A 72089-nucleotide genomic window follows, 5' to 3' on the forward strand; every position below is an offset into this window, starting at 1 on the left:
AATAATATGATCACTGACTATGCAATATGTGTGTATAATTTTAACCAGGCTGATAACAAGTTATGTTATGCATTTTTTTTTCTAATTTTTTAAGGTATCAGAAACCAATTAAAACTATTGCTGCCTTTACAAAATGTTTTGTAATTAAGATACCAGTGACTGGCTAAAATGGATGAAGCCAAACCGCTGACACCTGCATTCACAAAACATATACAGCTGTTAAAGATTTAATTATTGCCTGTTAGATAAGTTAATGCAAAATGCTTTGAACATTAATGTTAATGCAAAGATTTTTATCTTGCCAAAACGAAGTTTTGCAAGATATGTTAGTCAGCTTGTATGTTTTTTTTTTTTTCCGTTTGTCTGTAATCACGTATAAAAAAATTCTGCAGAGCACAGTTATCATCGGAAATTTTTGTAACTTCGCATATCAGAGGCCTATAGAGGTCCCTTTCAGTGCACAAAATTTTGAAGGTCAAGGTCAAAGGTCAAGGTCACTTTGGCGCAAATCAGGGGAGTCGACGAAACCATTATTTTTTGAGTAATTTTGATCGGATCGTCTTCAAACTTCATGGGAATATAGTTCATGGTCTGGCGCTCAGCTGATTAATTTTTGGTGGCGATTGGCCTTGACCTTCATATGTTTTTAATTTTTTTTATTTTATTTTATTTTTTGGTCTGTAATCACGTATAAATCACTCTGCAGAGCACAGTTATCATTGGAAATTTTTGTAACTTCGCATATCAGAGGCCTATAGGAGGTCCCTTTCAGCGCATAAAATTTTGAAGGTCAAGGTCACTGTCGCATATCAGGGGAGTCGACGAAACCCTTATTTTTTGAGTAATTTTGATCGGATCGCCTTCAAACTTCATGGGAATATAGTTCATGGTCTGGCACTCAGCTGATTAATTTTTGGTGGCAATTGGCCTTGACCTTCATGGTTAGCGCCTCAGGTCAAACATATTTGACCCCAAGGTCAAATTTTCAAGTTTTAGGAACCATATCGTGTAGTACCTCAAATTGAACACCTCGATGAGTGCTTTCTCGATATGTCAAGCTTGAGACATTATGACGTCATTTGGTGACGTTATGAGGCAAAAGCATATTTTTCATGGTTACTCTGCAGAACGATTCTCATCGGAATCTCTCGTAGGCAGATATTCCTCAAGGAGTCGCTCCTGGTGGATAGCAGCTCTGTTCACCTCAGTGTGACCTTAAAGAAGTCACACGTGGTCACCTTTTGGCAAGATACGGGTCACCCTGCAGGTGACATTGGTTTATTTTCATTTCGGAATGATAATGGACCTTATTATATTGTTACGAATTTGGAATTCAATTGCACACAACATACAGGTTCCCTTAATCAGCTATGTCGATAAGTGCATGTTCCCGAGATAGCTCACCTTCCATTGTTTAAATGTTCAGAGATCGATTAGATGCGCTGCGGATCGATTTGATAGTTAGGGAGCGAACAATGGAGACGTCCCTCCCCCTTTTCTGCGAAGAGGAAGAAGAACCCTGCGGTGACGTCAACTCCCTCCCACCCGTGGTTGAGCGGGGGGTGGATCATGAGGGCATGAGTCACACCGGGTGCGGTGGAGGGGGTGCAAAGGATAAAGAGGACATCTTTTCTTTGTTCAAAAAGAGTTCGGTGGGAGTCCCGTGGCAGAGTTCGTGTGGGAGTCCCGTTCTGAGTCCCGTGGCAGAGTTCGTGAAGAGTCCCGTTTTGAGTCCCGTGTGCAGAGTTCGTGAAGAGTCCCGTTTTTTGAGTCGTGAAAAAAAGAGCTTTTGCTTCGGCTGGCTCAGTGAGCGTCGGCTGCTGCTTTGTTTTGGAAGGAACTTGAGCCGGTTGTTCGGCTCAAGCTGCGAGTGGAGGCTTCTTCCTCTTCTTCCTCTTCCTCTTGGTTCGTGGAGCTTTTCGTTCTCCATTTTGTTTCCCGGCTTGGTGCGACGCATCGGCCTCTTCTTGGAGTTGGATCCTCGGGGAAGCGACGATCGACAGGAAGGATTGGCGCCTCGTCTCACCAGCATGTGTTGAGAAGCGCGGGTGGATTCGCGGGAGCTCGGGAAGGATCGCGGCGATTTGATCCAGTTCGCTCTCGCTGGAGCCCGGGTCCGGACAAGTTAAAGACCACATGAGGTGGAAAGGTTTGAGTCAAGCTCTGAGTTTCAGCTCACCTGTCCTCCGAGCTGGAGCTCGTGATTAAAGGCCTTTGCAACCGTTTCGTGTGTGTGTGTGTGTGTGTGTGTGTGTGTGTGTGTGTGTGTGTGTGTGTGTGTGTGTGTGTGTGTGTGTGTGTGTGTGTGTGTGTGTGTGTGTATACGTACACGTACGTGTGTCCGTGGGCCCATCTAATAAGTAGGAACTGCTGTTAAGTGTAAATGACTGTACATAATAAGTAGACGGTTGTAGTTCTTTTGTCGTGCTTTTGTTGCTTGTATAATTGCATACGTGTTTTGCCTTATTTAAATGCATACGTGTTTCATTATAATAAATGTCCTTGTGTGAATGTAAACCTGCTCGTTTCATCCATTCCCTCATTGACTGAACATTTCCTGTGTTGGGAGTTAGAAAGCCGTTGGTTTGCCGTAATAGGGGGACATTTGGACCGACGGTTCTCGGCGATTACTCGGCTCGGAATCGCGCACAGACAAGCTCGCCTCGGCGGTTTGTTCCGTACGAGTTCCGTCGAGGGTGGAATACCCCGGTAGTTGGATCACGTGGGTATTTAGGTACATTGAAGATTGGCAATCGACCCGACCCCACGTGATCTGCCGATTGGCGTATTTCGGTTCTTGTACAAGGACCCGGCGCTCTAGTCCGGTGGCAGAGCAGCATATTTCTAGTGAACCTTGCAATGTTTGGTAACAATCGTTTTTTGGCTTATTTTGATAGATATTGGTGTCGAGATCAATTTTAGGGTGAGTGGCCACTTGTCACTGCCTTGGCTTTTGCAGAATCCAAGATGGCCACCAAATATAATCAAAATATAAATTAGGTTGTAAATCCTGTTCTAAGTACAGCAAAAGGATGATATTGGTGTCTAAATCTATGTTTTAGAGACCAAGTAGGTGGATTATGATGTTATTGGGTCATTTGCTGGCCATCTTGGTAGCACAAATCCAATATGGCCGCCAAAAATACCTGAAAAATGCCAAAATCACAAAAAAAATCACACTAAAAACTAACATAATCGATTGTGAATGCAGTTGAACAATGATCCTGCTGGTTACACATGTGCTTGACATGTTATATAATCTGATTGTGAAGTAATGATGCCGTTTAGAAGCCACCTGGTGCCACCTACTCAAGACGTAAATATCATGGTGCTTCCAATGTGAAATACACCAATATATCGATAACTTTTAACGATCTTTGTTTTTGTTGTAGGTTCTGATGTGAGTAATGATATGGCTGAAGAAGGAGACAGCAAGGATGCCGAGGAATGCTTCTTCAAGACAGTTTACAACTGTGGGGTTGGGAAGTTGATGCAGTCTTCACAAATCGGCACAATACTGGAAGCTAGTAATCTTCGCCAAGATGATATCAGACTACGAAAAGAACTATCTGATGGATCATCTACTGTTAGATGTCACAAAAATTGTGTATCCAAATATGTATCTCCTTCCACTCTCAATAAATTGGCCAAGCGTATGCCAGAGGAAGAGACAGATGATCACGTTCGAGTACCGGTGGTGATGTTTTTGACTTTCAGAAGCAGTTTGTTCTGCCATGACATAACTCCTTGCATATTACCGAATGAGTATGATCCCAAGGTGCCACAACAGTACAGAGTCCCTGCGTCGAGAGTAACCACAGACAAGATGGCTGATGGGGAGACGTACAAGCAGTACCTACTTGACCTTTGTGATAAACGTGGAGATGAACTGGGTAGAATAGTCCATGACCGTATCATCGGAGCACCATCAGATTTGCACGCTGCAGATGCAATGTATCACCGCCGTTGCAATATGAGTTTCCATCGTGATGCTCAGAGAACTACCACGATCAATAGCAAAGGTACTGCTGATGACCAAGCTTTCGCTGAAACTGTCAAAGTAGTCGGTTATGATCGCTCAAAAGTTTGGAATTCGCTCGATGTTGAAGCAGTATACGCAGACAAGGGTGGATCTGTCATGTCCAGACGTGTCCTTGTTGAGAACGTCATCCAACATTTCGCTGAAGATATGTTGGCATTACATTCCCCTGGAGTGGCAACGTTACTAGTGTTCAGGAAGCATGTTGCCACAAATCTCAGGCTTGTGGATGATGATCAGAATGGCGACATGGATGAATGTATCCGGAAAGTTGGCAAGCAGATCATGAAGGAGACCAAGGCAGCTAAGGATGACTTCAAATCCTACACTAAGCACATTGATCGAGAATCAGCCTCAGAGTGTATTAGTGAGACGTTGGTGAAACTACTATCAGCTATCAAGCCTACTTTCCACAATTCACTACAATCCATCAAGGTGGGTAATATCGTGAGCTCAGTGGTAACGTCTCAACCGACACCATTACAGATAGCCATAGGTGTACTTCTTGGTGACCATAAGATGATCATCACAGAACTGTACAAGTATAATGTTTCTTGTTCCTATGATGAGGTTCGACGATTCAGAAGGTCAGCGGGTGTTCAATCATCAAAAGCACAGCAGTTAGCCGGACTCAGAGATGCCAGACTGGGTGGACTTGTGCAAATCATCATTGATAACTTTGATGCTGTGATCAGTTCCCAAAACTGCCGCCTTGAATGTCATTACATGGCAATGCTGGCAGCTCAGTGGAAGACCGAACTTGACCACCTTGAAGGTTTGGATACATCGATCCCTCGCCTAACGAAAGAAGAAATGAAGCACCCTATCCCATGGGAGACACGAGTCGTTGAGTATACGGGACCGAAGAAACCTCCTATGCCATTTACTGTTACAAACCGATTTGCCATGTCAGACGACTTTGTACAAGCCACAACAATCTCAATTGGCAGAGCCAAAGATTTAGACTTTAACTTCATCAAAGACGTGCTCTTTGAAGCAAATACTCCTGAGTACAACGGGTACAATACACGTCACTGCCGTGAGTCAGGAATGACCCCAGCACCCAGACAGCTGTGGTATATCTTCCACTCATAAACATGAAGCCAGGGGACCCAACTACTGTCCTAACTTCCATCACCCGAGGATTCGAAGTCACCCGAGCATCCAACCAGGATATTCTCGTTATCACCTGCGATCAGGCCATATATAAGATCGCCGTTGACATCACATTTCATCAACCAGATCTGCTCACCAACATAGTGGTGATTCTTGGTGGGATGCATTTCCTCATGGATTTTGTGGGTTGCGTTGGCACTCTCATGGCAGACAGCGGCCTGAAAGAGAGTCTGATAACGTCCTTCGGCTCCGTCGATAAGATGTTGCAAGGAAAGAAATATCCACAGAATGTTCGGGCACTGAGATTGCTCACAGAGGAGCTGCTTCGACCAGTGTTTGTGAGGGAGAATCTACACCTGACCAGCATGGATGATTTGGAAAAAACTACTTGATGAGATCGCCACTCAAAGTCGTACCACAAAGCTGTGGGTGTACAACGTCATCAAACCCACATTTCTAATGATGATGTTTTGTCGGGCAATGCATGAAGGCGACTGGCCACTCCACATCAAAACAGCAAAATCAATGCTGCCATACATGTTCGCAGCCCACAAGTACAACTATGCAAGGTATGGCCTCTACTACGTACGCTCCATGACTTGGTTGGGACCAGATATTCTGGACAAGTTCTGCAGAGGAGAGCAGTCACTACACCACACTGCTGGTGTCTACAACGGACAGTGGAGCGACATGTTTATTGAAACGAACTGGATGAGGAAGGGGCATGGGCCGGGTGGCATCATTGGCAACACAGAAAATCCTCAAACAATAGCGACATGGGTGTACAGTATGGATGCGACCATGACCCTGACTGGTGACCTTTAGAAGATGTCTGGAGCTGACGAGAAGGTACAGCTTAACCACAAGGAGGAATCTACCAGTCGCATTCGTCGAGATGGCAATGATCGTAAATCACTGAAGGCTACTCTAGAGTCATGCATTGACCCATTGGATCCAGCTACCCACGATGCAGGATTTCTGCTCAACATCTCAAATGGTCAACTAGCTCAACGGAATGTTAATGTTGACAAGGCAGTGGAGATTGGAGCTGATCAGCTGATCCAGTTTGAAGCATTATGGCCACAGGGCTTTTACAGCTCACTCACAAAACAGGTGACAACCTTCACCGCAAAGAAGAAACGTCTAACAATCGATGATAATCCCATCATGGATCAAGAGGCTATATACGCTCGGGTGATTGGCCTCCTCGTGAGCGAGCGCGATCTCGATCTGGAACAAGTCCTCTCCACAGAGCTAACTGCATATCTGCCCTCGATGTTTCAAGCTGATGGCCAGATGCGAGTGGCAACAGGAAAATCCACACTGAAAAAGAACCTCCAAGTCGAAGTTTCACAACGCCTTATCACAAGGCCAACATCTATGGTGATTGATGTTTCCGCTCTTTTGTGGACATTAGAATGGCCATCCCAAGGAACCGTTGACACGTTCATTTCGGTGTTCAAGGTCTGGGTCAACGCGCGGCTGCTTGAAGCTGATGTCCACCTGTGTTTTGATCGTTATTATGACTACTCTACAAAAAGCAGCACCAGATCAGCTCGAGCCAGCGCTACCCGGGTCCATCAGCTCGAACGGAAAACTCCACTGCCAGCTTGGGACACAGTACTTAAGAACTCAGCCAATAAAAAACAACTCAACACACTGATTTGCGAATCAATCCTGAGTGATGGCAACTTCCTGCAGCATGCGACACAGGACCACCTGTTACTGGTTACTGGGGAAAACGACACACCTACGCAGGTATCGAAGGGTCATAAGTCGCCTCGTCTAGACCTAGCATCAACACATGAAGAACCTGACATCCTCCTGACACAACAGGCCATCCATTTGGCAAAATACCATCCAGAATCACGGGTGCGGGTGGTATGTGATGACACGGATGTGTTCGCGTTACTTGTGTACTACTACTTGAGCGAGAAGCTCAAGTCTTCAATAACTATGCAGTCTCCAATCATTGGTCGGTCTTGCATTGACGTGAAGGAAACCGCTCTTAAACATTCAGCAATCGTACCCGAGCTCTTAGCGCTTCATGCTTTGACTGGTTGTGATTCAGTTGCTGCGACTTATGGAATTGGGAAAACAAAAGCAATCGCGGCCGCTCGAAAAGGCTACTCTCTGGATCAACTTGGTAAACCCTTGGCAAATATCGTTGAAGTCACCGAACAAGCAACAGCTTTCATGGGTGCGTGCCATGGCATTACAACTCCCACCTCTTCGATGACCAAGATCCGCCAGAAACTATGGGCACAGAAGACTGGAAAATCAACAGCAGCACCTAAGCTGTGTAGTTTGCCCCCACCTACAGAAGCGTTTGAGCAGAACGTTCGAAGAGCACACCATCAAGTTGCTCACTGGTACAGTGCCCTGAGTGGGGATCCACCAACTCTCGCTGCAGTGGAACACGGATGGGAAGCTGATGACACTAACAAGTGTCTCTTCCCTCGGAATATGGAGGACGGGGTACCCTATGCCCCGGAGCACATTCTGAAGCTGGTCAGATGTGGCTGCACATCTGAGCAAGCATGTAGAGGTGGGAGATGTGGATGTATGGGGCGCCAACTTCCGTGCACAATGTTCTGCACCTGTGGTGGTGGTACTGCCTGTTCCAATCCATTCAACATCAATGAGAGTGCAACAGATCATGCCGACATCCCTGATGACAGCGATGAGACAAATGACCGAGCAATGGATGTCGAGGATGAGGACGATGAATAGTTCCAAGATATAAGATATTTTGTCCAGTGGGGTGTTAATTTTGCTTAATTTTTTTTAGTATAATTCGTATTGACATAGCATTGAAACATTGAGCAATGTGAAGCTGCCAAATTATTGTATTATTATTATCAACATTATTAATGGGAGTATCATATACTTTAAATGTATGTCGACTTTTGAGTCACGTGAATGTCATGTCTGAGAGAATTATACAATAAATATTGTCCGATTCTAATTACATTTTGTTCTTATATTTTGCCTAAAATCGATATTGCTATCAAAATAAATATTGCTTATAAATTTGCGAATGACTTCAGAATCTTAATATACATGTCTATGCTTCACAAAGCACACATATGTACAGAAACTTAACTCAACTGCATTTACAACCGATTACATTAGATTTAGTGTGATTTTGGCATTTTTACAGGTAATTTTGGTGGCCATATTGGATTTATGCCATCAAGATGGCTACCAAATTATCCAATAACATCATAATCCACTTCCTTGGTAACTAAAACATATAGTTAGACCCCAATTTCATCATGTTACTGTACTTAGAACAGGAGTTGCAGCCGAAGTTATAGTTTGATTGTATATGGTGGCCATCTTGGATTCTGAAAAAGCCATGACAGTGACAAGTGGCCACTCAGCCTAAATTTCATCTCGACCCTTAGATCTATCAAAAAAATTGAAAACATGAATGTTACCAAACATTGCAAGGTTCCCTGGCCCAACCACCGGACTACTCGGACTTATCCGGGCGGCGATCTATATTCCGGGCGATCGGTCGGGCCGACTCGACTTGCGGCTCCGTACACGTTGCCGGTAACAATTGGTTGTCAGGAGTGCGATTCGGCCCCCTCCGCCTCCGTAGCAAAATTCACGGAGTCGGATCAGGGGTATACGGAGCAAACCCCCCTGTGTCCCCAAATTACGAGCATTATAAATTTTATTCCCAGCACGTAAAATGTTCAGCCAAGGCGAGCAGGGGCAGGAGGGATTAGGAATTGATTTGGAAATGTTATAATCTATGGCTCAGGCCAAAATGCTCATTGTGCAGGAGCAATTCCCCCCACAATCGAACCCAGAACCCGAAATGGGCGCAGCGGCAGAGGCCGCGGTGGATGACACCCCCCCTCCCTTCCTCCGTCGAAATCCCCCCCGCGATCCTTGCCGAATCGGCTAAGCCGAGTACATTTGACATGGCCCAGTTATTCGCAATGCTGGCGGAAATGAATTAAAAAAAATGGATAAGAATGCGCAACAAATGGATGAGAATGTGCAAACGCTGCGGGGTGAGATGCAGCGCGTGGGGCGATGCCTGCAGGCGGGCAGAATGGCGGCGCCACGTGCTGGAGCGAACGAGCTGAGGGGGAGTGTGGACTGTGTCGGCCCGGCGGATGAAGACAAAATAATTCGGGGGACGTGTGAAACGAGACTCGTAAAGGTGACTGAGAAAGTGACGGTGACACAGAGGGAAAAAGTAAATGTGGTGACTGCGACGTGTAAGAGACACGTGGAGACGGCAGAAATAATAGTGGAGACAACCCAGCAGGCACACGACGTCAGTATGAAATATTCACGACGTCGGGAATCGGCCGCTTGGCTGTACAACCAGATCACGACGCGGTACAGCCGCAGCGCGCAGCTCGATTCTCGATAACTGTTTTTTCTGCCTCGTGTGTTGCCATGGTGACCGCTTTTCCACCTCGTGACGTGTGTGTGGTTGTGTTGGGCTTTCACCGGAGGAGACATCTGATTGGCTAATTGCTATTTCCGCGTCACGAGCCGCCATTTGCAAGCGTTGGTTAAACTTGTGAACTTTCCCCTGTTTCTGAGTGTGGCAGACAATCCGTTTTAATCTGCAGAACACTTTAGCTTTTATCGTTAAAAATTATCTTCCGCTGTGATCATTTTTGGTAAGTACAATATTATAAATCGATTTTATGTCTTAGCTTTTGTTTTTGGACGTTTTAAAGATCACAGAATCCATGATGTGTTCCTGTTATTGTTGTGCTGGAATCTTTATCGTTACATTGAATGGAAACTCTCCCGGGCCCTCGAGTGGTTCGAGCGTTGGACTCGAACGTACATCTGACGATCGAATCCTCTAACACCCGATTTCATCATTCGTTTATCACGTTTAGCTGTCGCTGATATGGCCCTGATCGGCGTGGAGGTGCGGGCAGGAACAAGCCCTCATCTATCTATAATTCCAGGTGTGTGTGTGTGTGTGTGTGTGTGTGTGTGTGTGTGTGTGTGTGTGTGTGTGTGTGTGTGTGTGTGTGTGTGTGTGTGTGTGTGTGTGTGTGTGTGTGTGTGTGTGTGTGTGTGTGTGTGTGTGTGTGTGTGTGTGTGTGTGTGTGTGTGTGTGACCGCTGTTTCTCGACAACCACTGGTCCGATCTCATTGAAACTTGACAGGTATATTGCTGGGGCCCTGTAGATGTGCCTTTTCAAGGTTTAATATTAATCGGACAAGTGGTTCCCAAGTTATGGCCATTTATTTACCAACCAATGACAGGACACTGTGCTATGACATCATGATTGACGTCAATTATTATTATTATTATTATTTTGCACGTACAGGCATGCGAGAGCGAAGGAACGACCTGTGTGGTTGTTGTTTCTGGCACGCGGTTTGAAAGTAATTTTTTCCACGCACATACGGGCATGCACGTACGAGCATGCACTAGTCTATCTATAATTCCAGCAATGTGTGTCTGTGTGTCTGTATGTCTTTGTGTCTGTGTGTCTGTGACCGCTGTTTCTCGACAACCACTGGTCCAATCTAATTGAAACTTGCCAGGTATATTGCTGGAGACCTGAGGATGTGCCTTTTCAAGGTTTGATATTAATCAGACAAGTGCTTCCAAGGTTATGGCCATTTATTTACCAAACCAACTGCGTAGGCGTGGCCGAAGGGGAAGAGATCCTCAGCCGCGTTCCCCATTACGGGTTACAACGTACGTACGGACTTCCGGATAGTAATGACTTACTGTATTCTCATAATTTCAAGATTTCTTATGCGCATTTATAGATAAACACAATGCCCCAATCCAGTCGTCGTTTACGAGAGCAAAGGAACGGCCTGTGTGGTAGTTTGAAAGTTGTTATTTTTATTTTTTGCACGTACGGCCACGCACGTACGGCCACGCACGTATGGGCACGTACTAGTGTAATAATAACGAGTAACAGCAACACGCTGTGCCAGCCATCCACGTCCTTGATTATTAAGAATTTGCAGCAGAGTTAATTGTAATGTTGTATGTTGGAAACCCAGCCTAAGTTTACATTGTGAAAATATTTCCATGGACTTTTATGCATAATGAAGTTATTTTATTTTATTGTGAAATTAAGATTGAAAACACCCAAAAAATTAATTTTGTTGTGCTTTGGAATTATTTATGTGAGATGCATTCAAAATTGTGTTTTCATACATAATGATGTAAGATTTATATTTTTTCTTTGTATGAATACACACATAGATATAGATTTGGTCCCATTGATTTGCCTGATTGTAATTCAGTTTTATATAATTTTATGCACTGTTCATATAATGTTAAGTATCATCTGATATCAGTCTTTTTGCACCTCATTCTATTGATGCCCGCTGTGGGACATAAGTAAAAATATTTCGAAATTTCATGGAGAAATTATATCAGAAAGGTGTTTCACTTTCCAAGTAGGAAGTAAAAGTTTTTATGATCAGTACCCATATTGTACTCTTTTACCAGTCATTGCTGAATTTCTACCTATTGAATGTCAACTATTATGTCGTATAGCAAAATTTATATGTGGTTCTTCGTCTTCTCATAATTCTTACCTGAGGTTGCTTAATTATGAATCTTGTAACAATGGGTAGTATGCCATCAGTAGCCAAAAAATTTAATCACATTTTATATAAATGCAAGTTATCTGTCAATACCTTTTATGCTCCTAATGCCCATAATGTATGCAAGCATAGAATTCTCATCAGTTTTACCTACTCTCTCTATTGAGTGCAGCCTATGGCTGCTGGTTGCATCATTGGTTGGGACGTGGCTATGCCGCTGATGACATACCAGTACACTGCTACTCATTTTGCCCTTACCAGTACACTGGTACTCATTTTGCTGACCTCAGAAGGATGACAGACTGAGTCAACCTCCTGGTGTATTTTAATTCAGCAGCCAACAGGGCTTGAACTCAGGACCCTAGGATCCCAAGCCACCACCCTAACCACTAAGCCAACATCAGGCTTAAGTTTTACTAACACTGCATGATGATGATGATGATGTTGTTGTACTTAAAGGTGCCTTTGTGCAGTCAATTATATTTGAGAGAGAAGCTCCACAGTTCCTCTATGGAGCAGAACTTTCTGAATTTGAATTGTTAACTGTGCTTTGCACAAAGTGAATTTGTCAAAAAGGTATTTATGACTTTTACCCATGTGGTATTTCTTTTTATTCCCCATTTTTAGTATATGTTTCTCAATTGCAATGGTATCTACTTTTATTTATTGTATGTTTGTATTTGAGTGTGCTTTTTTTTGTACGGATAAAGATATTATTATTGTTAATACTGCTTGTATATTTTTCCACAATCATGCTCTGCGTGATACGTGATAATAAATGATTATGAATTACAGTTGTTTTCAAGTTGTGGTCATTATGTGTTACTGTGCAACGTATAATGATGCAATACAACTTCAATGTTTTGATAATGGCACCGGTGGAACAGCGGTGCTCCGCTGGCCTCAGGCCTACGGGTCAAGGGCTCCTTCAAGCTGGAAGCTGAAGGGTGTCATGCACTGCAATGTTCGTTTCTTTGGCGTGCAAAGAAAAGGGTAAAAACAAAAACTCCATTTTATGAACGTTGTGATAAAGTTGAAAAATAACATCATGCTTCAATGTTGTGACAACGTTGAAATCTGACGTCATGGGTGTTGCAAATACAACTTCCCACTGACCCAATTCTGACATCAGGTACAACCAGAACACGACGCTGCAACAACGTCAGATTTCAACGTTGTCACAACGTTGAAATCTGACGTCATGGGTGTTGCAAAAAAAACTTCCCACTGACCCAATTCTGACGTTAGGATAGAACCGGCAAACGACGTTGCAACAACGTTGTGTGCCAGCTGGGAGGGGAGGTAATGGGTGAAGAGGTGACTGAGTTGGTAGAGACACGGGAGATAGAGGGTGAATTGGACGGGGTTAAGGACGAGCACACACACACACACACACACACACACACACACACATGGAGTTAGTAGAGGACAAGGGGGGGCGAGCTGGCAGAATGTTTCCTGACCCGGTGCGAGCAGCTGGATAGCCTCCTTCAGGAACGAGGGGAGGGAATATGCCCCCTTGAGGCGGATCACGACCAGGCGGGTCCGGTCGAGCTTCACGGAGTTGAGGGAACGAGTGCTGTCGACGGGTGCTGTCATACACCAATGTAAACCTGCTCGTTTCGTCCATTCCCTCATTGACTGAACATTTCGTGTGTTGGGAGTTAGAAAGCCGTTGGTTTGCCGTAATAGGGGGACATTTGGACCGACGGTTCTTGGCGATTACGCCGCACGGACAGGCTCGCCTCGGCGGTTTGTTCCGTACGAGATCCATCGACGGTGGAATACCCCGGTAGTTGGATCACGTGGGTATTTAGGTACATTGAAGATTGGCAATCGACCCTACCCCACGTGATCTGCCGATTGGCGTATTTCGGTTCTTGTGCAAGGACTCATCGCTCGGAGTTATCCGGGCGGCGATCTATATTCCGGGCGATCGGTCGAGCCGACTCGACTTGCGGCTCCGTTCAGAGTAGTCGGTTGGTGGCCAACCCCCGGCCGGTAACAATATCTTCAAATTTAGATTGGATGGGCAAATGCATTCATCAAAGACAACGAATCTCCACTCATGGCTCGCAGACTTCCTCTCCTGTCGCAGTCAACGTGTGGCCCTAAATGGAGTTCTTTCATCCCCTCTTCCTGTGCAGGCTGGAGTTCCTCAAGGTAGCGTTCTGGGCCCTGTTCTTTTTCTGGTTTTCATCAATGATCTCTCGGACTCTCTGGAAAATCCTCTATTTCTCTTTGCCGACGACTCCACCCTCTGCCGTACCATCTGTCATCCCTCAGACCGGCAAGCAGCAGCTTCTTCACTCACTGCAGATCTGAATAAAATCACAAACTGGTCCAACACATGGAACATGTCTTTCAATCCAGACAAATCTCACACTCTCACTATGTCTCTTCGAAAGGACCGTTTACAAGACCCCCCCATCCACTTTCTCAACAATCCTCTGGAAGAAGTCTTTTCTTTCAAGCTTCTAGGTCTCACTATCTGCCATGACCTTTCCTGGGAAAGTCACATTTCCAACCTCGCCTCAAAAGCCAGTCGCCGACTGGGAATCCTCCGTCGTGCTAAGTCCTTCCTCGGCCCTCTTGAGCTCCTGACCACTTACAAAGCTTTTGTCCGTAGCCTGATGGAGTACTGCTCTCCCCTCTGGGCTGGTGCTCCTGCCTCCCACCTTTCTCGGCTTCACGCTGTCGAAACCAGGGCATTTAAGATCATCGGCATCTCCCGCAATGAAGCTGAGTCTTTGGGCCTCTCACTCAATCACCGCAGGTTGGTCGGTGGTCTTTCTGTCTTCTACCGACTCCTCTCCAGCCTTGCCCCCCCTGCTCTCTCTGCGATTTGTCCCCACCACATTTCCACAGGGCGCTCAAGGTCCGCCAACAACCCCCTTCTGGTAAAACTACCAAAATCACGAATCACTGCTCATCTTCACTTTCATTCCTCTTTTTTCCCGCCTTTGGAATAAACTTCCTCACTGTATTCTTTCCCATTCTTCCCTCCAGGCTTTCAAAACAGCTGTTCACCACCACCTCTTATCTTCCCCCATCCAAATCCTCGATCTTTTATATCCCCGATAATCCACCCAAGCCCACTTCCTTCATTTCTCCTACTTTCCTTCCTGAAAGTCCCTGAAATGTCCATCTTCTCTTCGCCATGTTCCCCGTCCCATCCCCATCCCTCTCCCTTCCACAGTTCACCTAATGTGTCTGTTCCCCACTGTTTTGTCCCTTCCACTCCCGCCCCTCTTGTCTCATGCCTCCTTGCTGTGAGTTGTGTGTTAGCTCTCATACGAGCCTCGACCAAGGTATACAAAAATAAAAAATAAAAAAGAACCACTCAACTTTCAATTATCACTTGATAGATAAGTTAAGAATGCTTTGTACAGTAGATGTAGATATAGGTAGTGCATTGATTTGTTTCTCTTTCTTTGCAGGTGAATAATGGATGATATATGCATCTTCAATTTCAGATATGGAGGCGAATGTGATGCTACAAAGCCATGCTCACAAAATTGTGGACAAGCATGGCTGCATACAATTATCAATGCAAGCAAAGCATATAGGGATGGCCTGCACATTGACCTTGAAAGACAACTTGCAGAAAACCCAAGCCTCACAATAAAATACCATAAAAACTGTGTATCTAAATACACTACCAAGTCCAATTTGCCTAAACCAGAAACTGTAGATGTTGGTCCTCAACCACCCAAGAAACTACGCAATTCCTGCCCTTTATTTGCTTTTAAGATGAACTGTCTTTATTGTGGAGAGATGTGTGATCTTAACAGAGATCCCAAAAATCCAGAGCGATGGAGGCCAGCATATATGTGTCGTACAACATATTCGCAGCATGAACAAAAATCGTACAAACTGTACATGCAGGAGAAGTGTGATGCTCATGGTGATAGATGGGCCAGTGAAGTCAGAAGCCGTATTGATGGTGCCGTAAGTGACCTGTAGAAGAAGCTCGCTATCACAGGGACTGCATGTGTTGGTTAATGGCGAACCGAAATATTTTCTGTGATGACAATGACACCAAATCTAATCAGGAGGTTGAGAATCAAGCTCTAGAACAGGGGTCAGGAACATGTGGCTCGCGAGCCAGGTGTGGCTCTTTTCATGATTGCATCTGGCTCGCAGATAAAATTGGAGTTTGAAACTTTGAAAGCCCAATATTTCTTGCGGAAGCTTTACCTATAGTTTGAATGGTGTCTTGCTTCATTCACGTGCAGGGCTGAACTTGGCAGAAGGAGAGAAGAAAAAACGCCTCCGAATTGGCTGAAGCGGTTTTTGTTTCGTCCAGTCATGCGGCCGAGGTGACTAGTGATTTCGGTTCCTCCAATGACGTGCCGCCGCCGAGACGCGTAGCAGAATTCATCTTGACCAATCACGCGCCGCACCTCTCGAGTATATAAGGCCGTGCGCAGGCCAGCCAGACTCACTATTTGCCAAGCCTCAGTTGGGTCAACATCTCCCTCTCTCTCATTTGCTCAAAGCTAACCCTTCGACGAAGAAGATGGCGAAAAGAAAAAAAGATGAGTATCGTACATTTCAGGACGAATGGGCCGAAGAATTCGCCTTTGTGGAGAGAGCAAGTTCTGCGGCGTGTCTAATTTGCAATGACAAAATTGCATCGATGAAACGGTCGAATATAAAGCGGCACTTCGACACACGCCATGCTACCTTTGCATCAAAATACCCTGCGGGAGACAGCAGAAAGAAAGCGTGCCAAGAGCTACTGAGCAAGGTGCAAGCCAGCCAGCAGCAACTCCACGTATGGACCCGGCAAGGTGACTATAATCCGCCAGCTTTGCTGGATCTTTAGCAATAGTGAGGAACGGAAAACCATTCACAGATGGCGAGTATGCTAAAACGTTCATGCTGGATGGAGCCAATGAACTTTTTGATGATCTTCCGAACAAAGACAAGATAATCAAACGGATACAAGACATGCCTCTCTCGGCAAGAACTGTTCATGATCGTACCATCATGATGGCAAACCAAGTGGAGGAAACGCAAGTGAAGGACATAAATACAGCGCCGTTCTTTTCCCTGGCTTTGGATGAGTCAACAGACGTAAGCAATTTGTCACAGTTCAGTATGATTGCAAGATATGCTGCTGGTGATACACTGCGCGAAGAAAGTCTTGCTGTTCTGCCAATAAAAGGGTCCACAAGAGGTGAGTATTTATTCAAGTCTTTCATGGAGTTCGCTCAAGAAAAAAAATCTACCTCTGGATAAACTTATCTCAGTGTGTACTGATTGTGCTCCATGTATGGTGGGGAAAAACAAAGGATTTGTGGCGCTTCTCCGTGAACATGAAAATAGACCCATCCTAAGTTTCCATTGCATTCTACACCAGGAGGCACTTTGTGCTCAGATGTGTGATGGGCAGCTTGGCGAAGTGATGTCGCTGGTCATTCGTGTGATCAACTTTATTGTTGCCCGAGCCTTAAATGGTTGCCAGTTTAAAACACTGCTGGATGAAGTTGGAAATAACTATCACGGTCTGCTTTTGCACAGCAATGTGCGTTGGTTGTCAAGAGGGAAGGTGCTTAGCCGTTTTGCGGCTTGCCTGAACGAAATCCGGACTTTCCTTGAAATGAAAGGGATTGAGCATCCTGAGCTAGCCGAAACTGAGTGGCTCCTCAAGTTTTACTATCTCGTGGATATGACTGAACATCTGAACCAGCTCAACGTGAAAATGCAAGGCATTGGAAATACAGTGTTATCCCTTCAACAAGCTGTGTTTGCTTTTGAAAACAAGCTGGAGCTCTTTATCATGGATCTTGAAACAGGTCGTTTACTACATTTTGAAAAACTGAGACAATTTAAAGATGCATGCACAGCAAGTGAGCTCACTCTAAACGTTGATCTCCACCAGTTAGCTGGCTTCACATCCAGTCTCCTACAGTCATTCAAAGCACGCTTTGGAGAATTTCGTGAGCACACTCGTCTTTTTAAGTTCATCACCCATCCAAACGAGTGTTCACTGAACACAGCCGACCTGAGTTACATTCCTGGTGTCTCCGTCAGAGATTTTGAAGCAGAAGTGGCTGACCTGAAGGCCTCAGACATGTGGGTGAATAAGTTCAAGTCACTGAATGAAGATTTGGAAAGAATCGCACGACAAAGCGGAGTTGGCGAGCAAGGACATGTGGACAGAAATGAAAAAACTTCAACCCGAAGACCAGCTGTTTATCAAAACTTGGAACGCGCTTCCTGTCACATACCTCGCACTGCAGCGTGTGAGTATTGCTGTATTGACCTTGTTTGGATCTACGTATGCATGTGAGCAGTCATTCTCACATCTTAAAAACATCAAGTCCAACCTACGATCATGTCTAATGGATGAAAGCCTCAACGCTTGCATGAAGCTTAACCTCACCAAGTACCAATCAGACTACAAAGCCATCAGCAAATCCATGCAGCACCAGAAGTCCCATTAATGGTGAGTATTATAACATTATTTAAAGGAATAAATTCAGAGGCTTATTATACTCACATTTAGTTTAATTCAGTCTTAAAATATATTATATGGCTCTCACTGAAATTGATTTCCAAATATTTTGCTTTCATGGCTCTCTGAGTCAAAAACGTTCCTGACCCCTGGTCTAGAATATGTGGTAAAAATGTCAGAGGATAAATGTAGGATTTGGAATTCCATTGAACTATTCAAAGAGTATACGAGTCGCTGTGTTTATGGGTTGTCACGCCAGCATTTGATCGCTAAACTAAGCAGTCATTTTGCGGATTAGCTTCTTGTCCTGTCGTCACCTGGATATGCAAACATAATTGCCTTTCAAAATAGTGGTACAGTTGGGTTGAAAGTCGTAAAGGATGATGAAGATGACTTGGAAAGTAGTGTTGTTAAGGTTGCAAAGCGGATTCTAAAGGAATGCAAGGAAATCACTCACGATATATCTCAGTATAGAAGGTACATAGACACAAATTTAGCAACTGATAGCGTATCAGTGACACTGCAGGATCTGTTATCTTCAGTATCCAACAAGTTAGACAATTCCTTACCCCCATCCTGATAGGAAATATAGTAACAAGTGTTGTAACAAATCACCCAACTGATCTTCAAATACCACTTGGTGTGTTACTCAGGGACTCGAGAAAGACTGTCTGCCATAGGAATGACTACAGAGTCAACTACAGTTATGACGAGTTACTCTGCTTCAAAAAGTCAGCTGCAGTTGATGCAGCAACTAAGCTCAGCCAACAAGGAATATCAGATGCAAGTTCAAATGGTATCTGATAATTTTGATGCAGACATATACTCCCCCAATGGAAAGCTGTCAACGCATTCATTAGCAATGATCATCACACAGCAAGTTCATGGAAATCAGAACCATACAGAAAAGGCTATCAGACGCCTTAAAAAGGAAGATATGTCTCAACCTACAGTAGAGGAACAGCTTAGTGATTCGTCCTTGTATACTGGTCAAAAGAAACCTGTAATGCCATATGTTCCCGTAGGGATAAAAGGATGGTTAACATAGAATTTTGTGCAGTTTTGAAGGAGCAGGAGCTAAGATATTGAAGGAAGGGTAAACAATATTGTATCGGGTCATGGTACGAAGAAGTTGTTTGTGGTACACCTCGGAGCAAATTATGTCGGGAAAGTTTACTCAGAGGTTTTGAAAAATAGATACAGGATATTGGGTATGCGGCTGAAAGCAAAGGGTTGTGAGGTCATGTTTTCTGGGATTCTCCCAAAATTAGGAAACGACGTAGAAATTATGAGCAGAGCGATAGATGTTAACCACTGGCTGGAAGAATTGTGTCAGGAGGAAGGTTTTACAGTTTAAGAGGCAGTGGGAATCATTTCAAGGACAAGGGGAGTGTTCCAGAATGATGGCTGTGTCTTAAATAAAAAGGGGGCAGCAAGGTTTTGCAGTGAGAATGGAGGAAGGGATTGAGGCTTTTTTCAGTCAGCAGAGGATGTGCAAGCCATTAAGGAAGGAACTGATGATGTAATTGTGATTAGTAAGGCCAGGCAAGAAAATACAATTTCAGGAAGGGAAAGGTTAAATATATTCTCTACCAATGCCAGTAGTTTAAATAAGAAGATGGAAGACCTTGAAGCCAAAGTACATAGCGAGGAGTATGATATAGTTGCAATAAGTGAGACATGGTTTAAGGAATAGAGCAACTGGAGGACAGGATTTGAAGACTAGAAGGTGTATCGATGTGATGGGAAGGAGAGAATAAGAGGAGGAGTTGCAATCTGGGTAATGGATAGCATTGCATCAAGAGAAAGGTCAGATCAGGTCTGGGAGCATGCGCCAGAGCAGCATGTTGCTGCGTCGAGTTTCTGCCGATACGCCAGGGGCGTATGTCTGGCCATCCCCTAGGCAGATGCCAGGCCCATCCCCATCTCCTTGAGATGCTGATCAACCTGCTGCAACCATGAGGCACGTGGTCGGCCTATTGGCCTCCTCCACTCACAAGGCTCCTTCACTGAGAGAATCGGGTGAGCAGGATCAGCGTCAGGGAAACGAGCTACATGTCCATACAGCCGCAGCTGACACTCAGACTATGCAGGTAACAAATCTCATTTGAGTCTTTCTCAGCAACCAGTCGTTGGACACCAAGTCAGACCAGCGATAGCCAAGGATTCTCCAAAGAGACCTGGGACCAAAGGAATTAAGTCTCTGTCTCAGATCCCTGGTCAGAGTCCAAGTCTCACATCCATAGAACAAGACTGTGAGCACCAAGGACCCGGAGACCCGGACTTTCTTCCTGCTGCACAGGTACCGGCAGTGCCATACTCCATGCTCCAGTGAATCCATGACTCCCCAGGCCTGACCCCAACGTCTATTGATCTCTGGCTCACAGCCAGCAGAGACATGAATATGACTGCCAAGGTAAGGGAATTTCTCTGTGACCAAAGCATCCTTGCCATAAACAGGTACAGACAAGAAAGCAGCATCCACGATGTCATTGAAAGCCTGGATCTTAGTTTTGACCCAGGAATCCCGGAATCCCAGTGGCTCTGATTCCTCATTCAGTACCTCAAGGGCCCCGGATAGGAGATCCAGTCTCCACAAAGATGACTGCATCATCTGCAAAATCAAGGTCAGAGATGTTGACATTCCCAAACGATGCACCGCAGCTTGATCTCTTCGACATCCTCCCCAGAATCCAGTCCACACAAGCGCTGAAAACTTTTGGGCCAGTACAAACCCCTGATGAACTCCAGAAGCAACTCCAGTGAAAAATCCAATCATCATTAGACCATTTTAAATCCTTTATCCCTGAGCAGGGGTCAGCTTTTTGCAGACCAATCATGGTACCCTTTCTTGTGGCAATGTTTTTACGGCCGGATGTCCTTCCTGACGCCAACGCTTTTGTCGCCTTTGGCACACAGGGATAATTACCAGTATACTGGTGCCCATTTCGCCGACCTCGGCAGGATGAAAGGCTGAGTCAACTCCCCTGATGTTAATTCAGTGGCCAGCGGGACTCGATCTCAGGAACCCGAGAATCCCAAGCCACCACCCTAACCACTAAGCCAACACCAGGCTCTTGACGAAATCCAATAACAACTGGAAATAAGTCGGAGATGGTATCACCACATCTGACAGCACAGCAAGCATCAGAGAAAAGTGCAGATATCAGGTTGATCAGTTTTGGTGGCACCCTGAAGCCCAAGAATACTCCAGGGGGCATAACGATTCACTGAATCAAACGCTTTGCAGAGATTAACATAGGATGCGAGCAGCACCTTCCAAAACTCTCGTCTGCATTCTGAGGACACGGAGGGCAAGGATACGGTCAATTGTTGACCTCTTTGGTGTTAAGCCTGACTGCTCTGGGTGCTGGTGCTCAAGTGGCGAATCCTATCAAGAATTATCTGAGTAAAAACCTTGCCCGACACTGAGAGCAGGGTCACCTCTGGGAAGTTGCTGCAGTCCTGGCGATTACCATTCCCTTTCCAGAGAGGGACAACAAGCCCCCTCTGCGAGTCAGAGCACAGAACTGCATGCAGTGACATGAGTACTGCATTTCCACCATCCTTGTGAAGTTCAGCATGGGTGCCACAGATCAAAGTTGCTTTCCCCTATTTCAACCGGTTCAGCTCAGCCTGTGTTTCCACAAACGAAGGTTGATCACAGTTGATTGGAGGGTCAGCAATAGGGAAAGTAACACCCCTGACATCCATCTCAACAGCTGGTGAATCAGCCTGGTGCAGCCGCTCAAAGTAACCGGACCATCAGGCCTTCACTTCGGACTCCTCTGTCAAGAGCCCACTTGCCCTGCGACTCTGCTCATTGGTATTCCAGTGTCACTTGAGAGACAAAATTCTTCTTCACCCTTTGCTGAGTTCCAAGACATCCACCGGCAACATCAAGGATAGTGGTTTTGAAGGCACTCCAGAACTCCACAGGATTCCCAAAAGTACCCAGATTCCGCAATTCCCCACTCAGCCTGTTTGCAAACTCCTCAGCTGCCCTCTCATCCTTGAGCTTGTCAACATCCAGCCAAGGCTGGGATGGTACCATTCTCCCGGATTTAAGCTACAACTTCAGAGTTGCGACTAAAATCCTGTTGTCAGTAATGAGGAACTGAGCACTCCGGTAGACCTTGCACTTCTGGATCGTCCTCCATTAATCATCAACGAGCACATGGTCAATCTCCTTTGCTACACCACCAGCATTGGAATACCAAGTCCAGCGATGAGCCTTTGGGTGCTGAAACCATGAACCAGCCACCTTAAGTCCATGACTTCTTGCAAAGTCAAGGAACTTAGTGCTATTCTGGTTCAGAGTTCCAGACCCATTGGGACCAACACGCATCTCATAGCGATCCCTATCAGTTCCAGTCGATGCATTGAAATCCCCCAGGACTGGAAGAGTATCTTGCTTGGGGCACTGATGAACCACAGACTCGAGCATGGCAGAGAATGCATCCTTCACAGTGAGATCACTCGCCTCAGTCGAAGCATATACAGAGATCAGGGAAACGACACCCGAGGAGTGACGAATCCTTGGTCTCATAATACGCTCGTTGACCGGTGTTACCTCAATTATCATTGGAGTCAGCTTATTGGACACAGCTACAGCAACTCCTTGGTCATGGTAACCATCAGAGCGACAAGACAAATAGTTGGTGTAACCACCCGCCATGACCTCCACACTATCCGGTCTTCGAACCTCAGAGAGTGCTGCAATACCAATGTTCAAATGCTTGAGCTCAGATGATAACAGAGACAGGTGATCATCCTCTCTTCGGGATAGAACATTCCAGGCACTTACCTGAAGGTTAACCCAAGGAGACCGCCTTCTGGTGGAAGACACCAAAGCTCCGCACCACCATGACACATACTACCGCAATCTGACCCAGGAAGGTTACCCCGTGGTTTTCCTCCTATCATCAGAGTGGGGTCCCGAAGGTTTTGCCCCAATCCCATTATCTGGTGATCTGCCCTGCGAAGGACAGGCAGCCGCACAGGAGGTACTCCTACGGAGTGGGTTTTCAGATCTCTTTGCGTTTTTTTGTGTTTTGTGGATTGAAGGGTTTTTTTACGGTTGCCAAAGTGCAAATCCTGCCACCAATCTCTAAAATAAATAACAAAAAAGTAACCCAACTGCAGGGGGACATCCACAGACACAGTTTGGCACTATAAATGGATGGCCATTGGCTCACCAGGAGATCCTCTGCCCTTTGAAAGAGAAAGGGGTGATATTATGGAGGGAATTAATGTGGAGGATTCTGTATGGAGAGAGATGAGAGATTAGAGATTGTAACAACAGTGAAATACTGGTGGGATGCTTTTATAGGGCTCTGGGCATGAAGCAAGAGGAGGAAGGAGTAGTACATGAACAATTCAGAAGGGCATGTGGTCAGGGAAGAGTATGGTTTACGGGGGATTTTAACTTGCCAGGGTTAAGGCCCGGTCACACCTTGACGTTTTAGCCAGCGATGGCAACGTGTTAAAATTTATGTAAAACGCTGGCTTACGTTGAACTTTTGATGTTTTTTTTTAAAGATTCGGACGTATTCATAGCGACTTGGTCTTATGTATAACGCATTGGTAACAACACAGAACGTTTCGTTGTGTTATAGATAACTTATACCAACGAATGCTGAACCTGTTGTCGGCCTACACAACCGATGCCCACCGATAGTCTAACTTAGGCATAGTGCGTTGCACGCATCGTCGACGATGTCGTGACGTAGCCTATTAAAAGGCTGACGCACAACGATTAAAATCATAACTGCCGTAGAAATGGAAGGGTCAACATCGCGGTCACACCTTGGCGATCTTGCCAGCGTATGCCGACATAACAAAAAGTGTGTCTAAAACGTTGGGGCACGTCGAATACGGTATGGGTAAGTTTGGTATGCGCGAGTAGAACGCTAAAGTACGCTATCATACGTCGTAGTAAGTAGAGTACGTCAAGAAATTTTAAACATGTTCAAAATTTTACGACGTACTCGGCGTATGACACACGTTCGCATGCGATGGGGATAAGTTTTACACACGATATGTGGACGCTTACACACGTCCACAAAGGCTACTTATAAGCTACTCATAAGTCGAAACACGTCGCGGTAATGTCTTTTTTACGCGAAACTTATTTCTAACTTATGTTTGACGTGCTTTGAACCAATTCTGTACGTAGTCCCAACCAACATCGACGTATGCACACGTATTCAAATGACGTCTTCCGGTCGACCAAAAAAAATAAAAGAACGCGTTTCAAACTTACAACTGCCATATGAAGACGTGTTCCCAGCGGTTTTGGGAATTGGTATATAAAAATGCTGCTCATAAAAGGGGAACCCAACAGAGTTTTCGAGTCCTTTTTGAGTCGATGTCCATGTCAGCAGTAACAGTATCAGTATCAGTATCAGTATTAGTAGTAGTTTTTTCATGTTGGCAGTAGTAGGTGAGTGTGAGGGGGAGGGTGTGGGTTATGATGGATCGTCCTTGCATCCGCGTGTCCACGAGTAGGAGACAAGTTTTCACCATTGTTCGAAGTTGTTCGTGGCTAATTTTTGATGGGACTTTTTCAACAATGAGCTATAGCTTGTTTTTACGATTTAGGTCTATTCATAATGGGCTGGACAAATGCACAATGAACTAATAATGTGCGTAGAGCGCTTTGATTACTTATAGATACGATATACCAACGAATAATTATCGTGAAGCCAGCGTTCACAAACTATGCCCAACGATAGCCTAACTTATCCATATCGTGCGGCAGTTTATCTTTGCCGGTGACGTAGGGTTTGTTATTCGTAGGCTGACACTCAACGATTTAAATGGCTACATCTCCACTATTGAAAGTAGACGTTTGCGCTCAACAATTGCATTTTTTTTTTACACCAAACGACTTTTAAACGGTACCACTCAACTATTTTCATTGTTTACAATGAACGATTTCAATTGCTGTCACTCGCCTTTGTTTTTTGATGCTGGCGCTCAGAAATTTTAATCGTTTCCATTGAACGTGCAAAATCACTCAAACCCCATTATTGAAAGTAGAGGCTTGCGCTCAACAATTCGATTTTTTTTACACTCAACGACTTTTAAACGGTACCACTCAACTATTTTCGTTGATTACGATGAACGATTTCAATTGCTGTCACTCGCCTTTGTTTTTTGATGCTGGCGCTCAGAAATTTTAATCGTTTCCATTGAACGTGCTAAATCGCTCAAACCCCACTATTGAAAGTAGACGTTTGCGCTCAACAATTCGATTTTTTTTACACTCAACGACTTTTAAACGGTACCACTCAACTATTTTCATTGTTTACAATGAACGATTTCAATTGCTGTCACTCGCCTTTGTTTTTTGATGCTTGCGCTCAGAAATTTTAATCGTTTCCATTGAACGTGCTAAATCGCTCAAACCCCACTCTTTTAAAAAGACGCTGCCGATGGACAATTGGAATCATAGGCAAGCAAGACATCGAAGTGTGAACATCCTCGTCATGCCCAAGAAAAGTTTGAAGGCTGCTGCAAATAGATGTCCTGGCCGTGGCCGTGGACGACGACGCAAGGACGATCCTTCATCACCAAAACCCTCCCCATCACGCTCAACCTCCGACGGAGAGGATGCTGGCTCCAACGCCTCTCGGGCATCGTCGGTGGCATCGATAGCTGCGTGCGACGCCTCCACAAGCCGTTGCGAAGAAGAGGGCCAAGAAGACAATGTATTGTCTCGATTTCGAAGAGGAGCAGCTCATGTGCGATTTCCTTCGCGACAATCCATGCATCTGGGACATCAAGAAGACGGACTACAGAAGGGTGGACAAGAAGGTCAAGGTCTGGGAGGATCAAGGCAAGGCCATGGGAAAGTCTGTGGAGCACCTTCAGGGGTGGTTCAAGTCCCTGCGAGACACCCACACCCGTCTCGACAGGAGCAAGAGCAGTGACGGTGCCACCGAACTGACGGAGAGGGAGCAGTGGGTGAAGGCAAACTTCGGCTTCCTCAAGCCTGTGGTCCGTCATCATCCTTTGCCCGTCAATAGTGTAAGTGTAAACACATAGTATCATGGATACTATTTTTTCCCCACATTCCTTTAATTGTACTAAAGATCTGTAAGGAAATTCTTCATATATTAATGCAAAGCATTACATTTGCCTCAAATTTTGGCATTGTCATTTAATATACACTTGTTGTAATTGCAGATAAAGAAAACCATAGCGGCACACAGCGGGGACCTCGCCGCTGCAGAGGCAGCTTGGGCAGAGCTCATGGTCCATGAAGACAGCACGCCTTCCCCTGTCCCACATTCATCCGCACAGGGCAAGGGGAAGCGTGCACACGACGATGACCAGCTGCTGCAGTCACTCGAGGAGAGGGTACACGAGTCTGGGGAACTCCTAAAAAGTCTCGCAAAACCTCAACCCGTCACAGCCACTGTAGCGTACGCCAAATACGTGCATGACATCCTGCTCAGTATGTCTAAAAACAAGTTTCGGGAGGCAAGGTCAAGCTTCAACGAGATCCTCAAAGTGCTGCTGGATGAGGACAGTGAAGAGGAAGAGTGCCCGACGGCTCACAACGTCCCTGCTCGTGTTTTCAGGCGCAAGTTTGCAGCAACAGCTAGGCACCAGCCACCCCGCCACATGTGGGGAAACAAGCCATCGACTGCGTCAGCATGGGCCTCACAGACTACCGGCGATGTGGATCCACACATGCAGCATCCGCAGTGGCAGCTGATGACGCCTCATCCCCCTCAGCATGGCTTTTTGCTTCCTCCCCCTGTGAGTACACAGCAGGCAAGCTCCGCATCTGCATCTGATGCTATAGGCTCGGCTGTGCAAGAACTGAACCAGTCCCCAAACGAGTTGGACACTAGCAGTAGGAGTAATGTCGACATCTCTGGCTTCTCAGGACTGCTGAGCTTGACCAGCGATCTGATTGTCACAAGCACCCCTTGTGTGGAGGTTAACAAACCTCCACCACCTGAGAAGAACAAGTAAATAGAGTGACAGTGTCATGGTTTACTTTTCAAGTTTGGCAAATACATTGTTTGGGCCATATTTGTGCCATTTTTTTATATACGTTTGACCACTGTACTCCTTTTCAATTTTTCCAGAGCACTGAATAAAAGTTGAGCAAACTCTTTCTATTTTTGTTGGAATTGCTTCATTAATATTTAATTCATAAACAATAATGCTAAATATGAATCCGTTAGGCGCCATCGCTGCTCGCTCTACTTTGGGAGCTGGGTGACGCCCCTTGTCCTTTTCATTTACATGGTACCAAGCTGTTTAGTACAATAAATATGTTCATCACAACCCTCTTAGTTTGCGGCCAGAAACCCGCCTTGTGGAATACTAAACATGTATCCAAAGGGACTGTAACAAATGTCAGCCATAGTGATCCCATTTGCCTATTCGCTAAAACACTTTTTATTACTAGGGTTTTGTTACACTTTCTCCTTGTTCACATTTAAAGTCGCGTCTCGCTTGCGAGCTGTGGTTCATGGAGAGCTTGGCGCTGTTCTTTTGCTTGTGAAGACAAAACCTTTACGTCACGGCTCTTTCACATACACGATCCGGATCTCCAAAAATACCACACACATATACACATTGTCACATTGAGGTTGCCTTTTGATAGTGTCTAACGTGGACTTTTAAATACATTCGGAAATTTGCTTACAAGTTTGGGGAAGTTCGTGTTACAATTAAAAAATTATTCCATTTAATATATTTAAATTGCGTAAATATACTTACAACTTAAAATTAACGGAAAACGCCATTTATGAGCGTGAGGCGACGCCACGTGACGGTTTTTTGTAGTTGTTGTTTTTTCTTTCCTTCAATTATATAAATAAATGTTTTTCCCTATTGTCCTGGAGAGGACAAAACCTTTAGGATACGGCACTTGGAGACATTTGTCCTTGTTTATTTTAAAAAGACCCCTCGGAGGTCTACTTATGGAGGTTTTTTTTGTATTTTGCACACTTCACAATAACTATACGTTTTTCGATAAAGTATTTGAGCTATTCCGAAGCAACGGAGGTGTGCAGAGCAACCATTAAATTTTGTGCACGAACGAACAACATTGCACACCATTCACCCAAGTGTCTTGAACAGCATAATGTTCTTCTTCAACATATTAACAATTTAGCATTCGTGAAGCTGTTAGAAATGTACTGGGCCATAACCTATGTCCTCCTAGCCCTTTTGGGTGGTTAAGCCTATAAATTGGCATGAAGGGGCATTGGTAGATTGCGCACAGAATCTTTTTTTTTATTTTTTTTTTTTAAGTTTTTCTTTTCGGAAAAAATTAAAGGGGTCGCTGGCAAGACGTTGATAGGACCCGTGGTGCTATATTGGAAAGAACACGATTCACACATATATTGAGCGTACGTAGCAAATTTCATAGGAATCCTTAGAGTGGTTTAGCTGTTAGGCTTGACAAAGGATTTTGGGAAAGGCAGTCATGGAAATACCCTGAAAAAGGGTGCTGGAAGAGCAGCCAATACATTATGGTGTCTTCCCTTATGTATTTGTCCTTTGTAATAAATAACAGAAACGATGTTCATTTCAAGAGGAATGTTAAATCCTCTGTGGTCCTTTATTGCATGAACTTTTGCATCTAAACACATATCTATAGCATTTTTTGTTGCCATGGAATTGAACCAGCAGGGGAGTTGACCCAGTGCTTGAGGAGATTCCTGTTTTTTTCCCATCCTTGGAGGCAGTGTTGTTACCAGTAGCTGTCTGCGTATCCTCCAAGTAGCGTCCCTCTCGCCATGCTCCTGGAACAACGTCGCATTTCCCATTGTCTTCCCGGTCAAGTTGCGGGTTGTGTAGTCCGGGGTACCTTGGAGTCAAATTATATTTTATTCACTTATAAAGCACAGCTTTTATAAAAACACGTATCCAAATGTGCTGTGCAATAACAAACAATATAATGATACATATAACATCGAAGGTAAGTCATACATTTTTCGAAGGGTACGCTAAAAAGTTCTATTGCATTCTATACTGTATAATAAATGTTATTTAAACATGGATTACCTTGTCCGCAAGAGGTTGTGCAAGATCAAGCATGCTTTCACAATGACCTGCACATTGGAGGGTTGATGCTTCATTGCACTAAGCAGAACCTGGAATCTGTTCATCAAAATGCCGAATGCATTTTCTGCCACCCTCCTTGCTCGGCTAAGCCTGTAGTTGAAGATGCGTTGGTCATTATTCATACCCCGGAAACTGTATGGCTTCATCATGGTGGTTCTTAAGGAAAACGCATCGTCGCCGACGAAGAAGTACGGTACGTCCTCGTTGTCGTGTGGAAGAGGCTCAGGGTCAGGGAAGCCAAGTGTACCGTCTTCCACGCATTCCTTCAACTCAGAGTCACTGTAAATTTGCGCATCTGATGCGGATCCGGCAACGCCGACATCTGCCCAAATGAACTTGTAGTCAGCATCTACAAGCGCCAGAACAACAATGGAGTAGAATCCTTTATAATTGTAGAAAAGTGATCCACTCCTTCGAGGACAGCGGCAGGCCACGTGCTTCCCTTCAAGTGCCCCACATGTATGGGGGAAGTTCCATCATTTGTAGAACTTGTCGGCTATGACGCGCCAACCATCAGGAGTTGTTGGGCAAACAAGTACCTCATCCACATATTCGTCAACAATAGCTTGACAGACGTCTCTTACCACTCGGGACAGGGTGTTATGAGGGACCCGCCATCCGAACTTCATCGAGCGATACTTGCATCCAGAGGCAAGGTGACGCAAAGTTAGTGCCAGCCTCATGCCAGGCTCAAGCGGAGCCCTGAAGAAGGTGTGCCGCTTTGCTATCCGTGGACCCACTCTGGCCAGCAGCTCGTCGAACATGGCTGGGGGCATGCGGAGAAAGTTGGTGAAGGCTGAATGGTCCTCCTTACGGAGTTCCACCATGAGCTGGTTATACAAACCAAAATGCCGTCGCCTCCCAATCCATGGTGTCACCCAGTGCCTTCTCCTCCGTTCACGTCTTCTTTTCTTGGTTCTATTGGCACGCAAGTGGTGCAGTGCCAAATGGATGAGGGTATGCTGATGTTGGAGGACAGGAAGGTATTGTAGTGTCATCGTTGCTGGATACTCCATCTCTCGTAATGTCATGGACATGTACTCGCTATGTAGTCCGCAACACTGACGGGTTCCTCCTGTGAAACCTCTTTTTATTTACCAGTTCCCCTAATCGCTGCCATTACATCATCATCTGGTATCAGTAGGTTTGGAACTCGTTCCTTATGTTCTGTAGTCGTCCGGCAAACGCCAAATACGTCCACATACGTCAGTATGCGCAAGAGGTGCGTTACACACAGGCGCAAAGTACGTCACTCATTGGTTTGATAAAAGCCTCTTTTGTCCTAAACAATAACTCGGCATGATTTGACGTGTAAGTAACTTTTAAGCAAGGAGTGTCGAAGTGTGTCAACGATCGCGAAGCGTGTTGGCAACTTGTCGCTGATAGGTTATAAATAAGTTTCAGGCACGCTAACCATTATACCGACGTCTTTCAGCCTATGAGTAACTTAAAAGTAACGTCTGTCGACGTGTGGCAACGATCGCGTAACGTGCCAACAACACGTTAATCACAGGTTAGAAATAAGTTTCGGGTACGCAAAACATTACGCCGGCGTGTCTCAACTTATGATTAACTTACAAGTAGCATGTGTTGATGTCTGTCAACGATCGCAGACCGTGCATACAACTTGTGACCAGCGTAGCGGAACGTGTGCGTCATACGCCGGCATACGTCGTGAAATTTCAAGCATGAAAAAATTTGAAGACAACCAAAAAGTACAACGTATAAAGCCAACGTACAACGACGTATGGCAGTGTTTTTCAGCGTGCTCTCAATGTTATCAAAACTTACCCATAACGTATTCAACGTGTGCCAGCGTTTTAGAAAAAAAAATTCAAAAATCGGCATACGTTGGCTAAAACGTCAAGGTGTGACCGGGCCTTTAAATAAAACTCATATTTCCAATAGAGATTATACACAAGCTAAAGAGGTTTCAGAGAAGTTTAATATAAAGAATCTTGGAGAATATCATGATTTGTATCTTAAAACTGATGTATTGTTATTGGTTGATGTGTTTGAAACTTTTAGAACAGTCTGTCATAATAAAAATTCTTATGGATTCGACCCCGTTCACTATTACACAGCCCCGGGCTTGTCTTGGAGTGCCATGTTAAAAATGACAAAACAAAATTTGGAATTAATCAGTGATATAGATATGCTTTTAATGATAGAGAAGGCTAAAAGAGGAGGAATATCTCAAGTATGTTCCAAGAGATATGCTAAAGCAAATAACAAATATCTTCCTGATTATAATAAGAATGAGGACAACTCTTACCTGATGTAGTATGATGCTAACAATTTGTATGGGTGGGCTATGTCTCAATCTTTACCTTATGGAAAATTTAAATGGGTTAAAGAAAATCATTATGAAAAAGTTTTACTTGACATTGTAATCTCCTCTCAAAAATAATTGGATGAAGCTGAAGTTGGATATTATTTTGAGGTTGATTTAAAATATCCAGAAGAACTTCATAACAAACATAAAGACCTACCTTATGCCCCTGATAAAGAAAGTCCAAGAAAAGAATGGTTAAGTGATTACCAACAGTCATTTAATATAAAAGGTAAATTTCCAGAAAAATTACTTACAACATTAAATGATAAAGAAAGTTATGTTTTACATCAAAAGGAACTTGAGACAATATTTATCTGCTGGGTTGAGAGTGAGGAAAATTCATCAAATTTTGAAATTTAAACAAAGTCATTGGTTAAAGAAATATATTGATTTTAATACAAAAAGGAGAACAGAAGCAAGAACAGATTTTGAGAAGGACTTTTATAAATTAATGAATAATGCTGTATTTGGAAAGACTATGGAAAATGTTAGGAATCGACAAAACATAAGACTTTCTACATCTTGGAAACAGGCTTCAAAGTTAATTAATAGACCAAGTTTTGAATGAGCGGAGGTGTTTTCAGAGAACTTTTGTGCTATTCATTTGAAAAAAAGAGAGTATTGAAATGGATCAACCGATTTATATAGGAACATCAATTCTTGACTTATCAAAGTCGTTAATGCATGACTATTACTATAATAATTTAAAATTAAAGTATAAGGATAATGTGTCATTGTTATATATGGATACAGATCGTTTTATATTAGAAATTAAGACAAGTGATGGAAATGAGGATATGATCGATAATATTGATATGTATGATACAAGTAATTATAAGTCTGATCGTATGTTGTTTTCATTAAGGAATAAAAAGGTTATTGGTAAGTTTAAGGATGAGTTGGGGGGAAAGGTCATGAGTGAATTTGTGGGTTTGAGATCAGTCTTAGGCTTTTACATATATTGATAATAATAACATTGAAAGATGTGATTTTGGACCCTGAGACAATTTAACGTGAGCTGAATGGGAAAAAATCATTCTACTGTTTTGTCCTGATTGACCTCGAGTCAGAAAGGTTTCCCAATACATTTCTATGGGATTTTTTTTTTAGGTCTTGAGACAATTTAACATGAGCTTGTATGGGAGAGAGAGAAAATCATTCTCCTGTTTTAACCGAATTAGCCTTGAGTCAGAAACGTTAGCCTATACATTTCTCTTGGGGGGGGGGGGGAATCCATCTCCTGTTTTGAGATTTTCAGGGTTTAATTCATAGAGTTTACCCCGTTTTCCCCATTCATTTGCATGGATGCCTCAGAAACCCCATTATTCCTCTACTCATATGTGAGATTGTTTGTTCCTTTTACATTTCCAAACCCTTGGCCCAATTTCCCCGAATGTTTCTGTCTAATTATTTTCACACGTGGAAGGTGAACGTTACAACAAGAAGAAAAAAACATTTCGATTCTTCATTAAGTTGATATAAAAACATAAAATTATGGCGCTTTGTGCAATCGAGCTTCGTCTGGTCCGGTATCCCCTCGGTGGGGAGAGGGATATAACTCTGCTTGCCTCTCCATTTTTAAAGGTGATTCCCAGTCATCCAACACAAAACATTTTCACATTTGAAATAGTTTGTAACCAAATGTTATGAAAACAATATTTTGTAGTCTTTTAAAAACATGAGAAATCATTACATGTTTAAAACTTTTTTTTTAAAACATTTTGACATTTACAATTTTTGTAATTTCTCACATAACGTTTTTTAAATGTTATTAAAATAATGTTACATTATTCGGTAACTTTTTAATGATGTTTTAAAAACTCTTTCACAATGTTAGGCACAATGTTTTTTTATGATGTAATGACATTATTTTGTTGCTCGGATGCTCTGTCGGAAATCGAACCAATTCCATTTAAATATGTCTATTCCACATGCAGAATGGGAATTAACATGTAAACGGTCCACAGTCTCTGCGGGACTACAATGTGTGAGGAGTTGTCACATGATCCACCATCCTGCACGGCTTTAAACAAGGAAATTAGCTCATTTGGCCCATCATTGCTGTGTTGCACTCCCGAATTAATTTTTGTTCCAGCTTTAAACAACAATCTTCACGATGCTTTTGGAAAATGTAAACAACCTGATTTTGATCAGGTGACGCAACATGGATTTTTATATAGGCAACATCTGTACGAATGAAAATTATAAAATGAAATGTAAACATCAAAGGTAGAAGATTATCATTCGTGCAGTTTTGACAATATTATTCCATCATCGCTTTTACCTGACACATAATCTAATTAAAAAAATTAATAAATGAAAGCAATTACATTGAGTAACTGTTTTTATTGTACCATTTTTATTATTACTGCATTCGTATGAGTACATGTAAACTCTCCGCAAGCAGTACTGCCTCTTGATCCGTTCACAAGTACTTTCAAAAGTGCCATCACAAACGATGAAATATACTCTTCATTGTTTTCTGGACAACTGAAGCATTAATATTCAGCAGACAATTTATTTTGGGCAAAAATGCAGCATTAACTTCACATATGCAGTTTTGCCAACCTTATTGTCCTCACGAGAGATGAGGGTATGTGCAATTGAGTCCGTTTGTCTGTTTGGTCTGGTCTGGTCTGTCTGTCTGTCTGTCTGCACACAACGTGAGTACGGGTTTTTCTCTGCAACCGCTTGTCGGATTGAGACGAAATTTTCACCATCGGAGCGACGACTCATGTAGAATGTTTTAATAATTATGACGTCATAGGTCATGTGGTGTGTCAGCCATGTTGGAAAAAAAGGAAACATTTCGGACTTTTTACATCTCCGAAACCACACAAAGGAAAAAAATTGAAACTTGGCAAATGGCAAGTACCCCTCATGGGGGAATAAGTTAGATTTTTGGATGATGTCATAGGTGCCTTCATTATGACATCATAATTGCATACGTAGAACGTTACTTCCGATCGGTATTAAAGGTTTTGATGGTCATCTTGGAAATAAATTGGTCGACAGAAAAAATATATATATATGACGTCATCGGTCACCTGGTTCGGCAGCCATATATATATATATATATATATATATATATATATATATATATATATATATATATATATATATATATATATATATATATATATATATATATATATATATATATATATATATATATATATATATATATATATATATATATATATATATATATATATATATATATATATATATAATATTTTTTTTTTTTTTTTTTTTTAACCATCAAAATTCTTCTTCTCTGAAAGGGCTGAACTGATTGAGGCAAAACTTTACAGACAGCTCTGACCACCTATCCATGAGGAACAAAACGTTCCCACCTATAACGTTAAAGGTCACATGATTTTGCAGCCTTATTGTATTTATCCTAAAACCTTCAAACATCTTGCTCTACGGAAAGGCTAGACATATCGAAAGAAAAGCTTCACACTTTCTCCAAGCCTTGGGGATACCAGGGTGTTCACCAATAATTGAAAGGTCACATTGTCTGGCAGCCATATTGGATTGAAAAAAAATCTTTAAAAAATTATTTCTCTTGAACTGTGTCATCGATCGACATGAAACTTCACAGTTCTGATCGAGTAGTGGAAGGGAATATGTTGTAGAATTATATACATTTTTGATTTTTTTTTGAATAAGACACTTGGCTGTGCCTGGATGGGTTTGAGAGTCGAGGAGTAACAGCTGAAACCCGAATCCTATCCAGGTTCCTCCTGATGACTTAATCTTTGCTTTTTGCTTGTTCGGGTTCCTGCTGATTACTCCATTGCAGGACTGTACCTATTTGGTCTTCCAGTTGATTACAATTTAATTTATTTTAATTCCATTCTAAATTCAATCGAATGATAATTTTTTAAAACGTCATGGGTCAGGGTCAAGTGTCCGATCAAAGTGGGATGTCTTGGGACCCGGTCATCACTGTTATAAAGTTATATAAATCAGCAGTTATAAAGTGGCAGTTCTAATTATGTCTCTTATTAATTACATCACACACTAGTTCAGAACCCACACAAAACAAGTCCTGGCGAGGGTCTGCAATCTCCGATTGCTCTTTTTCTTGTTGCCTATTGTTACAAAATTATTACATGGATGATCATCTCAAGTAAACAACCACCTCAATAAATTGTTAATGAAATGGAAGACCAAGAAGGAACTCACAGAAGTAAAGAGCAACGATGGAGTCATCAGAAGGAACCTGAATAGGATATCGGGTTTCAGTGGCCACTCCACTACCCTTGAAACCATTCAAGCGCAACCAAGTGAGTCTTCCAGAAACATTCACTTCTCCTAAGAGAGATAGATAATGAAAGAGAGGAATAGAGAGTAAAAGATAAAAGAGAAGAAAAAGCAAGAGTTAGAATGAATAAAGAGAAATGTGAAAACAGTAGAAAGAAGTGTGGAGGGAACAAAGAACGAAGATGTCGGGAAGAACATGGGCAGATAGATTTCAGCAATTACTCACCAGGCTCAAACGCAGCAACATGTACAAACTACCAGAGGTCTGTTAAATTAATTCCCAGTTATAACACGAGACTTTCAAAATGACTCAATCTGCCACAGAATGCTTTGCAAGCATGTGCAGAAATCTCTCGCAATGGTGGCTATTGGAGCATGCTGAAATATATCAGACTTGCGAGATAAGGTTTGTGACTTAACAATGCCTCACAAAGCTTATAAAAGAAGTCAAAAGCATTTGGACAAGTCCCCAAGAAAAATGGGTGTGCTTCTGCACAACAAAAGAGTTGGAGAACTGTCTCAGCTCACCGACAGTGCTGACATGTTACAGCTGAGCGTATTGCACTCCTGACGATATGGACTGGTGCGAGGCCTGAATATCTGTGAACTACGCGTTTCACACAAATCCTCGAGTATCGCTGCCAGTGAGTCGACTTTGAAGCTTGTGGGAATGCCTCCTCTGATCAAGACAGGTTTAATGATTTCTTTATTGGACGTCTGCAATTGGAAAGACAATGCTGTGCATCATACCAACAAAGTAATGGCAACCAACTCTTTGACAAAGGACATCTTCGCAACATGAAAAGTACCAGGCAGACTTCACTCAGGTATCTGGTATCACCGTATCTGGTTTGGATGCTTCGTACCAGCGATGGGAAGGTCAAATCTGGGGTTTATTGATGTACAGGTTGTTTAAAAATCAACATTTTAAAAATTATGATATTTACTATTAATAATGTTGGGGGAGGGGAGTGGGTGAGAGCTGTGAGGGTTGTGATAAATATTTTGTTTTCTTTTGTTCTGTGGCAACAAGATATTTGCATCTATTGCTAAAAAGAGAAGTGTGTGTGTATGTGTATGTGTATATGTGTGTGTATATGTGTGTATGTGTATGTGTATGTGTATGTGTATGTGTATGTGTATGTGTATGTGTATGTCTATGTGTATGTGTATGTGTATGTGTATGTGTATGTGTATGTGTATGTGTATGTGTATGTGTATGTGTATGTGTATGTGTATGTGTATGTGTATGTGTATGTGTATGTGTATGTGTATGTGTATGTGTATGTGTATGTGTATGTGTATGTGTATGTGTATGTGTATGTGTATGTGTGTGTGTGTGTGTGTGTGTGTGTGTGTGTGTGTGTTGCTTTCTGTTTCTTCCTTGCAAAACCGACACTTGTCTGATTGACTCAATGCCACCATTTTCTTCAAGCCATTCATGTGGTCTCCCTGGTCTTGGGCATTTATTATGATGTGTCTCTTTTCCAGTTGAGGTGACCTCTTCTTAGTCATTCCTTTGAGCCTTCTTTGTCTATTCGCAGTCTGTGTAACTCTTTACATACATATATATATATATATATATATATATATATATATATATATATATATATATATATATATATATATATATATATATATATATATCTTCCTGCTCTTTTATCGTTTTCCCAATTGTTGGTGTATATCTGTTGGTATTTCATTTTATATTTTGCTTTTGTCTGTTTTTTGCAGTCACTGGGGTTGTATTCGTTACAGTTTCAGTTTCTTGTATGACATCTTCGATTCGCAGCTGTCTTTGGAAATTTTTTGCTCGGTGGGTTAGGGATACCTTGTCTGGTTTGTTGTCTTAGTGTTTGCTTCCAAATTGGATTCAGTAGTCTGGTAAACTTTTTAAGGATTCAGCCAATCCTACAGTTGTCATTCTGTGCACTTGGTTGAGCTCCATCAGGCCGCGACCCCGTTCTCGTCTCGGTAGATACATTCTCAGGATACATTGATTTTCGTAAAGCATTTTGTGGATATAGTGAAAAGTTTCCTTGTTTTGATATCTAGTTTGTTGATCACCTCCACCACCAAAAGGGGGCGGAGGTTATGTTTTCACCCGTCTGTCTGTCTTGTCTGTTCGTCTGTGAACAGGATATCTCAAAAGGTTGTGGACAGATTCAGACGAAATTTAGTGGACACGTTGGGTGTGCGACATGGTGAAATTGCTTTGATTTTGTTGAAGATCTGGATATGGCTACCAGAATTTTTAAGTGATAAGGCAAAAACCGAAAGATATATAGCACGATATCTCAAAAGTTGTGGAAAGATTCAGATGCAATTTGGTGGACGTGTTTGGTTTGTGAGAAGGACTAATTGATTTGAATTGGGTGAAGATCCAATAATTTTTTTAATTTTGTCAGTGATTCTTTGCCATTGAGAGATTGGGCCAAAAACGATATATAGCAAGATATTTTAAAAAGTTTTGGACCAGTTAGAACAAAGCTAGATGGACTAGTTGGTTAGGTAAGAAAAACAAGCAGATTAGATTTTGGTTCAGGTCTGGATCCAGATCTGCCCGATCATTGGGACACAAAACGTAAACTGTTCAGCCTGGCAGAGGTATGGGCTCGACTAAATTCCGTTATAATTTCTTATTGTGACCACTTTTTTCTTCCACAGCTGTCCTGGAATACTGAAACTGTGGGTTGGTTTATAGCTTTGATTCTCTTTCTTGGGGAGAGGTATGTTTTCAGGCCCATCCTCATTCTCCATCGGTTTTCTTTGGTAATTAGTTTGCACTTTTTGTTTTTAATGACACATTTGATGGCCCTCTTCTAATCCGAGGGTTTTTGGAAGGTCCTCAGAAGAGGGCTGGGCCACCTAAAATGAGGTGCAGCCAACATGGTGTGCTATTTTTGGTTTGACCTTGTGGGTACCTTCTGTAGGACCCGAGGAACAAACTAGGCAGGGTATAACCCATGAAATTTCTTTGCTCAAAGTCCAGAAATGTAAATCCAAGATGGCTCCCACTCGATTTATCAGAAAAATATCATAATTTTGGTTATAAATCAGTACAAAAGATGCATAAAACCTTCAAAAAAATACAGGAGTGATGTGTCTGCACGTACTTGTATGATATGAATACTATGCCCATCCATGTAAACATGTGTAAAATTGGATGTATGCCAATGTAAAACACTGTTTGCTTGTTTTTGCAGATCTAAGATGGACAGTCCTCGATGATGTGGGAGCGCATCTCTCAAACATGACAACAAACATGGTGCCGAGAGAAAGTTGGAACAAATCAAGCACTCCCTGTGCATTATACGCCAAGGAAAAGATACAAATCGGAGAACCTGCCCCATGGTACACATCACAATGGAAGGAAGGTGCAACGAAACAGCTGAATGGTTACACACAACAGCTAAGCAAGAAAACTGGTTGCACGTTAAGACCCGAAATGGCACAAAAAATTGCAGGAGCAGGTACTTGTTCAAAAAGAGTGTCATCCTTGCCATAAAAAGGAGGATGTGAAATGCATCATCGAATCGGGAAACCGATGAAGGTACAGGCAGCACACCTCGAGCTTCTCAAGCAACAACAAGGTCTAGGTTCTCTCAATATGAAACAAAGACGATGTGTGATATTTGCAACAAAATTTGGCACAAAGGACATAGGCATTCCAGTAAAATCACAACTAAAAATAGAGCAGAAAATATAAAGGAAGGTGCAGAAACTGAACCGTCAAGATGTAGTGCTATGAATTCCTGGGAAAAGTCATGACACGTCTTCTAATGATATCTGTTACCATAAACACTCCGGTGTGGGATGTATTCAACAATACGAGGGTACACACAGGAAAGAATGAAATAAATAATCTCTATGACCAAGCATTCTTGACATGAGTGAAGCAAGTGGTTGAACTGTTATTTCACAAGTCTCAAGCTCAGGGAAGAAAAAGGGTGTGCGTATACCAGAGACTACGACTGCTGGCTATCACCGCGTCTTCACAGTGGATACTCTTGTCGGGAGGACGTTTCAATTGCACATCAGCAATGATTATCGAGATACCTCAAACCAGCATAGATTGGTATTTCAGAAATGGCTGTCTGCATGAAAACGACTGCAACTCGGTCCAACACACCTTGACAGAAGTTTCCAACCCATTCGTACCTGTGTTATGTATGTCCTACCTAAGAAGGACCGACAGAAATCACAACCACTGGCAAATATTCCAACACTTGACAGTTTCCAAAAGGAAACTGATAACCATGCAAACAATGTTCTCCTTGTGTGCAAACCTGGTGGACTTGCCAGAACATCAGACCTAATTGATGCGTCGGTCAACGAGGGTGTTGGACTGACAGGGTTCACCTGCATAATACGTGCAAGACGATCTGATAATTGTGAAATAACAGTTCATCCACTTGCTTCACGAGTGCCAACAATGCTTGGTCATGGAGTTTAGCGATTTCACACTTTCCTCTGGGTGCCCATGTTTGCTGTCATGTTTGAGAGATGCGCTCCCCCACATCGTAGAGGACTATCCATCTTACATCTGCAAAACAAGCAAACAGTATTTCAGATTGGCATACATACAATTTTACACATGCTTACATGGATGGGCATAGTATTCATATCATACAAGCATTTATTTATTTATTGGAAGGTTTTATGTCTTTTCGACCGATCGATGACCAAAAATTGTGATTTTTCAGGCAAACTAGATGGTGTCCATCTTCGATTTACAGGTTTTGCTTGCAATAACTATAATGACATGTTGACAGAGTATGCGCAGGAAATGTAGGTGATATTTTTATGTGACTTGTGTAATGGTACATGACCAAAATAGTGATTTCTGATAAGTCTAACGGGGGCCATCTTGGATTTACTTCTTTCTTTTTTTTACATACATTGTCGAGGCTCATATGAGACCTAACACACAACGCACAGCAAGGGGGGCATGAGACAAGAGGGGCGGGAGTGGGAAGGACAAAACAGTGGGGAACAGAGACAGGAGATCTGTGGAAGGGAGACGGATGGGGCGGGGAACATGGGTATACAAGATGGACACTACAGGGACTTTCAGGAAGGAAGGCAGGGAATTGGAAGAAGGTGGATTAATGGGCATAGAAAAGATCGAGGATTTGGATGGGGGAAAATAAATTTCTGGACTTTGAGCAAAAATTTGCAATGGTTATACCTGCCAAATTTGTTACGAGGGTCCTATCGAAGGTACTCACAGGCTCAAACCCAAATTAGCATGCCATGTCGGGTGCACTGATGTTAGCCCCCTGGGTACAATGCTTGTTGACTCGCTCTTGTATTGGTGTAGTTTGGTCAATTTTTATGACGTCCATTATTTTCAATCTACCTTGTACGAATGTGCACTCGGCATGCTTCTCTCGACCAAATCCCATTTGAACGTCGTTGAAGTACAGTATACCATTTCTGGTTTTACAGTTTTCGAGTTTGGCCTTATTTAGTAGTAGGTGGTCTATTGTTCGTCACATTCTCTCTTGCATTCATTCTGTTCTGCCTCAAGGCCTCGGTGTCGTGTTAGGTGGTGGTACATCGTTTCTGTGATGATTCCCATCAGGAGTTTGTGTGTTGTTGGTAGTAGACATGTTATTGGTCTGTACTCGTGAGGTCGTTGGGTTTCTTCAGATTTTGCGATGAGGAAGGTGTTACCTTCTGTAAGCTATTCATCCAATACCTCCTCCTCCCCTTGGATAAGTTTGTTCAATGCTTGAGCATAGTGATTGTGGAGAGCACGAGTTGCTTAGCCATAAGTTTGGAATTCCATCTTGGTCTGGGCTTTTAAACTTTGGCATTTTTGCTCGTTGTTGTATTTTTTTCTCTCTCCCTCTCTCTCTTCATCAGATATCACTGCAGAAATTTCCTTCAGATGTTCTTTTTCTTCCACGTTTTGGAACCAATCTGCCTCTTTGTTGTGTTTTTTTAGGGTCCTCGTATATTCCTTTCCAGAAATTTTCAACTTTATCTTTCTCGGTGAGGGGGGGGGTGGGGGTGGCGGGGAGGGATGAGGACTTCATACATCTTGCTTTCATTTCCCTAGTTGTTATTTTATTCAATTTTCCTTGCTATCACTTCTACTTTGAGTTTGCTTTCAGCAACCGTTACACCTCAGTCCTGGTTTCAAATTTTATATTTTTTTTTTAGGAGAATTTGGACTCTCCTCATGAGTTTTGGGTTTCAATTTGAATTTTGGGTTTTGGGTTTCAATCGCTCTATTTGGCCCGTGTCCTTTCTCAGCTGAGGTCGGGGATCTATCAATGTGGGCTCACAGCTGAGGTCGGGGTTCTATTAATGTGGGCTCACAGGTGAGGTCGGGGATCTATTAATGTGGGCTCACAGGTGAGGTTAACCAACTGTTTAGAGACATCCTGGGCTCAAATCCCACTATTTTGTACTTGTCTCTGTTCCCCACTATTTTGTACTTCCCTCTTCCACCCTTTTTGTCTCCTGCCTTGTTATATGTTTCTGTGTATTAGCTGTTACACGAGCCTCGTTATGGCATATATGTTTAAAAAAAAAAAAAGGTCGAAACCTCGATAAAGAACAGAGTAGAGCTCCGTAATGATCCATGCACTCGGAAAATCTATCAATCACTTAAAAGTTACAAAAAGGTTCTTACTTGAGGTCATCAACTCTTTTGAGACTTACGATTGAAATAAAGTTAAGTACATTGTGCTGTATCATTTACAATATCTTATGACATCATCAAAAAACATACTTATTCCCCCATGAGTACTTGCTTGGTGCCAAGTTTCAATTTTTTCCATGGAGCGGTTTCGGAGATGAAGGGGTCCAAAGTTTTCCCTTTTTTCCAACATGGCTGCCACACCACGTGACCTATGACATTATAATTATCGTTAAAACATTCTACACGAGTCGACGGACCAAATCTGAAAATTTTGCGTCAATCAGATAAGCGGTTGCAGAAAAAAAAAATAACAGGAAATTAGCATGGACGGATGGACAATCCAAAAACACCATGCCTCTGGTGACTGCCAGTGGAGGCATTAAAAAAAAAGTGTGTGTGCATGTGTGTGTCAGTGTGTGTCAGTGTGTGTCAAACAATTTAATCAATATTAGATAGTGTCAAGCAAACAGTTTTTTTCGTTAAATAAAGTTGTAATTGTCAAATGAAATTCAACAATTGTCCATTGACATTGACTGCAAGTTTTGCAGGTACTTATCTCCAATCTCCAGTTGATGCACCACTGAAACGTGCACAGTGGATATTGTACACAAAGTACTCGATTACATCATTACAAAGTGCTCTCATGAGCATTGTTTAAGATATGTAAAAAGAAGAACACAAATAATGTTTTCGGAATGTTACAGGAAGGTATAAAGTTGATCATCAGAAACATGTGGAAGGAATCAAACCCTTACATTTATATTCCTTAGATAAAGCCATATGTTCAAACGTTGTGACAATTGCTAGTCATTGATTATTCTTACACTCAGTCATCTTGAGCTCCTCCACCTCATTTGGCTGCACCCCAATCTCCATCACCTGGGTGTCTTGGCTGCTGCCTTCTGTCTCATCACCGTCTTCTTGACGTCGTTTGCTTGTGGCCCTGGAGGAGATATGCTCAGCCAGGACAGTCTCCAAGTAACGCTGCATGAAGGTGGTTTTGAAGCGAGGGTGAAAGCCTTTGGCTAGGTACAGGTACAGCAGTGGGTTTAGGCACGCGTGTGAGTTTGAGATGCCGAGCAAAATGAGCGTCGCCTGGTACAGTCGGACAGAGTGTTCGAACGTATGGTGCTGGGTGATTAGAAGCCCAGCACTGATGAGGTGTACGAGGAAGAAAGGCAGCCAACAAATGCAGAATGTCACGACAATGAGAACCACGAGGCGGGTGGCGCGGGCTGCGGCTTGGGCGACACTGGCATCGTTTCGAGCCAATGCAGAGGACCTGGCCTGCCGAACGTGTCTCGCAACCCCGTGGTAACACACGCTCATAACAGTAAATGGTATGATGAAATAGATGGCGAATGTGACAAAGGCGTGTGATGCAATGAAGTGGGTGATGTTAATGACATCCATGTGCTCATGCAGGTTCTGTGAAAAAAAAAAATCAAACAAAAAGGTTGTGTGGGGAGGGTGGGTTCATGAAACAGTTTCTTTTGGATCGTGACTGATAGAAAGGATCATTCTCACATGAGGGACAAGATATCATTACGACAGGTCGAAAACATCAACTTTACGGCCTCCTGTCAATCACTTACCTCTTCCATGAGCCTCGATTGGGATTTTCTTCGAAAGGAAGATAAATGTTACGACGGTGCACACTCCCGGAAGGTACAATTGACCGGATCTCATTATGAAATTGAATGGTTACGCTCCTTTAATAATTTCCTCAATCAAAAATAAATAAATAAATAGGCCAACTGTGCTCCACCAAGGCTTCGGTCATCAACCCTTTTATATTTTACTAAACAAGCACACCCGCTGCCTGCCTATGAGAGCGGCAGGAAAGGTCATGTTATTATCCTCTCTGGGGGGAAACAGATTACAGTAGATCTTGGCTCGGGTCCGTTAGTCTGTGCGGGACGTGATGAGCAAATAATCCCTCAAGAACGTCGGGTTTCCTCCCTTTCAGTTTCATGTTAAACTGCAGTAGCGACTTTTTAATTACAAGGTAATCATACATTCTGTGCTTTATCTTTTCTTTTTACTTCCGGTAGGGGTGCCCCAAGAAACGCCATGATAAGCTATTTATACACAATAAAACGGTGTTTGTCCAAGGAGGAAAAACCCCTTGGGAAGGGGGGCAAATTATATCACGACAACCTCCAATGTGTGACCCTTAGTCCTCCAGTCAAGTTTGTAGTGCAGCAGATAACTGCAAAAATACTTTGGTTTGTGATGCAAGCATGAAATTTGGCACAAATACTCTTTGAGGTCCACTTTTTTCAAAAACGGCGCTGGCCACACAAAATTCCAAGATGGCGACCATTTTTCAAGATGGCCGCCATATGCACAGAAAATTCCTCTTCTGCAGCTAAATATTTGAAACAAAACACAACATTAAGGGTGTAAACCAAAGTTTTTTGTGTCTAGGATTTTAGCATGATTATTCTTTGTAATGTAACACCTCACAGCATGGTTGTAACAAAGATGGCATCCAAGATGTCTGCCGCAAAACCAAAACAATGCTCATATTTCAAGAAATAATAGACATAGACTTATAATTTTTGGATCTACACCTAGGTTTTTGGGATCAACTAATAAGGTGGACATGGTTTTAGATTCCTAGTTCCCATGCAAACTGCTGAAACAAAGATGTGAGTCCAAGATGGCTGCCACAATAGCTATAAACCATTGTTCACGAACTAGCGTTTGGAACAAAATCAAGATTTTTTTATTTTTTTTAAGGTTTACTAACTTGACAGATATGGTTCAGATATGGACAGAAAAATTCTTCCCATTTTGCAAAGGGAAAATCAACCATGGACGGTTAGTCGTCATAGGAGATGGTGAGGCCATGCTCATGCAGCATTTCTACCAGGCTTCTCTTCCTGAGAAGAAAAAAATAAAATAAAATAAATAAACACCCCTCTCTACTCAAACAGGTAAAAAGCTGTTCTCCACCGTGAGAGGGTACTGACTCAGTTTGGATTTTTTTTTCGATTTGATTTTTTTCATGGCCAGCGCCATTTTTTAACACAGTCGAACAAAGAGAGTATTTGTGCCAAATTTCATGCTTGGATTACAAACCGAAGTATTCTAGGGGTATTTTGCAGTTATCTGCTGCACTATTGGTCGAGATTGGAGAAGTAACGACCGGATGTATTGCTGTCAGACAGACGGACAGACGCCAGATTGCATATTTTCGTACGATATATAAATTCAGGCAACGATTACACATCCAAAATGTTCAGTTGATATTGTTGGCAACTTTGGTATAATTCACAGCACGTCTCCAAGGTAGCCGCACACCAGACTCGGTGGTACAATGGTTCGAGCGTCCGCTCTGAATCGAGGAGGTTAGTAATTCAAACTCTGGCCGAGTCATACAAAAGACTTGAAAAAATTATTTGCTTCATTGCTCGACATTCAGTATTTCACAGGTTAAGATCACGGACAATTCCCACAGGTTGGCGTCCATGGTGGAGGAGGAAATGCCCCGCTAAGTGGGGTGAGAAAGGAGGCGCCATTGCTGTGACGTCGCTGGTACCTTGCAGTGTGCCCTGGGAAGTGACGGCACTTACCCCAAGCTCAGTGGCTGTTTGCCTTGTCCAACAGTCCTGTGTTGCGTCGCGTGTATTTGCCTGTCTGTCCATATGTGTGGGGTGTGTATGTGTGGCAGCTCCAATATATATATATATATATATATATATATATATATATATATATATATATATATATATATATATATATATATATATATATATATATATATTTCATTTGCACAAAAACACGGGTAATCCAAAGAAAACCTGGATCCAGCTAAAACATGAACTGCATGTATCAATTTTCTGATGCCATCTCACGTCTTTGAGAGGAGCACAACGTTGTCAGCTGTCTATCAATTCTGACTGTTGGGCACTTAGCGATTTGTCGCGTCACCTTAATACACACTCGCTCTCACGTGCTCTCAACCAATCATTGATAGTGACAATTAGCTGACCCTAGCTTATCAGTGTTGATCTGGCCAACTCACTTCAGGGCCAGCATTGTTCATGTCCTGTTCCTTGATCGAGCCATTCATGCCATTAGTGGCTTCAATGGGCGTCAAGATAATTGAGAGGTGGCAGTGCCAGTTGCTGCATACAATGAAAGCAAATTCTTACATAACCACCCCCATTGTCACAGAATCCTCTCCCTCACCCACTTCTGTCATTTAGATTCACCTTCCAGAGCCTCAGTGATGAATAAAAGCTTCAAGGATCACCCCTTCCATTCACAACTCCTGCCACCCAACTGTTGTGTGGAAGATTTGTTTACAGGCCCTTCATTGTGCTACCACACTCACGAGCTTTGTTTGCACGCACCACTCAATCCCGGTTGAAAATCGTGCCGCCTCCGATACTGCATTTCCATGTGATCTAGCCATCCCGGTTTGGACTGTCAATGTGAGCTCGCCCACATTTTATCCTGACCATTTCCCAAAGTAAGCAGACATTCGATGGGATGAGGGCCAGCCAATCAGGTGACAAATGGACGCATACATTTTGAATGCAAGTGAAAGGAACGACGCCACCGTTTGGTCTACAATAGTCCAAATTTTCTTTGACACTTTTTGAAAGCACGGAGTAGGCAGAAAACAAGAGAGAAGTTGCAAAAGATCAGCGAGAGGATGTGGCGATTTTTAACTATGAGACAATAAACGTCCAAGGTCCGAAATATCTCACAGGTGAAACGTACCAAAGCCCACCTCCGAGCATGACTTTGTGGCGACCCCAGTCAAGCTCATCGAGCCCTTAAGATTTGCTGATCAGGAACTGCTAACATCCATTAAAAAAAAAAAACCCTGGATGGAAACACAAGCTTTTCACTGAGCTCGATGAGACGATCATATCAGGACCGTGGGTGAACTCGGGTTGGAGCAGCGCTGTTTTCGATCCCGGGTTGAGTAGGTGTTTCATGGAAACGAGGTACTGTATCAGAATCTGGATAACAATCTGGATAAAACAAAAAAAAAAAAACTCAAGAGTCCTAATGTTCCACATGGTTGGTCCACAATGCCGACACAATTCCTCTCCTCAAAAGCTTGCAGGGGTAAGAATACGCAAAGACAGGCAGAAAGACTCGACTTCAACACTGAAATACAATGGCAGACGAGTGCAGTTTTGGTGATCGACCATTTTTCAGTTGTGCTCCAACATTGTGGAGATTTGTACCTTTTAAAATCGTCAATGCCTCATCAGTGACAGTTTTTAAATAAATATATATATATTTTTTATCTTATCTATTTATTGTTGCATTTTCATAGTTTCTACCATTGTTGAGGTCATTTTTTAATTTTTAGTCTTTTTCTTTTTTGCAAAGTGCTTTGAGATTTAATTTTAAATGAAGATTGCGATATGAGAAATGAAACAATTGATTGATCGATTATTGAAATTAAAACAACATTAAATCCAAACTTGACAAACATAGTGTATGCTTTTTATGATGCTGAACCACCTCCCTCCCCACTTTCCCAACACACCCTGCTATCTCATAACAAGAATGATGGAAGGACAAGGTTACAAGGGGCAGCAATCTCCCCGAGAGCATTACGTACAGCTTACCTGATGGCAAATAGCAATGTAATCATCCACAAGCAAGTCGCTAAAGATGAGTTCAGGAGTGCCAATGAGAGCAGAAAACAGCCACACGACGAGGCAGGCTAGGGCGGTCATCTTGGGTGTGCGCCATCGCCGTGCCACCCCCGATGCCAGCAAGTAACGGTCGACGCTTAGGAGCATCACAAAGTAGAGGCTTGCTACAATGTTCACGTTGCATAAAAATGGAAGCAGTTTGCAGAGTCCATAACCAAAAGGCCATTGATACTGCAGTGCCATTGATGTAATCCACAGTGGCAGTGTCAGGACCAAAAGCAAGTCAGCAACGGCGAGATTCAGGATAAATACGGAGCCAGGTAGGCGAGAGACAGTCCGTATGGTCATGGCAATCACAATTACATTTCCAGGCAAACCGAGGAGAAAGACGATTCCTTGCAAAACACATGTGATGATAATAAAGGTGTTGACCTCAAATATATCAGCTGTGTAGGTATCATTGCCAAAGTGAAAGGTAATATTCATCAAGTGGTCAATTGCTTCTTCATAGATGAGGCCAGTACTGAAGTTGCCATCACTGGGGAAGAGAAAGAAGCAAAATATATCATAAAATTATACACAAAGCTCATCTCCAGGTATCATATGGGTATTTTGTCCACATAGAAGGAAGAACTTTTTTTTTTCTTTTTTTTTTGCATACGTTGTCAAGGCTTGTATGAGAGTTAACACACAGAATGTACAACAAGGGGGAGCAGGAGATAAGAGGGGTGGGAGAGGGAAGGAAAAAGCAGTGTAGAAGAGAGACATGAGGAGATCTGTGAAAGGGATAGGGATGGGGGGGGGGTTACACAGGGTAAACAAGATGGACATGACAGGGACTTTCAGGTCTGACACAACAGGGACTTTCAGGAAGGTGTGGAAGAAAATAATTATATTAATTAATGTACTCTAAATTGTAATTGTTGCTGGTGTTTTATAAATTTAATTTTATGCTACAAGTCGAATTGGCTGTTGGTGATGTTTTTCCTTTAGCCAAGAGTCTTTGACCGAAATGTTGATAAAAGGAAAGTCTTGCTATGGAACAAAGTGACCTGGTTGATAACAGTAACTTTTGTTATGATTACATCATTTGCTTTTCACCTCGAAGACACGGATTGCAGTTGAAGTTCTTTGTTTAAGGTTTAACAGCCCCCACCACTCTGCCATGAAAGCATTATAAATACCAGAAATTGTAATCTTGTTTTAGTGCAAGCACGTGTGGATGTATACCACCACAGTTGGTTGTACTCCTTGGCTTCCAAGTAAAAAATAAAACCCTCTGATGTAATGTACTTTCACGTTGTGGCAAGTGAATTGATCGGTGTCTGTCATTTGAATAACAGGATTTGCATCGAGTCTGTTAAACGGTTGATTTAAAGTAATAGAACAAATAAAACGTTAAGAAATAAATTCCACAACAAATGGGGGCTCGTCCGGGATGTACTAACTCCCTGGAGGCGGTCCATGGTCTGGAGGGACGGCAATCGCTTGAGCATGGTAAGCGGAGAGCGTTCGCCCTTTCCCTCTGACAACGGGGCTGTTCTTAATGGGTAACGTACATCGGACAAAGGAAAGTACATGACAGACAGAGAGAGAGACAGAGACAGACAGACAGAGAGAGGCTGAAGAGCAGCGGCTGAGAGAGAGGCCAATATAGGTCTCCTCTTGGTGGCAAGGTCGGAGTGTAGACCCGATACAGAAAGGACACGGAGGCGATTGTGAGCTCGATGGGGAATTGGAGATTGCTGGACAATGTGATACATGAACGTCTTGTTAGAAATAATATTGCAGCAGATAAAGCTTGAAGAGAGATGGACATTCATACGGTAACATGGGATGGTTGGGGCCACCTCGGCAAGACAGTCTGGGGACGCACTCGTGCTGTGTTGAGCTGTGGAAGTCAAATGGATCAAGGCTCGGGTTTTCTCACTGTTTGATAACTTTGTGTGCTGTTTTGGCTTTGAACACTGTACGTTGCATACATATTAAATGGATGGTCTCCTCAGAGCATCATTTGAATACCTGTTATAATAATAATAACTAAAATGATGCATGCATGATAGTCTTGGAGTAACATGTTAAGTCTCGGGCCACTTTTGCTTTGCTATTGCGCTGCGGTGTCGAATTGCACACGTCATGCCCAATAACGTGTCAGAAATGTTTCCAAGATTTTGATTTGAATTGTAACCATTGTACTTAAAAGATGTGATCTCAATGTATAAACGTGATTTGGAATGATGTTTAAAATGATTTAATGGCGTTTAGCACGTAGGGCAATTCACAGATGCCCTCGGATGGACGTTGAACTTGGCGTGCTGTTTTATTCGTCTGAGAATGTTAAAGTTGATAGATGAAGGAATTCATGTTACTTTTATAATGATTGATCTGTTAACGAAGTGAATCAGGTAGTGAAAAAAAAAATTGGGTTAAAATACAGGACAAAGAAATGTAACAAGCTCCACACTGAGCAAAATATAAAGTCTTTTGATCTGCAAGCTTGTCTGCCAAGGTCAGCTGTCGGCACGAATAGCAGAAAGCAAAACATTTCTGGTGGCTTTATATGTGCCTCTGGAGGCACCGCCGGGATATATTTGATGTGTCAGATTCATTCATGAATCATTTGTTTTAATTTGAAAAGAAAACATTTTACTGTCACATCTTTTACACCAAAAAGCTGTTTAAGAGAGATTGGATGAATAATGCACTTAAAAGGTGGAGTTTTAACCTAATGAAGAGAGGAGAAAGAGTAGCCAATCAGGAGAAAGAGGGCAAATCTCCCATGCCTCCCCCATGTCTGTGATAAAGTTTGGGAAGGTTCTAGCTACATGTGTGGACGGAATGTTTGAGCTGCAATTTAAATGATATTCGCTTGATCACAAATTTGACAAATGATTTGACAATTTTTGTCACCTGTTTAAAAAACAGAGGTTTAAACTGTATTTATTTGTTTTGATAAAGAAAATGGACTTGTATTGAAAAGGTCAGAGGATGTGATGAGATGGCTAGTGCATGTGAAGTTGATGGAATTCTGAATAGTGATGATAGAGATTGGTGAAACATTATTTTTCCCGAGATATTTCACTTCCATTTACCAGAAGATAAATGGAGGCTCATCAAGTTAATTAACCAACATTAGCATTTTGGTATTGTTTAAACTGTTTGGAGAAATTTTGTAACAATGTTATCAAAGTTCTTGTTTCCAAAATGGACGATCTGCAGCCAAAGTGTGATCTGCAGCTCAGCAACTTGAATGACGCCATGCCGACAACAACAGAGTGGAACTCTCATCATTGGGGGGTGGGGGGTTGCACAGCTGAGAGCCCGTGAAAGACTTCCAAAAGAATCACTCTGTGATGACAATGACAGCCATGCTACTCTTGTTTAAACAAAAACAGAAAGACAAACAAAAGGATAAACAAGAATTATGCGGAGTACGATAGCATGACCATGACCATGCAATGTATTTACATGAGCCCATGACGTTTAATCGATGTTAACCTTGATTTTGTTTGTTTCGGAGTGTTGAGAGCAGTTGAACCATGCAATGTACGATTTCGTCTAGTGAAGCTTTGGAAAGAACTTCCACCGAAAGATTGGATGATGGCGAGAACCCAGATTTGGGTGATTGGGCATTCAACATGTGATCATGAAACTACCCCCTTCCTGAGGAGATAAGATGAGCAATGTGAAAAAAACCCACTGAAGAGAAGGTTGGACAAGTCAAACCACTGCAAAACAAAGACTTAACGTCGCCGTTGTGTGGTGCCGGCCTGGAGGAATGTCCTCAACCACACTCGCGGATTGCTGCTCTGCAAATACATCGTGAACTTGCTGTGGTTGCTTCAATGCACAACGAAGGCCCTGAAGGTCCACACGGCGCATCCTCTGCAACATGTGTTCAATGGTGCGGGTGGGGGCTCGTGCTGCCATCGCGGCTGCATTCAACGTGGACAGCTCATTTGATCAATCAAACCTGATTGCACAAACTGCTGCTACGAGGGCCCAAGCTCGTACCTGCCAAGATCTACCTTCTCTTCAGCTCAAGGAGTGCTTCGACTGCGTTTCCCGTTGGGTGCTCTATCTACACCCTGACCTGCTTATCTTCTGACTTCGGGTAGAGTCTTTTCAATGTGTGACACATGCTGATGAACAGGCCATGAATTAAATGGAAACGCACTCACTCACCTGGCTGGGACACTATTGAAATGGTCGTTATCTAAACATTCTTCTGATACGAGTACTCGCTGCCATTGTTGACTGAACTTGAGTAACGGATATCTTTTCTCCTCCAGGAACGGGTTATGGTGATCATGTGTAATATAATTATTCAAATTTTCCTTATAAGGAAAAAGGGGGGAATTGTGGAAGAAAATAATTTTTTTTTTTTTTTTTTTTTTTTTTTTGCATACCTTGGTCGAGGCTCGTATAAGAGCTAACACACAACTCACAGCAAGGAGGCATGAGACAAGAGGGGTGGGAGTGGGAGGGACAAAACATTGGGGAACAGACACAGGTGAACTGTGGAAGGGAGAGGGATGGGGATGGGACGGGGAACATGGCGAGGAGAAGATGGACATTACAGGGACTTTCAGGAAGGAAAGCAGGAGAATTGAAGGAAGTGGGCTTGGGTGGATTATCGGGGTAGAAAAGATCGAGGATTTGGATGGGGGAAGATAAGAGGTGGTGGTGAACAGCTGTTTTGAAAGCCTGGAGGGAAGAATGGGAAAGAATAGAGTGAGGAAGTTTATTCCAAAGGCGGGAAAAAAGAGGAATGAAAGAGTGAAGATGAGCAGTGATTCGTGATTTTGGTAGTTTTACCAGAAGGGGGTTGTTGGCGGACCTTGAGCGCCCTGTGGAAATGTGGTTGGGACAAATCGCAGAGAGAGCAGGGGGGGCAAGGCTGGAGAGGAGTCGGTAGAAGACAGAAAGACCACCGACCAACCTGCGGTGATTGAGTGAGAGGCCCAAAGACTCAGCTTCATTGCGGGAGATGCCAATGATCTTAAAAGCCCTGGTTTCGACAGCGTGAAGTCGAGAAAGGTGGGAGGCAGGAGCACCAGCCCAGAGGGGAGAGCAGTACTCCATCAGGCTACGGACAAAAGCTTTGTAAGTAGTCAGGAGCTCAAGAGGGCCGAGGAAGGACTTTGCACGACGGAGGATTCCCAGTCGGCGACTGGCTTTTTTAATAATTATATTAATGTACTCTAAATTGTAATTGTTGCTGGTGTTTTATAAATTTAATTTTATGCTACAAGTCGAATTGGCTATCAGTGATGTTTTTCCTTTAGCCAAGAGTCTTTGACCTAAAATGTTGATAAAAGGAAAGTCTTGCTATGGAACAAAGTGACCTGGTTGATAACAGTAACTTTTGTTATGATTACATCATTTGCTTTTCAACTAGAAGACACGTATTGCAGTTGGAGTTCTTTGTTTAACGTTTAACAGCTCCCACCACTCTCCCATGAAAGCATTATAAATAACAGAAATTGTAATTTTGTTTTAGTGCAAGCACGTGTGGATGTATACCACCACAGTGGGTTGTACTCCTTGGCTTCCAAGTAAAAAATAAAACCCTCGGATGTGATGTACTTTCACGTTGTGGCAAGTGGATTGATCGGTTTCTGTCATTTGAAAAACAGGATTTGCATCGAGTCGGTTAAACGGTTGATTTAAGGTAATAGAACAAATAAACCGTTAACAAATAAGTTCCACAACAAAGGAAAGCAGGAAATTTGAAGGAGGTGAGTTTGCGGTGGATTAACATGGGTAGAAAAGATCATGGTTTTGGATGGGGGAAGATAAGAGATGCTGGTGAACAGCTGCTTTGAAGACCTGGAGGGAAGAGTGAGATTAAAGGGGGTGTGGGAGTTTGTTCCAAAGGCGGGGAAAAAGAGAAATGAAAGAGTGAAGGTGAGCAGTGATTCTTGATCTTGGTAGTTTTACCAGAAAGGTGGTTGCTGGCGGACCTTGAGCACGCTGTTTAAACATTGGGTGGGGGGGGGGGGCATATCGCAGACATAGAAGGGGGGTGAGGCCGGAGAGAAGATGGTAGAAGACAGAAAGACCACTGACCTGCATGTGGTACGAGAGTGAGAGGCCCAAAGACTCAGCCTCATTGAGGGCGATACCAATGATCCTAAATGCCTTGGTTTCCACAGCGTGGAACCGCGAAAGGCGAGAGACGGGAGCTCCAGCCAAAAGGGGAGAGCAGTACTCCATCAGGCTGTGGACGAAAGGTTTGTATGTGGTCTGGAGCTCAGGTGTGCCAAGGAAGGACTTTGCATGACGGAGGATTCAAGGTTGGCGACTGGCTTTGGGGGCCAGCTTGGAAATGTGGCTTTCCCAGGAAAGATCATGGCAGATAGTGAGATCCAGAAGCTTGAATGAAAGGACTTCTTCGAGAGGATTGTTGAGAAAATAGATGGGGGGGAGTGGGGGTTTCCACATGGTCCTTTCAGGGAGACATAGTGATAGTGTGAGATTTGTCAGGATTGAAAGAAATGTTCCACGTGTTGGACCAGCTTGTGATTTTATCCAGATCTTAAGAGAGAGAAAAGGCTGCGGCATGCCGATCTGAGGGATGACAGACGGTACAGCAGAGAGATATAGAGGATTTTCCAGAAAGTCGGAGAGATCATTGATGAAAACCAGAAAGAGAACAGGGAACATGTTCCCAGAACGCTACCTTGAGGACCTCCAGCCTGGACAGGAGGAGGGCATGAGAGGGTGCCATTAAGAGCCACACGTTGACTGCGACAGGAGAGGAAGTCTGTGAGCCATGAGTGGAGATGGCCTTGGATACCATAGGAAGAGAGTTTGGTGAGTAGGGCAGGGTGCCAGACTGTGTCAAAAGCACGCGATATATCCAGGGATACGGCTCGGATTTCATGTCCGGCATTGAGTACCTCCATCCATTGTTGGGAGAGCAGAAGCAGCATATCCAGGGTAGAGTGACCTGGTCTGAAACCAAATTGATGATCGGAAATCAAGCCATTGGAGAAGAGGAAGGATTTAATGTCTGAAGCGATGATGGATTCCATAACCTTGCTGATGATTGGGAGAAGGCCGATTGGTCTGTAGTTGCAGGGATCTGTTTTTGCACCTTTTTATGCAGGGCAGTGATGTTAGCAGATTTCCAAGCAGATGACAGATGACCTTGAGCAAATGAGAGGGTGAATAGAACAGAGAGAGGGTGAGCAAGAGCAGAAGAGCAGGTTTTGAGGACACGTGGGCTGATGCCATCTGGACCGGTTGCAGAATCTGAGTTGAGGTTTGACAGTAAGCTCTCCACCTTGTCAGGAGAAAAGGATACAGAGTCCAGGGACAGTTGGGTGAGACTGGGTAAGATGGGTCGAGAAAGCGATGGCTTTCGGACACAAGATTTTGATGCAAACACCGAGTTTAGACATTCAGCCTTTTCACGTGCGGTATCAGCAGTGCGGCCATTTGAGGTAAGGGAAGGGATGGAGGGGGAACACACACCAGAAACAGATTTGATTAGATGCCACCAAGATTTGGAGGAGGTTCGAGAGGTTTGAGAGTTCAGACTTGAGATTAGAACGATGTTGTTTTCTGGCTCTCCTGAGGGGAGACAGACACTTGTTCCAAGCTTGATGGAAGGCACTGAGATTACCCTCAGTTGGGTTTGCTTTCCATGAGGCAAAGGCAAGTTGTTTCAGGACAACTGCCTCACCACAAGCTTCAGTGAACCAAGGGCGGGAGGAAGGGGAGGACAACTGAAGACGAGAGGGAATAAATCTGTGCATGAGGGAGAGCAAGTTTCTTTGAAAGAATTCCCAGGATGAGTTGATGTTGGAGAAAGGAGCGATGGGAGACCAGTCTCTAAGTTAGATGGCTGCTTGGAGACCCTGCCAGTCGGCTTGAGTGAAATGCCAGACTCGATGGCGGTGAGGTGGTTCTCTGATAACAGCCAGAGAGATGTTTTTGGAGAAGAAAGCAAATACATGTTTTGGGGCGAAACCCCCCTTAAATCCCCTTTGAGCCAGATTTTTCTCATCTCATGAACAAACTTTGGTACGTCATGGGTGATGAAGACTGTGGTGAAGTTTAATTGGAATTGTGTGTATCGTTTAAGAAGAAAGCAAATATCTCTGGGGAGAGAACCCGCTCCCCCCCCCCCAACCCCCCACAAACTCCCTCTGTCGACCCCTTCAAACCCCGATTTTTTTGTGTGTGTATTGCCATCACGAGTAATGAAGGTTTTGAAGAACTTGAAATCGTCAAAGGTCAAATTTCGTCAAAGGATGAAGGTCAAATTTCATTGAAATCGTATGTGTAGTTTCTGAGAAGAAGTTGCAAGTATTTGTGGATGGACGGACGGACAGCACGCCATCCCGTAATCTCCCTGGAACTACTTTACAGGTGGGTTAAACACCATCCCTGGGAATGTTACTACAAACAAACTACAGTTGGAAGCTGAACGGGAATCAGCGATGATTGTGAAGAGAGCCCTCGGGACAAAACTGAGAACAGAAAACTTCACAACTTGGTCCATGAATCGTGAGCCCCTTACTGAAATGAAGATTTATCCACAAATCCACCACATTGTCATTATCTACAAATCCACCACATTGTCACTAACCACAAATCCACCACATTGTCATCATCCACAAATCCACCACATTGTCATAATCCACAAATCCACCACATTGTCATTAGCCACAGATCCACCACATTGTCATTAGCCACAGATCCACCACATTGTCATTATCCACAAATCCACCACATTGTCATTATCCACAAATCCACCACATTGTCATTATCCACAAATCCACCACATTGTCATTAACCACAAATCCACCACATTGTCATTAACCACAAATCCACCACATTGTCATTAACCACAAATCCACCACATTGTCATTATCTACAAATCCACCACATTGTCCTTAACCACAAATTCACCACATTGTCATTATCCACAAATCCACCACATTGTCATTATCCACAAATCCACCACATTGTCATTATCCACTAATCCACCACATTGTCATTATCCACAAATCCACCACATTGTCATTAATCACAAATCCACCACATTGTCATTAATCACAAATCCACCACATTGTCCTGAACCACAAATCCACCACATTGTCATTATCCACAATTCCACCACATTGTCATTATCCACAAATCCACCACATTGTCATTAACCACAAATCCACCACATTGTCCTGAACCACAAATCCACCACATTGTCATCATCCACAAATCCACCACATTGTCATTATCCACAATTCCACCACATTGTCATTATCCACAAATCCACCACATTGTCATTAACCACAAATCCACCACATTGTCATTAACCACAAATCCACCACATTGTCATTATCCACAAATCCACCACATTGTCATTAACCACAAATCCACCACATTGTCACGAACCACAAATCCACCACATTGTCATTATCCACAAATCCACCACATTGTCATTATCCACAAATCCACCACATTGTCATTATCCACAAATCCACCACATTGTCATTATTCACAAATCCACCAAATTGTCATTAACCACAATACCACCACATTGTCATTATCCAAGTCCTCTGTGGAAAGTGTGGATGTAATTGGGCCTGAACTGTAGGAGTGGAGTGACAAACACACACACAAACACGGGTCCCAGAATTATAGTAAGGGTTCGGTATATCGAGTGCAGCTGCTGGTTGCATAATGTCTGATAGCGCAGCTGCGCCACTGATGCAGTGCCCCCCTGTTACCAGTTAGCTGGTATTCGTTTCCCTGTCCTTGGAAGGATGACGGGCCGAGTTAACCCACCTGGTGTTGTTTAACGGACCGATAGGGCCTCAAATTGAAGGCCCGAAGACTTGAAGACAGCCGCTTTAACCGCTAAGCCAACCACACCATGCTTACAAAGGACAATGGGAAACTCCTCGTCCACAGCTACCAAGACTGTGACACCGACCGGTCACTCCGTACAAACAGAACCAAGACGTGTGCGGTTCTGATGGCTCAGGACCAATCAGTGTAGCCTTCATCAATGGAGGAAAAAACTTTCTGACGTCGCCTCGAAATTCCGTTTCAGTTTTGAACCTTCATTTCCATCGTCCATTTTAACCGTGGAAGGCATGGAGGGAGCATTGTGACGTCAGAATGGTTTTCCTTTCTCAATCAGAGATCCTGAAAGGCAAGGTGTGGTGATGCCAAGAGGAGTTGGTGTGAAATTCATTTTCAGTTTACATCTCCTGCCTCATGGTACATCTTTCTTTTACATCATTGGTATTCTGTGGTGTAATAATCGGTGGTATTCCTGAGTTTTGGAAATTTCACTCGAGGTTAACTTCAAATGGCATTTTCCATGACACCGTTTCCGTCCGGCTCTGCGAGAGATTTCTCCTTGTGGTTCTTTCTGGAATCCGTGCAACTCGTGGGAGAGAAAGAGGAACATTATATCAACAACACATGTCTGACATTGTGTGGGTTTTCTTTGTTTCATTCCCACACATGGACTTCTCCTTTGAAGGCCACAATGATTCCCATGTTGTTGTGGGTTTGGCACAGGGAAGTTTTTCAGCTCAAGTCTTACACGAAATGGATGGAAAGATGTGACGCTCAACTAAGTAGTCAGGGTAGGATTTTGTAATTCGTTCATGGTGCAGGCGATAGCTCTCCTCCTACTCCTTGCGAAGGACACCGGGAACGTCCAGCAACTAATGTCGGCAGACGGGACGTCCAGGTTAACGTCCATCCGAGGGACGACACACACATTCATGAATCTCCCTGCCTGTGAAACACCGGCGTGACAGCTTATAGCTGAGTCGGGATTCAAACCCAGGATACACAGCTGAGAGACAAACCTTCCCACAAATGGGCTGGAAAAAGAAAAGAAAAATATATTTATCTTCATCTCTGTCTCTGTCTCTGTCTCTGTCTCTCTCTCTCTGAAAATCCAGAAATCATTTACAGATCAACACAAAAACAACATCCCATTTCGGCTCAGCCTCTGCAGTCACGCACAGCATGGGGTCGTCTATTTAACACGTACGCACCGGGTGGGGTTAAAATTCCAGCACATTTGCGGAATGTGATTCACAAACGGTCCTCGGCTCTCAAACGCGTCAACCCTTGAGGCCCCGCACAAGGACGGCGGATACATCATTATGGTCATCATGGTCATCATGGTCATCATGGTCATTGTCCTCTGTTGTCTGAGTGCTTGGAGAGCTAAATGCGCAGCAGAGTTCACTTCCCTCCGTGTGTTGATTTCCTGCCCAACAGCTGTTCGAAGAACTTTTCCTGCTGGGAATTCTATCCTTGCGAGTCACAAGAAGTTCACAATGGTGGGGTGGGTGGTGCAGCCGAGCAGGGTCTTCAATCCTTCCCCCAATTCTATCAACATCTCACACATGAATGAATAGGTGGGGCCGTGTTTGGTGACACCAGTAATAAAATAATTATCTAATAATAATAATAATAATATAATATATATTCTATAATAAATAAGGGAATATGAGGGTCAGGCTCATCTGCAAGTTTGCTAGTCCGATACGTTAGGGCAAAGGTAAATGTGCTTTACTTACCTGTGCGCCGTCTGCTCCAGGTTCGATTCCCCAACGAGCCTATAAAACTGTGGGATTGGAGCTTCGCAGGCAGAATGTAACATCATGACGTGATGGATGTTAACCAGGTCGTTTCCCATCGAGGAACCTCAGCTGGTGGACGTTAAAGCCTGCACGAGGTCTAATTTCGTGAAGAAGAGTAAGAGAAAGAGGAAGAGGAAGAAGCGCTGTATCACCTCCACCTGAACCTCAACAAATTACAATACAAGTTCCCGTACAAATCAGCTCCAGTCGTACGTCACGCCTTGCCAGCCGATTCGTGATAGACTTGGAACTTTTCTCCGATCATTAGATTTCGCACTTGCTTTGTTAAACACCTGGAAAAATAAAATGATCTCACCTCTCCCAGCAATCATACCTGGAGCAGAGCACAAAATAATCGTTGAGGAACCATGGGGGGGACGTCACAAAAGTGTGAATGGAGTTCGTAAGTTGAACAAAACGACCACGACATGGACTCGTCATCATCACGTTAGTTAGAACTTACATCGCTTTGTCACGTGACGTTCGATTCGTGACCTTGAAAAAGCGGGACGAGCTCACCTGGTCCACATGTTGAGCCCGTGCTTCGCGATCCGCGCTCCACTCTGATGGGAACGGGCGGCGATTGGAGCCGCTCGGACCCCCCCCCCCCACCACGCACGCCCCCCGCGGAGTTTGCACCCCGGGCGAGGGCAACTCACTCTGAACATTCATTCACTCACTCACTCACTCACTCATTCATCCCCATCACTCACTCATTCATCTACTCTCATTCACTCACTCATTAATCTACTCTCATTCACTCACTCATTCACTCACTCATCCCCATCACTCACTCATTCATCCACTCTCATTCACTCACTCACTCACTGACTCATCCCATCACTCACTCATTAATCTACTCTCATTCACTCACTCATTAATCTACTCTCATTCACTCATTCACTCACTCACTTACTCACTCATCCCCATCACTCACTCATTCATCTACTCTCATTCACTCACTCACTCACTTACTGACTCATCCCATCACTCACTCATTCATCTACTTTCATTCACTCACTCACTCACTTACTCACTCATTTATCCCTTCACTCACTCATTCATCTACTCTCATTCACTCACTCACTCACTTACTCACTCATTCATCCCTTCACTCACTCATTCATCTACTCTCATTCACTCACTCATTCATCCCTTCACTCACTCATTCATCTACTCTCATTCACTCACTCACTGACTCATCCCATCACTCACTCACTCACTGACTCACTCATTCATCCCATCACTCACTCATTCATCTACTCTCATTCACTCACTCATTCATCCCCATCACTTACGCATTCATCCCATCACTCACTCATTCATCTACTCTGATTCACTCACTCACTCACTTACTGACTCATCCCATTACTCACTCATTCATATACTCTCATTCACTCACTCACTCACTCATTCATCCTCATCACTCACTCATTCATCCCTTCACTCACTCATTCATCGACTCTCATTCACTCACTCACTCACTGACTCATCCCATCACTCACTCACTCACTGACTCACTCATTCATTCATCTACTCTCATTCACTCACTCACTCACTCACTGACTCATCCCACTCACTCACTCACTTACTGACTCATTCATCCCATCACTCACTCATTCATCCACTCTCATTCACTCACTCGCTCATTCATCCCCATCACTCACTCATTCATCCCCATCACTCATTCATCCCCATCACTCACTCATTCATCCCCATCACTCACTCATTCATCAACTCTCTCACTCATCCCTATCACTTAATGACTCATCCTATCACTCACTCATTCATCCCCACTCACTTACTCACTCATCCCATCACTCACTCATTCATCAACCCTCTCACTCATCCCCATCACTTAATGACTCATCCCATCACTCACTCATTCATCCCCATCATCACTCATTCATCCCCATCACAAACTCACTCACTCATCCCTTTCACTTAATGACTCATCCCATCACTCACTCATTCATCCCCATCACTCACTTACTCACTCATCCCATCATTCACTCATTCATCAACTCTCACTCATCCCCATCACTTAATGACTCATCCCATCACTCACTCATTCATCCCCATCACTCACTCATTCATCCCCATCACACTCATTCATCGACTCTCACTCACTCATCCCCATCACTTACTGACTCATCCCCATCACTCACTCATTCATCCCCATCACTTACTCACTCATCCCCATCACTCACTCATTCATCCCCATCACTTACTCACTCATCCCCATCACTCACTCATGATGACCTGGAGGTGCATGCACAGTCCCCTAGCCTGGGTTTGAATCCTCATCCAGCTATGAACCGTCATCCCGGTGTTTCACAGGTACACATCCCTCAGTACCGGTACACACAGGTACACATCCCTCGGTACCGGTACACACAGGTACACATCCCTCGGTACCGGTACACACAGGTACACATCCCTCGGTACCGGTACACACAGGTACACATCCCTCGGTACCGGTACACACAGGTACACATCCCTCGGTACCGGTACACATCCCTCAGTACCGGTACACACAGGTACACATCCCTCGGATGGACGTTTAAACTGGACTTCCTATCGGCATCAGTTGCTGGACGTTAAAGATCCCATGGTGGACTTCACGAAGGACAAGCTGCGGCTTTCCACTGGATATGCCAGAAGAATAAGACGACCCAGTTGATCTTTCATTTGAACACCCAGGCTCGTGCAGCCATCCGCATCCACTCACTTCGCCTTTTATAACTTCAAACAGACGCACAAACAATGTACGTACACACACAGAGTGGAGCTGTATGTTCATCGAAGAGATCAAACGAGGCCACGTGGTCATCCAAGAGATCAAACGAGGCCACGTGGTCATCCAAGAGATCAAACGAGGCCACGTGGTCATCCAAGAGATCAAACGAGGCCACGTGGTCATCCAAGAGATAAAACGAGGCCACGTGGTCATCCAAGAGATAAAACGAGGCCACGTGGTCATCCAAGAGATCAAACGAGGCCACGTGGTCATCCAAGAGATCAAACGAGGCCACGTGGTCATCCAAGAGATAAAACGAGGCCACGTGGTCATGCAAGAGATCAAACGAGGCCACGTGGTCATCCAAGAGATCAAACGAGGCCACGTGGTCATCCAAGAGATAAAACGAGGCCACGTGGTCATGCAAGAGATCAAACGAGGCCACGTGGTCATCCGAGAGATCAAACGAGGCCACGTGGTCATCCAAGAGATCAAACGAGGCCACGTGGTCATCCAAGAGATCAAACGAGGCCACGTGGTCATCCAAGAGATCAAACGAGGCCACGTGGTCATGCAGGAGATCAAACGAGGCCACGTGGTCATCCGAGAGATCAAACGAGACCACGTGGTCATCCAAGAGATCAAACGAGGCCACGTGGTCATCCAAGAGATCAAACGAGGCCACGTGGTCATCCAAGAGATCAAACGAGGCCACGTGGTCATGCAAGAGATCAAACGAGGCCACGTGGTCATCCGAGAGATCAAACGAGGCCACGTGGTCATCCAAGAGATCAAACGAGGCCACGTGGTCATCCAAGAGATCAAACGAGGCCACGTGGTCATCCAAGAGATCAAACGAGGCCACGTGGTCATCCAAGAGATCAAACGAGGCCACGTGGTCATCCAAGAGATCAAACGAGGCCACGTGGTCATGCAAGAGATCAAACGAGGCCACGTGGTCATCCGAGAGATCAAACGAGGCCACGTTGTCATCCAAGAGATCAAACGAGGCCACGTGGTCATCCAAGAGATCAAACGAGGCCACGTGGTCATCCAAGAGATCAAACGAGGCCACGTGGTCATCCAAGAGATCAAACGAAGCCACATGGTCATCCAAGAGTTCAAACGAGGCCACGTGGTCATCCAAGAGATAAAACGAGGCCACGTGGTCATGCAAGAGATCAAACGAGGCCACGTGGTCATGCAAGAGATCAAACGAGGCCACGTGGTCATCCAAGAGATCAAACGAGACCACGTGGTCATCGAAGAGATCAAACGAGGCCACGTGGTCATCCAAGAGATCAAACGAGGCCACGTCATCATCCGAGAGATAAAACGAGGCCACGTGGTCATTGAAGAGATCAAACGAGACCACGTGGTCATCCAAGAGATCAAACAAGGCCACGTGGTCATCGAAGAGATCAAACGAGGCCACGTGGTCATCCAAGAGATCAAACGAGGCCACGTCATCATCCGAGAGATAAAACGAGGCCACGTGGTCATTGAAGAGATCAAACGAGACCACGTGGTCATCCAAGAGATCAAACAAGGCCACGTGGTCATCGAAGAGATGAAACCAGGCCACGTGGTCATCCAAGAGATCAAACGAGGCCACGTGGTCATCGAGGAGATCAAACGAGGCCACGTGGTCATCGGAGAGATGAACAAGTACGAATGACTGACTTTGTCAACTTTTGGGAAAATCGCATCGATTCCGTTTTTAAATCTTCTCCAGACCAGAATGCTCCCAAATTTGGGTTACAACATTCGGCTGGGACCCAGATACGCAGCCCATCCCGTGGTCCTATTTTTCCAGGTAGTTGTGGTTTTCCTCCTCTCCCTCACCTCTTTTTGATTGTTCGTTGTCGGTTGGTTTGTTTATTTTCTGTTTCATCCCCACCTTCTCCCTCCTCTTCTTGCTGCAGTTATGTATTCAGCCCTGTTTGTCTGTCTGTCTGTTTGTGAGCAGGATATCTCAAAACCTGGAGAATATGTGTGGGTGTGTGCCAAAGACAAATTGATTCGATTTGTGGGTGATTTGTCACAATTGAGAGATAGGGACAAAAACGATAGAGAGCACAATATCTCAAAAAGTTTTGGACGGATTCGGATGAAAATTGGTTAATGAGTTGAGTAGATGAGAAGAACAAGCCGATTCGATTCTGGTTCAGGTCAGGAAGCAGATCCTGCCTATCGGTGGGATACAAAACGTAAACTGCTCAGCTTGTGGGGATGAGTGGGGTGGGGGGGGGGGCTATGTACTCTAGAGAAACACAGCGACGACAAGCAACATGTTGTTTTCTGACCGGTGTTACCTCAATTATCATTGGAGTCAGCTTATTGGACACAACTACAGCAATTCCTTGGGCATGGAAACCATCAGAACAACCAGACCAATAGTAGGTGTAACCACCTGCCATGATCTCGCCACAATCCGGTCTCCGAACCTCAGAGAGTGCCGCAATACCGATGGCCAAACGCTTGAACTCAGATGAAAACAGAGACAGGTGATCATCCTCTCTTAGGGATAGGACATTCCAGACACCCACCCGAAGGGACCGCCTCAGGTTAACCCAAGGAGACCGCCGTCTGGTGGACGACACCTCAGCACCACCCGACACAAACCACCACAATCTGACAAGGGAAGGTTACCCCCATGGTTTGCCTCCTATTTTCAAAGAGTAGGGGTCCCGAAGGCTTTGCCCCAATCCTGTTATCCGGAGAGGTCCCCTGTGAAGGGCAGCTGCACAGGAAGTACTCCCACGGAGTGGGTTTTCAATTTTCTTTGCTTTTTTATTGTGTTTTACAGAGTGAAGAGTTTACGGTGGACGAAGTGCAAATCCTGCCACCAACCCAAAAAAAAAATAACCGAAGGAGGATGTCTGCAGACACAGTTGGGTAGTAGATTTGGATGGCCATTGGCTCACAAGGAGCTCCTCTGCCCTTTAATTTTTTTTGATCCGCCCCCCCCCCCCACGACAAAGAATATCATCTGATAAATACAGAGCCGAAAAAGAACATTGTCTTCTGAGAAACCCAGTGCCAAAAAAGAACATCGTCTTCTGAGAAGCTCAGCACTCCCACAAGCAAAATCATCTTCCGAGAAACCCAGCGCCAGCTAACATTTTCTTCCGAGAAATCCAGTGCCTACAAAGAACATTGTTTCCAAGAAACACCTCCACAACTTCAACACCATCATGAGCATGGGCCAATAAGGATGGCCCACATGAGGTCAGAGAGTGGTTGGCGACCTCTGCCCCCTCAAAGCCACACTTGGTGCGGGAGGAATTAAAGTCAAGACGCAGCCCGGTTCACTGCTGTCAGTGTGGGCTGGGGGCCTCATCAAAATAAAGCTGCCTGGCTGTTTGTGTGCACTGGAGGTCTCACCTGGAGGAAAGCTACCTGTTCATGCTGAGCTGGGACAAGCTATGCTGTGTCTGGAAGAATTTGTACCCTGAACAAGCTGTCAAATGCATGCACTGTGTCTCTACCCTGAACAGGTGCCACCTTGAACAAACCGTTAAACGCCTGCGCCAGCATGAGTCACTGTTTGATGAGTGAGCTTGCGCGAGAGTCCTAGGACAGAGAGCCACACGAGAACGGTTGAACCCAGTGGTTCCAACAACTTCACACAGCATTCCATCTCCACACTGACACTCGCAATATCTCCCATTACCCCACCCATCTTGTCCTTCACTTGACTTGGATCTGACATGGGCCCGCCTGTCTGTATCCAGTGAATCAGGAGTCGCCTCCACGCTCTGCTCTTCCTCTCACCTACTCATCTTTCTGTCTATTTTTCCGGATGATTGATGGAACCTGTCCTATGTGTCTTCTGAAATGTCCCAGATTCCAGCCTTCTTGTTACTCCTGTAGTCAGGGTTGGCACTAATGGGTCGAGCCCAGTTTTCACCACCTGGGTTTAAAAAACACAAACCTCACTTGAATGACCCCAGTAAAGTGGATTTTTTTTCAAAATCCCCATTCCTGTGTATTTTTTTTTTTAAACCTTTGTATGGGTAACAGGGCGTCGTGGCGACCACATGCCAGGAAGGGAATTGGGGGGGGGGGGGCATTCTGGTAAATCCGACTGGAAAACACTATTAGATACTCGGTCAACAAGCGTATTATGAGATTAAGGATTCGTCACTCCTTAGGTGTCATTTCCCTGGTCTCTGTTTATGCTCCGACTGAGGCGAGTGATCTCACCGTGAAGGATGCATTCTACGCCACGCTCGAGTCTGTGGTTGATCAGTGCCCCAGACGAGATACACTTCTAGTCTTGGGGGATTTCAATGCATCGACTGGAACTGATAGGGATGGTTATGAGGTGTGTGTTGGTCCCCATGGGTCAGGAACTATGAACCAGAATAGCACTAAGTTCCTTGACTTTGCAAGAAGTCATGGACTTAGGGTGGCTGGTTCATGGTTTCAGCGCCCACAAGCTCATCGCTGGACTTGGTATTCCAACGCTGGCGGTGTGGCAAAGGAGATTGACCATGTCCTCATTGACGGTCATTGGAGGATGATCAAGAACTGCAGGGTCTACCGGAATGCTCAGTTCCTCAATACTGACCACAGGCTTGTTGTAGCAACTCTAAAGCTGCACCTTAAATCCGGGAGAATGGTACCATCCCAGCCTAGGCTGGATGTTGCCAAGCTCAGGGATGAGAGAGTAGCTGAGGAGTTTGATAAACAGGCTGAGTGGACACTTGGGGGGTCTGGGTGCTTTGGGGGGTCCTGAAGAGTTGTGGAGCGCCTTCAAGACCACCGTCCTCGATGTTGCCAGTGGATGCCTTGGAGCTTACCGCAGGGCAAAGAAGAATTTTGTCTCTCAAGGGACACTGGATACCATTGACCAGAGTCGCAGGGCCAGGCTGAATGGCAGAGCTGAGCTGTTCAGGGAGCTGAGGCGTAAAACTGTACGTGCACTGAGGGTGGACAAGGAGGCCTATGTGCGAGGAATCTGTGAGGGGGTAGAGCATCACCTGTGACAGGTGATTCTCGTCCCACTTACAGGCTCTTGCCAGAGGAGTCTGAAGTGAAGGCCCGCTGGGCCGGTTACTTTGAGCGATTGTACCAGGCTGATCCCCCAGCTGTCGAGTTGGATGTCAAGGGTGTTACAATCCCTGTTGCTGACCCTCGAATCAACTGTGGTCCACCTTCGCTTGTGGAAACACGGGCTGCGGTGAACCAGTTGAAACGGGGCAAAGCTCCAGGGATCTGTGGCATCCATGCTGAACTTCTCAAGGCTGGTGGAAATGCTGCACTCGTGTCGTTGCATGCAGTTTTGTGCTCTGCCTGGAACACAGGCATCATCCCAACTGACTGGAAGAGGGGCCTTGTTGTCCCTCTCTGGAAAGGGAAGGGTGATCGCCAAGACTGCAACAACTACCGAGGGGTGACGCTGCTCTCAGTGCCGGGCAAGGTCTTTGCTCGGATAATTCTTGATAGGGTTCGCCACCATCTGCTTGAGCACGAGCGTCCAGAGCAGTCAGGCTTTACACCAAAGAGGTCAACGATTGACCGTATCCTTGCACTTCTTGTCCTCACCGAACGCAGACGAGAGTTTCGGCAGGGGCTGCTTGCAGCCTATGTTGATCTCTGTAAAGCGTTCGATTCAGTGAATCGGGATGTCCTCTGGAGGATTCTTGGCCTTCGTGGGGTGCCACCAAAACTGATCGATCTGATGTCTGAACTCTACTCTGGTACTGAGAGTGCTGTGGAGTGTGGTGGTACCATGTCTGACTTATTTCCAGTTGTTACTGGAGTTCGTCAGGGATGTGTACTTGCCCCCACACTTTTCAGCACTTGTATGGACTGGATTTTAGGGAGGATGTCGGTGAGATAAAGTTGCGGTGCATCGTTTGGGAATGTCAAGATCTCGGACCTTGATTTTGCAGATGATGCAGTCATCTTTGCGGAGACTTTCGACATCCTCTTGGGGGCCCTCGAGGTGCTGAATGAGGAGTCGGAGCCGTTGGGATTACGGGTTTCTTGGGTCAAAACTAAGATCCAGGCTTTCGGTGACATCTTTGATGCTGCTGTCCTGCCTGTGTCTGTTTGTGGTGAGGATGTTGATGTCGTGGAGAGATTCACTTACCTTGGCAGTGATATTCATGTCTCTGCTGGCTGCGAGTCAGAGGTCAATAGACGTCTGGGTCGGGCCTGGGGAGTCATGGATTCACTGGATCATGGGGTGTGGCACTGCTGGTACCTGTGCGGAAGGACGAAAGTCCGAGTCTTCAGGTCCTTGGTACTTCCAGTCTTGCTCTATGGGTGCGAGACTTGGACTCTGACCAAGGATCTGAGACGGAGACTTAATTCCTTTGGTACCAGGTCTCTTCGGAGAATCCTTGGCTATCGCTGGTCGGATTTTGTGTCCAACGAGCGGTTGCTGAGAGAGACTCGGATGAGATTTGTTACCTGCATAGTCCGTGAGCGTCAGTTGCGGCTGTATGGACATGTGGCTCGTTTTCCTGACGCTGATCCTGCTCACCAGATTCTCTCAGCGAGGGAGTCTCATGAGTGGAGGAGGCCAGTGGGCCGACCACGTGCCTCATGGTTGCAGCAGGTTGACCATCATCTCAAGGAGATGGGGATGGGCCTGGCATCTGCCTGGGGGATGGCCAGACGGAGGCCCCTGGAGTACCGGCGGAAAGTGGACGCAGCGACGCGCTGTTCTGGCACATGCTCCCATACCTGACCTGACCTGACAAGTGGGGGGGGCACCAGATGCGCCATGGGGGGCATTGCACCCAAATGCCCCCCTCTAGCAACGGGCCTGCTTCGATACCTTTTGCCTCGTGGATGCGCGTGTTCGAGAACTTCATGCTGGCGGTAAATGACGACGCACTTTCTGATGGGCGGAAGTGTGCGCATTGCTTATACACTGCCGAGGAACTGAAGGGCAGCGTTTATTCTATACTCTCCCAGTTTATGGGGACACGTACTCTGCTGCTGTCGGTGCATTAACAGCCTTTTCTCATGCCGAAGGTGAACGTTGTTTTCAAGCGATATAAGTTTCGTCAATGAGCACAGAGGCCAGATGAATCCACTGCTCAGTCCGTTGCTGCTTTACGTGAGACTGCGGCTAATTGTGAGTTTAGTGACCTCTCTGATGAAATGATACGAGATCAGCTCGTGGAAAAACCCTTACAGCTCGGAAACGTAAACGGTTGCTTTTGGAACCGGAGCTTACACCGTAGAAAGCCCTCATAATGGCGGGTTCAAATCGAATCGGCCGTGGTGGAAGCAAAAGCAATTACCTGCGGCACGTCAACGTCCTTTCGGGATGTAAGTACAATACCAGCGCGTACCGGAGCAGGGCAATACAGACGCGACTCCATCCACAGGGACACATCAAATGAACCTGCAAACCCAAAATTTTCACAAGCTCGACAGGTACGCCAAGAGAGAACTTGTTATCATTGTGGGTCTGCAATGCACTTAGCCAGTTACCCCAGATGTCCTGCAAAAGATGTAAATTGCAGGCAGTGTGGCAAAAAGTGGACATTTTGCTGAAGTACGTCGCAGTAAAGACAACAAATACCAAGTGTAGGAAGTGACCGTGCCAGACGTCACCATTTTAAGGATAAACACACAAAGCTCTGAACAAATTGAAGGGAACCTATTTTGTGATGTTCGTTTTTGCACACCTGTTGGACGGGCATGCTCAAATAAATTGCTGGTGGACACAGGTTCAGTCGTTTCCATACTTCCAGAGTCCATCTACCTGGAGCATTTCAAGAATACATTTCTTACAGAATCAAAATTACACTTGGTGACTTACCTAAAAAAAAATAAACGATCACTGGTAGTTGGTTGTCTTCAAGTACAGGTTCGACACAACCATGTGTTCTGTGCCTGTTGATTTCTTCATTGTGCCTTCTAGAACACCTATACTCAGCATGGACCTCTTCACTGCTCTCGGACTGAATATTTTTAATGGATGTGTTACTCCTGTATCAGTGCTTACTGCTAAGTACCTCTGTGCATCAAACATCAGTTTGGCAGACATCTAATCCTAACGTCGCGAGAATTCTAGGCTATGCAAAAAGGATTTGTACACAGAGTGAAGATAAGGCCAGATGTGGTGCTCCGTGATGTTGTCTCGCAAGAAGTGAAAATGCTTGACGAAGCGGGTATCATTGAGAGAATTGACTCTTCCGAATGGGGGAAGTAACCTATTGTTGTTACGCATAAGAAAACAGGAGGTATATGACTGTTCGTGGATCTTCGTGAACCCAATAAGGCAATTGTAATGGACAGCCATCCACTCCCACATATTGAGGAGGTATTCGCAGAACTTCGGGGAGCGAGAATGTTCTCCACTCTTGATCTTCAGAGTGCAGACCATCAGGTGCCTTTACATGATGAAAGTAGAGACCTTACAGCTTTCATAAAACACAAGGGACTTTTCTGTTTTTGCCGTGTTCTTTATGGTTTTGCTTCTGCTCCCAGTGCATTCCAGCTATGGTGTCACAGATCTTAGCTGGCCAAGAGGGCGTCCAGTGTTACCGAAATTATTTTATTGTGTGTCTCCTGGGAAAGATGAGGAACGTCCTTCAAGCCGTTTTGAATCGTATTTATCAAGCAGGCTTAAAATTGCATGATGATAAATGTCATTTCAGGAAGGTTGAACTTTCTTTTCTGGGTCACATGATCTCAGAAAAGGACATGAGCCCAAACACCGAACATGTGGTGGCAATAACAGAAGCACCACCCCCAATGGATGCATCTGCTCTGCATTCTTTTCTGAGTTTGACTTCTTGGCACTCCAAATTCATTCCAAATTATGCAACAGTCGTGGGGCTACTCCGTACCTTACTGCGCAAGGATGCTGACTTCTCCTGGACCGAGGCTGCACACACTCAATTTGAAAGGGTAATAACATTGATTGCTGACAGCCCAGCACTTGCTTTGTTTGACCCGACTCTGACCACCATTGTGACCACAGATGTGTCTGATTATTGACTTGGATCAGTGCTCACTCAACTTCATGAGGACTCTACAGAGGAAACAATAGCATTTGCCTCACGAACACACACAGAATGCAACCACAAGTAGTCTGCAGTGGAGAAGGAAGCACTCGCCTGTGTCTGGGCAACTGAGAAATGGCCTACTTGCCTGTGGAATCAGAAATTTATCCTGCATACAGACCACAGTCCACTGACCACTGACCACACTACTGTCTGTGAAAGGTCTTGGTCGAGCTGGACTGAGAATTGCACGTTGATCTGCACGCTTACTGTCATTTAACTATGAAATTGTGTACAAACCTGGCCATCAAAATGTGACTGCAGACTGTTTATCGCGGTTACCACTCCCCATGACAGAGCCTTATCATGAACCGGATGTAGAAATGGTGACTTTAGTGTCTGGTGACTGCGCTGCTGTACCTGTGGAACAATTCAAGGAAACTTGCAAGAGATGCCCTCTTCCGCAGAAGACGCTAGGATGTTTCCAGAGGATGGCCTTGCACTGCGAAGGGCATTGGCCCAAATGTACTTCCGTACTTTCACATTCAGAATGAA

General features: G+C 44.3%; 2 protein-coding genes across 7 annotated transcripts; one reads left to right on the forward strand and one right to left on the reverse strand.

Annotated features, from left to right (window-relative positions):
• The first annotated feature begins 16162 nt into the window (after positions 1-16162).
• Positions 16163-39239, forward strand: LOC147025828 (uncharacterized). 3 transcript variants are annotated; one of them, XM_085880675.1, is made up of 3 exons: positions 16164-18182; positions 25622-26225; positions 26385-27327. In XM_085880675.1, the coding sequence occupies exons 2-3, from the start codon at positions 25905-25907 to the stop codon at positions 27180-27182; spliced, it is 1119 nt and encodes a 372-aa protein (XP_085736801.1). In that variant the 5' UTR covers positions 16164-18182; positions 25622-25904; the 3' UTR covers positions 27183-27327. The 3 variants fall into 3 exon arrangements, 2 of the variants coding, with proteins under 2 accessions (XP_085736801.1, XP_085736802.1); XR_015058020.1 differs by lacking the exons at positions 25622-26225; positions 26385-27327 and adding an exon at positions 39105-39239 and having other exon boundaries at positions 16163-18182; XM_085880676.1 differs by lacking the exon at positions 16164-18182 and having other exon boundaries at positions 21635-26225.
• LOC147025829 (chemerin-like receptor 2) lies at positions 28552-60410 on the reverse strand. Of its 4 annotated transcripts, XM_085880671.1 has the most exons (5): positions 60148-60253; positions 59751-59910; positions 48157-48724; positions 43378-43981; positions 28553-29034 (listed from the first exon to the last, which is right to left on the reverse strand). In XM_085880671.1, exons 2-5 carry the CDS (start codon positions 59867-59869, stop codon positions 28649-28651), a joined length of 1677 nt encoding a protein of 558 aa, XP_085736797.1. In that variant the 5' UTR covers positions 59870-59910; positions 60148-60253; the 3' UTR covers positions 28553-28648. The 4 variants fall into 4 exon arrangements, with proteins under 4 accessions (XP_085736798.1, XP_085736797.1, XP_085736799.1 ...); XM_085880672.1 differs by lacking the exon at positions 59751-59910 and having other exon boundaries at positions 28552-29034; positions 60148-60282; XM_085880673.1 differs by lacking the exons at positions 59751-59910; positions 60148-60253 and adding an exon at positions 60333-60410 and having other exon boundaries at positions 28555-29034.
• Positions 60411-72089: the final 11679 nt, after the last annotated feature.

The sequence above is a fragment of the Eptatretus burgeri genome, chromosome 5, assembly GCF_056783735.1.
Source record: "Eptatretus burgeri isolate ZD-2024b chromosome 5, Ebu_testis_v1, whole genome shotgun sequence".
Lineage (NCBI taxonomy): Eukaryota > Metazoa > Chordata > Myxini > Myxiniformes > Myxinidae > Eptatretus > Eptatretus burgeri.

Bases quoted from the DNA above. Each gene is read 5' to 3' on its own strand.
- LOC147025829 (XM_085880671.1), bottom strand. From the start codon at position 59,869: ATGGGAAACGACCTGGTTAACATCCATCACGTCATGATGTTACATTCT. The intron at 43,982-48,156 runs GTAAGCTGTACG...TTTTTTTCACAG, and splicing joins ACATTGCTATTTGCCATCAG to AACCTGCATGAGCACATGGA. The intron at 29,035-43,377 runs GTAAGAATAATC...TTTGACTCCAAG, and splicing joins GGAGCTCAAGATGACTGAGT to GTACCCCGGACTACACAACC.
- LOC147025828 (XM_085880675.1), top strand. From the start codon at position 25,905: ATGTATTGTCTCGATTTCGAAGAGGAGCAGCTCATGTGCGATTTCCTT. The intron at 26,226-26,384 runs GTAAGTGTAAAC...TTGTAATTGCAG, and splicing joins ATCCTTTGCCCGTCAATAGT to ATAAAGAAAACCATAGCGGC.